The sequence below is a fragment of the Arvicanthis niloticus genome, chromosome 8 (genome assembly GCF_011762505.2).
Source record: "Arvicanthis niloticus isolate mArvNil1 chromosome 8, mArvNil1.pat.X, whole genome shotgun sequence".
In the NCBI taxonomy this organism is placed as follows: Eukaryota; Metazoa; Chordata; class Mammalia; order Rodentia; family Muridae; genus Arvicanthis; species Arvicanthis niloticus.
The window spans coordinates 53,382,591-53,454,679 of record NC_047665.1 but is presented as its reverse complement, the minus strand read 5'-3'; the positions used below and the strand labels follow the sequence as shown (position 1 = coordinate 53,454,679).

Sequence of the window (72,089 nt, the reverse complement as noted above, 5' to 3'; positions counted from 1 at the left end):
GACTGAGAAGCCAAAGCTGCACCTTGTGTTGGCTGCTGAACTTCGTAATATTTAAGAGTCTTTCCATGTCATCTTTGTTTTGAAGACATGAAAGGGTCATGTAGAGTAGCTCAGTTTCAGGAGAGACCATTAATAAAAGTGTGGCTTCAGTTGCCATGGAAGCCCAAGTTTGAAGGGGTCATAGAGAAAAGTGAAGGTTTGGCACCATGTGACAGGGTCAATGTTGCTGAAGACAGCCAAGGCAATGCTATTAGTGAAAGTGCAGTTCAGTTGCTAAGACCCTAGCATTTTGGAAATGATGATACCATGAGATAACCACCGAGAACAACATGTTTGGAGTACAGACAACTGGTGGCTAACAAGCTGAGTGGGCTGTAGATGGCAGAGCCAAAGACATGCAACTGGCCAAGATCTTGGATCCCAGAAGATCATAGTGAATTCCTGACATTGGACACTGAATTATTCTTATTTTGTTGTTGTTGTTGCTGATTTTGTGTCTTTGCCAGCATTCTTTCTTCTTGGAATAAAAAAAAAATTAACTTGATTTTTATTTTACAGGAACCCATAGTTGCAAGACTTGGGATATTTTAGAGAAACATTAGAAATTTTGATTTTGCAGATATTCTAGAATTTTAGGGACTTGAATATTTCAAGATACCTTGAAAATTTTAGAAAGAGTAGACATTTTAGAAAAACTGAATTTGAAAAGAAATTGAGTGTTTTAAAGATGATAAAATTTTAAGTGTTTGAATTTGGAAAATCTGTGGGGATGTTAAAGGTTGGAATGCGTTTTATACTGAGACATTGATACTAATATGAGATCTTGGGGAGTAAATAAGAAAAGAAAGGTTAAAGTTGAATTATGATGTGTTTGTGTGTCAAGGTGACAAACAAGTTGACTTCTGCCAGTCTTTGTATCAACTTAAACAAAGTACAGTTATTGGAGAAGAGGGAACCTCAACTGAGAAATCTTCGTCACACAAGATTGGCCTGTAGGCATTTTCTTGACTGATGACTGATGGGGCAGTCCTACTGTTCCTGCTTTGGGTTCCTGTCTTGAGTTCCTGCCCTGATTTCTGTTGGTGATATATTACAAGCTGGGGGGGGGGGGGGGGAACCTTCCTGACATCTGTCCAAAACAAACAAATAACAACAACAACAACAAAAGCAGTCAGTACCTCTTTATTAACCAAAGTTTTACAACAACATTTTACCAAGATATGTATACTTTCTTGAATTAAAACAGCAGATAATAACACACATGTATCAAACACATAAGCAGTTCCTATATGTTTCACGAGGCTTTTACTTTTGGTTAAATATAAATTATAGGAAGAAAGAAAATACAGATGAGTTGTAATTTTCCTTAGGAGTTTAGAAATGTAAACCATGGCCTTGTACACAATACTAATAGATAAACATTCTGACATTAACTACATCTACAACCTCAAATTGTAAATTTCAGGGATCTCAACTCAGAGCCCTATCTTTAGTCCTTTGAAAAAATTCTAAGCTAGGAATTGTAAAATGCCTAGACAAGGAATGGCTAGCAAATTTTATCTGTAGATATATACATAGGCCAAAATAATAGGTTAAGGAAGTAGATAATTGGTAATTGGATGAAGAAAAATTTGGATGTCATATTTAAATACATCAATATTATGCAAAACCAATGTGATTTAGAAGTTATTTTCTAAAAGATAAATGAAATCAGCAGAGCTCTGTCCATAATATAAGATGGGAGTCTATGTTGGGAATGTAGCTTAGCAGTAGAGCAATTGACTATCATGCACAAAGTTGTGTTTTCATACACTGCAGGGTAAAGGATGGAAAGGGATGGCAGAAGACACAAAATGGCCATAGTCTTTAATTTAGAAGAGAACAAGCTGTTTCTCTATTTCTCTATTGTTATCTCAGTCTCTGATTCTCTCTCTCTCTCTCTCTCTCTCTCTCTCTCTCTCTTTCTCTCTCGTGTGTGTTCACATCATTTAGCCATGAAATATTTACATAAAATACAAAATTCAGAAAGGTTGTTTTACAATCAGAAAGAATCCTATTCTTCTATAAACTTCCTTCTAACATTTTAATCTGAGATGTTAGAAGCACTGGCCTTGGAACTCATAATTACAACAATATTTGGTGTCTAATATAACTGTACATTTGTAAATAATTTGTGTGTTAAAACACATAGAGATCGACATACAAAGTGACAAAAACACCTAAGGGACAGAAGTGTGACTGATGATGGATATCATCCCATTTTTGACATGTGCATGGGCAATCAGTGTTAGTCTTGTAGCTGATGCAGCTGACCTAGTTTGTTCTGGGTTTATGTATGCAGTGGATCACAATTCCAATACTGGCAGTTGGCAGTAGCCTTCATTTTACACTGGGGCATTAAACACATTTCCTCAGTGAATGTTTGATGTGTGCAAGTTTATAAGTTAACACATAGTAGAAGTAGGCGTAGGATGAAACATATATGAATGGGTGTGTGTTCTATGTCTGTGCATGGTGTGTATTTTATGTATACATGTTTATTGTTATGTCTACACACACAATGTGTATATACAAATATCAATGAGTGTTATGTCTGCATAGAAGTGAGGTAAGTGGCAAAGTCAGGTTCTTATTACAAAGGCCGACTTCTTCCAATTATAGAAAAAAAACAGTAGCAGAATAGATATGTGTATTCATACAAACAATTCCATTAGTATAGAAGAAGTTGGATTATCCCACAAGGATTATCATATCTCTAGAAACTATTGCTTTGTATTCAGAGTGTCTTTCTTCTCTCAGTAGTACCACAATTTCTAATTGTTTTTCTGAGACATAGTGTTTCTATGTAGTCCTGGCTAACTTGAAATTTACAATGTAAACCAGGCTGGCCTTAAACTTACAAACATCCACCTATTGCCTGTACTTCTTAAATGCTCAAATTAAAGGTGTATGTCTGCTACCATCTTTCCCTAGACCTGTAGTTATTTGAGAATGACATTTTCTTCAATGATCCAGCCACGGATAAGATACCCATGCTCCAGTAAATAACTTCCCACCTGTGCTCACACAAGGAACAAATTAAACTCAGTGGCTCTCACACACTAAAGACACCTATGTAGGCCATTTGGAAGAAGAGAGAGGGAGGTAGAGGTGAATGAGAGTAACAGAAGAGCATTCATTGTCTACATTTATAAAACTATTGAACAACTTTCAAATAACAATTCTTCTTCTTCTTCTTCTTCTTCTTCTTCTTCTTCTTCTTCTTCTTCTTCTTCTTCTTCTTCTTCTTCTTCTTCTTCTTCTTCTATCTTCTCTCATATACTACATGCTTACCACAACCTCTTCTCTTTCTTGTTTGTTTGTTTGCTTCCTCTCTTTCCCCCAGATGCACTGCTCCTCCATTTCCCTTCAGAAAAGAGCAAGCCTCCCAGGCATTTCAACTGAACACAGCATAACAAGAAGCAATAAGTCTAGGCAAAGACCCTCATACCAAGGCTGAGGAAAGACAACACAGTAGGAGGAAAAGGGTCCTAAGACCAGGCAAGAGTCAGAAATACCCCATTCATTCTGTTAGGAGTCCCACAAAAACCTCAAGCTGAACAACCACAGCATGTATGCAGAGAACCTAGCACAGACAATGTAGGCTCCCTGATTGCTGCTTCTGTCTCTGTGAGCCTCTGTGAGCCTTACATAAATGATTCTATGGGCAATGTTCTCCTGGTGTCCTCGGGGGGAAAAACATTTTTTAAAAAAATAATTAAAATTAAAAAAGTATATCCTACATATGACTCAAGGTGGTCAACTCTATGATATTTTGTTGTTTTTTTTTTCCCACCTATGTGGTTTCTGAGATTACCCTCTGGGCACTTTCTTGAGCCTTTCTTTTTGGTTGAGTTCAGCAGCAACTGAACTTGGATTTCTTTTTAATCACACCACATTTATGGGACAGTCATTCATCTAGGATCAGTTCTCTCCACACCTCAAGAGCAATCACTCTCCAGTTCAGGATTTCCAGAGCACCTGACAATTTGCTTATATTCCTTCTCATTGGAACAGCTAAATCTTCTAATCCAGAAACTGTCTAGCAGAGTGTATTTGTTGTCGTGGTTTTCAACCAGACCTCCACCTCCTGGGTGAATTAGGATCCTCAGTATGTGAGTGTTCTGTGTCTCAATTAATACTTTATTCTCTGGAAGAGTAGGTAGTTCATACCAAGGTAATGTAAATTTTCATATAAAAATTGTGTTGACATAGCTGTTTAAAACAGTGAGTATATTAGCACATTTACTTATGAATTTTTCACTGTCCTATTCGATCATTTTTGAGGAAGGTTTCAAAACCTTTCATTCTAAAAAAATAAATTCTGAATTTTGCCTGTTTAGTGATGAGGGTGAGGACTATTTCTGTTCAGGTAAATTCTTCTGAAGAGAAAGTAGAAGAGGATTCAACATTTTAGACCCTAGGTCCATTCTTGCAAGAGTATCAATTACCAATATGATTGTGATATGATTGTATGTAATCTTAAATGTTGTCCACATGATGTACACACACACACACACACACACACACACACACACACACACAGAGCAAGAGAGAGAGAGACAGAGAGACAGAGACATAGACAGAGACACAGAGAGACAGAGAGGTGGAGGAGGGCGTAAAATATATATTTCTACAAAGCTTAAAGGAAAACAGCAATTATCCAGTGTTGCCTTTATACTACAAAGCAAGCAATTTTTAGATAGTATTTCTTTGTTTATAAATGATGGTTTTGTATATTTTCTACTTTTCCAAATAAAAAACAGTTATCTTGCATTTTCTAACACAATTTTCAGATATGGAAAATGAAATAAAACACCCTATTGACTAGCCACTCAGGAAATTCTGGCCATTTGCTTTCCTGTAGCCAGATATGTCCCAATCACCCTTTTTGCCTTCCAGCACCATTAGGTTTGATTATATCTGTACTCCTTGCTTTGGTGATAAGGGCACTGTTGACAGGTGAGACAGTTGTTCTAAAAGATGTCTTTTCTATTACTATCCATTTTACTAGTCCTGCTCTTTTATGCTTCCTTTTTTGAATTGCTTGACTATATAATTCTCATAAACATAAGCCCAATTCTTACTTGTTTAAGTGCCTCCTGTTCACTGGGTACCAAGCATCTTGTCAGGTGTGTCCTTTGGAAGAAACCTATAGGAGACCTGCCATCTGTCCTAGAGAGCCAGCACTGCACCTGGCTATAGTCACCTTCTGCATCACTAATTCTAGTACTCTCTGACTTTCTGTGGTACTGAATTCTTGATTCTTGATCCATGCATCTTTCTCCCTTCCATAAACTTTAAGACTTTTTAAAAAAAAAAATGGATATTTTATTTATTTACATTTCAGATGTCATCCTCTTTTCCCATTTCCCTTCCCTAGAACCCCCTATCTCATCCCCCCTCCTCCTTTTCGTTTTTATTCAATTTTAATTACATGCATGTATTAAGGCCAGCTCTAGGTTGAGGGTCTAGCAATACAATAGGTGCAAATAGTCAGGGAACAAGCAAGACAATAAACACAAATAGTCAAAAAACTAGCAAGGCATTAAACTCAATTACATGAACACTCCCGTGATCACTGTTTCTAAGGGCTCATCAGGATGACCAAAGTATCTGAGCCTACTTCCCTGTCCTAGCCCAAAATCATTTTCATGTCTGAAGCCTACTTCCTTGTTCTAGCCTAAGATTTAGATTCCTGTCTAAAATTACTTCTTTGTTCTAGCCTAAGATTTAGATTCCTAACTGAAATTACATCTTTGTTTTAGCCTAATATCAGATTCCTGCCTGAAGCCTACTTCCTTGTTCTTGGCCAATGTCATAATCCTGCCAAGAAGCCCATTTTCTTGTCCTTGGCCCATGTCAGATTCTTGCCAAGTAGCCCCAAAGCCTCTCTGCATCTGCCCCCACCTCCTTTTATTTTTTATTAACAAGACTGAGCCTGTCTTAGGTCATTCTGACAAGAATTCTTTCTTTACCCATCATGGAATATGTATTATCCAAAGCAATGCACTTCTGTCTTAGGTTGGAAAGGGTCTGTGAAGAATCTTACCCATCCTTTGCTTGCCAGCCTGTTAATTCAAAAACTCTGTCTTGGGGTAACTTTAGGACTTCTTAAGAATAGATCCTTGATAGACAAAATAGTAAGAGCTTTCATGTCTGAATATATGTCTATTTTAATCTCGTTTTGGTAGTTGAGCTGGGCATAGAATTTTATTGGAGATATTTCATTTTCCTTTATAATTTTCAATGTACTTTTCTAGCAGCTTCTAGTTTCCATTTTTTTAGATGGGAATTTTGAAAAACATTTTCTTATTTATTGCTTTATATTAATTGTATATTTTCACTAGGAAAACAAGATGATATTTCTGTCTCTAGTGAGATCATCATGTTAATAATATGTAAAGACTTCCTCATCAGGTAAACATGAGATATATGAATGATTTTCTGCTCTGTGGGAAACACTCAGGGCCTTTAGGAAAGAAAAGCTACCCAGGCAGTGCAGTCTAGTCAGTATCAAGTGAACCGGTTTCTTTTTCTGCATGTGTATTAGATAAATACCCCCAGAGGAAAAACTATTAATCAGCAGCAATCGTTAGCTCCTCTATCTGCATTCTTTGCATTTTAAAAGGCTATTCTATGTATACAGACCTTATTTATTTATTTATTTATTTATTTATTTATTTATTTTAAAAAAGCTCAATACTTGCAACAAGGAAATGCAGATCAACTAGGTCAACCATGAAGCAAGCCCCAGCAAGTACATTTTAACAAGAGCTGCTTAATATTGAACAGAGAAGCAACACCAGCAAAGGCTTTGCAGTTATTACAATAAACTGAGAAAAACTGATATTAATGAAGTCAGGACGAACATGTAGGTTTCAGTTCTAGGTTACTTGCTACTCCTCATCAATGGTTTACTAGTGTTGTAGAATAAAATTTCCAACAAAAGCCAGGAGGGCCTTCTTTGTCATTGCTCCATCCTTAAAACAAGTAGCTGCTGATGCCAATTTCAGAGTCAAATGAACCTAAGAATCCGGAGGCTATCTTAGTATTCACGGCCAAAGATTCCAGACACACGAACAAATTCAACAAGGAAAGAAATCTGGCTGAATTGTAATTCAACAGCTTATGCACATGCAATTATTTTTTGAAAAATTAACAATTGAAAGATCTTGGGAAAAAATGAAGTATGTAGTAAAGAGATTGCTATAATTGTCTAAACCACATTGTCTAAGGCTCACCTGAAACAAATCACTGGGGTATGGACAGTGACCAGAACAAAATGTCCCCTGAAAGCACTCCTGGAACTAGAAGATATCTCAGTGGGTAAAACACTTGCTGAGAAATTGTGACAACCAGGTTTCATCCCTCAGAATCATCATGGGTGCCAGGCACTGCAGTGTGCACCTGTAGTCTAGGTAGCATCTCTGCAGGGGGGCATGGAAGGCAGAGATGGCAGAATTGCCAGCTTTCAGTCCAGCTGGCCGGGCACACAGAGCATTAACAACAAAGAGATTCTCTAAGTAAAAAGGTAGAAAGTGAGGACTCACAATATCTTGAGTTATTATGTGACAACACATGTGCATACACACATACACACACACATTCACACACACGCATTCACAAATATGAACACTCACAGATATACTCTGTCTCTCTCTGTCTCTGCCTCTCTCTCTCTCTCTCTCTCTCTCTCTCTCTCTCTCTCACACACACACACACACACACACACACACACGAGGGGGAGAGCAGTTGGCATGGAGGTAGTCACCACCATAGCTCCAGTTAGTACATTCAGGTTGCCCACACCTGAGCTCTTGAAAGGGCTTCTTTGGAAAGACAAATGCCTGGGCCCTATTCCAGGCATTCTTTATTGGAAATCTGCATTTTAATTGGCTTTCCCAGATGGTTAAGGTGTATACAAAAGTCTGAAAAGTTGATCTTGACTTTGAAGTAAGATGGAACTGAGACTCAAGTACATCCTGCTCTGAGGGAAATAGCGGCAGGAGGTAGTTTCCAAATGATATTTGTGGCTCTCATTCAAGAAAAGGTGTGTAAACAGCATCTGCTTCCTTTCCCCTGTTTCTCCCTGTCTGTTCATGGACTTCAGTCTTTAGATTAGAATTGCTTCCCAACTTAAGGCGGCCTTTGAAATTCATTTTCATGGTACCGGTGTCATTATAGATGGTGGTATATATGCACATATGTGAGTACATGTATACATGTGCTAATAAGCATATATGGTAAGGCATGACAGAAGCTGCAAACAAATTCTTAGAATCTGGCAATTAAGAAAGGACTTTGAATTCTAGGAAATATAGAAAACTATAATTTTCAAGTCTGTTTTGTGAATAATAGGAGCTCATGTAAAAATGTCATTTATTATTTTTTTTGTGAGTTTCAGAATCCAACTTCAGGGCTACCTAAGCTTGGATCTATTTAAAATATATATATTTAACTATAAGAAAAAATTTTCTCTTCTCAAAACACAATTTCAGCTATATAGTATGATAAAGAACGTGAATCCATGTTACAATTGCATAAAATTAAATTAAGTATATTGAAGAGAGTAATGCCCAGCACAAAAAGTGCATAGTAAATATGGTAATGGGTAACTCTAAGCTGTGGATGGAAGGATGTTCAGGATGCTGCAAGGCACACAGAAGGTCAGCTCATGCTGCTAAGGACACAAAGAGAATGAGGAAAGCTGCTGGGAGGTAGCTGGACTCATGTGGATTCTAGAATGGAAATCCTGTCTTCTCTGTAGGTATAAAAAGAGATTTCCAATCAGAGTCACCTTAGCATTTGGAAAGTCAGTGAACATATCCAGTACACATAGTACTGAAAACAGCAGAACTATATAACAGGTAAAAATAAAGACAATCTAGTTGACATACCTCAAGGGAGCAAATGACATGTGTGAGGGTGAACAGGCAGTCATGGGCCACCAAGATGCAGCAATCCTGCATGATGCCGGGGAATCAGATTTCATTTCATGCGATTCTTACACAAAATATGAGCATGAACATACAATACGATGTAATGTTCTTTGAAAGAGAATGTCCTCATCTAACTAATACCTTAGTTTTGTGTGTGTGTGTGTGTGTTTGTATATTTTTGTCTGTTTTTCCTGAAAGTCTTGGACTTTTGTAAGAATTTTTCTCAGTCAGTTTGATCTCTTTTTCTTTTCATCGTAGAAGACTGTGGAGACAGCACCTGGTGGGGGATGGATAAGTTCTGTTCCATGGAGATAGAAAGTTTGCAGTAGGAGAATTTTTAGTTGTAATGAGCACAGACTCTGTCCCTAGGTATAACTGAGGGCCTGTGTCATTGACTGAATAGTTGTCTAAATATCTCATACTACTTGGGAATGTTGGAGCCACAGATGTTTAGATCCCTCCCAGTCACTTACATACTATGTGATCTGGGTCAGTGTTGTGGTTTAGATATGGAGTGAACCCCAAAATACCCCATGAGCTAGAGCCTTTTACTCTTGCTGAGCTATCCAGTCATTGAAAAGGGATTGGATCATACAGTCTCTGGCCTTCATCAGTATAACTCATTATGGACACATAATTTGATAGCCTTACACGCATGTGGTAGAAACTATGATGTAGTGAATTCATTGCATGAAATGAGTCACTGGGAATATGGCATTGAAGATATGTACATATGGTACACTATTCTCTGCTATTCTGGTCTGACATTCTTCTTGCTGGCTGACATCAGTGAACACCATTCCTCTGCTGCCTACCTCCACCATTTTTCTCTCTACCATGATGTTTTTGCTCTGCTACAGGTTAGAAAGCAATGGTGCCAGTTGGCGAAGTTTATTTCTCTCGGGTATTTTTTCAGTGACAAGTAGCACAGAGATGTTATTGAACACGTCTTATCTAGTTTCGTTTTATCAAAACTGTGCCACAATGCTTACCTTAAAACGATACTGTTAAATGGAATCAAATCAATCTTCATATGTTGGATACATAAGCTCAGGACAGTTGCCTACTTTTAAAGGATACGTTATTAGAGATGAGATTTATTTATTGGGCACCGTTTCCAATAGTGGTTGTCTTGATAGAAAGAAAATATTCTTCTGATAAAGCACATCAGGACAGCTGCCATCATAGAAAACCTTACTGATGGAATACCTATCATTGGCTAGAGGGCTCAGCACATAGATATGATTGTGACCAAGCCTAATGATAATGTTGAGCTCAATCACCAGGATCTACATATGGAAGAAGAGATTCAATTTCTGAAAATTTTTGTCTGACCCTCAAATCTGTGTATGCACGCTAAACACAAAAATAATTTTAAAGACTCTAACTAGCTGCTACTTTGTAGAATAGCGAGATGAGTTTTCACTTAGTACAATTAAGGCAAGTAACATCAGACGGATGGAAAGATGTCAGTGAAGAGGGCAGACTGAATGGACTTCTGTAGTGGATGGGAGAACAGACTCTGAAGGAAACATGGGTTGCTAGAGGAGGGTTTAAAAAGTACGAAGGAAAGAAAATATGGCTGTTTTGAGTCAGAGGTTCAGGCGTTATGAAAGACAAACTTTCTATATCAAACAGCTACATAAGAGAGTAGCTGTGGTCCCCTTCAACCCAGGTCTATGAGATATTCTCCGCTGATCCATGCAGGGTCTGTGCACTCTAGGGATTAAAAAAAAGAGAGACAGCAGAACATGTGTACAGACAAAACCTTTCATCCAGGTAGTCAGTCAGCATTTGTCTATACTGTCCTAATTCATGTCCATTTCCTGAAGGAAGAATCGGGCCCATTATTACTAACAGAGTCTATTTCATACCGATGATAATATGTTACAGTACTTACTTAAGTGTGGAAGGCAGTAATGTAGGATATTAACTAGTTATGTATGCAATATTGTCCATCTTTCAGAAAAGAAGAAAGTCATAAAATAGCATAGGTATTGGGCTGGGGAGATGTGATGCTTGCCTTGCAAACATCAGAATCTAAGTTTGATTCCCAGACCTATGCAAAAACAAACAAACCAACAAACAAACCCATTGAGGATAGTGCTTTTCTTGTAACCCCAGTGCTATGAAGGAAAAGACTTTCAGATCTGTGATGTTCATTTTCCAATTAACTTATCCTATTTGATTAAGTCTCCAAGCCAGTGAGAGAATGTGTCTTCTTACACGTATAAGAAAAGTGGATGCACACTGTGTGTTCCCCCCCACACACACACACACAAAAGAGAGCAGGATTTACACACAGAACAAGAGGGAGAGTTCAGGTTCATTATTTTCCACAGTGTACCTCTTGAATGCTTCGTAGGGTTTATGTACTTTTATCCAAGGAATTCTGTTTCTTTTATTGTCATCAAAGTGTCCAAAGAGGCATCAAAGGGGTGGCCAAAAATTAACCCATTAAAAACAAGTGGAGGCTTCTGAAAATCCTGCATGCAAAAGCAGAGTATGCTGTGGTTAGGCAGATCCCAGTCATGTCTTCTTCAGTCAAGCTTGCTTGATCTCAAGTGACTCCTTTGCTAACACTATTTTTACCCCGGGCACATTTTGACATGACCTAAAAAGATATCCTTAAGCCTTCAGCTATTTTTGTTTTAAATAATGTACTCAACATACATTCTTTCTTCTCCCCAGTGCGTCAGCTTTTCTTAACACTTCCTGAGTCCCATAGAAGGACAATTGCAGTAGAAAGGTCCAAGAAAGAATAAGGAATCCAGGTTGTCTCATGAATGACACATCTTATGTTATAGAGTCATTAAAATAGTTACACCATAAATACTAAGTCAAACTTACTATGCTACAACTGTGTTTGACAGTTCTGGGCACAGGTATAGATCTTGATGTGAGGTATGCAAAAGCAAGGAAGAATAAACAGAAAAGTCTACCAATGGCACATTTATACTACTTTTATTAGCCACTGAGTGAAGCAAATACCTTTAAAGGTGAGCAACTATATATATGCATTTTCAAAGTATCCTTTTCTTTTTGTGTTCCAGAACAGGCTGGGGAAAGATGTGCATGCCTAGAAGCAGGCCTGTCCACCATCTTTGCCATGCTAGCTGGCCATGTCCCAAAGTGTTCTAGTCCATCATTTTGACCTTTCAAACTTGGGCTTTATGACCTTGACCTGCGGATGCCCCCAAAGGACATGACTGTTCTATTTATCCTTTATCTTGAACCGTAGCCTTAAAACAAGCATGGACTGGAATTTGTCTTCCCCTGAATTTCTTTCCTGAATATCTATAGATGCTCCAGTAAGATTGCCCATGCTTTCTGTTTGAGGGGTCAGTGCTTTGAAAGTAATTCAAATCATTCCTGTTCTGTCTTCACCTGCTACAGGTAATATACTATTATCTACCCTAGTTTCCTCCCTGTACTTGTTTTGACTCTTTTTTTTTTTCATTACCAAATTGCAAGTGCATTCTCTTCAGATGCATTTTCAAAGCTCAAAGTCAATCAGTTCTGCGCTTCATTTAAACAGATGTATCACATGAAAAAGATTCATTTTCAATTAAGTGAATAGTGAAAAAATTATTCTATGAGAAAGTGATTGGCTTCTGAAAACATGGGTGTTTGATTCCTTCTCTACCTATTGTTATAACTTCTTTATGATTTCACAAACTAGTTCTCTGCCAGATTCTTTGTGTTTTATCTTTTTTAAATGAATCGTAACAGTTTATCTTAGGATTACTGTAAGAGTGAATGGAATCCATGCTATTAATTCCCAAAGGTAATGCCCCACCCATGATTGATGAGGACATACATGGGACACATTGTAAGGTACACCTGAGAGTTTCAGGCAGGTCCACTAAGCTAACAGCACACCCTCAGTGTGTTCACACGGAGCCCAGTAATGGGAGGTAGACGCTAGATCTGAACTGATCTGTTTCATTTGTTCCAGTTACCACATCGAATCTTGGCAAAAGAAGACACTGAGAACCTCCCACATTAAATGACTCGACACTGAAATAGCAGAGACGGAGATCAGAGCTGGGCTGAGGCTGCCAAATGCATCTAGTAAATACACAATGCACATTTAACTGAAACTGGGGGTAAGAGAGAACTAGTTAATAACTGGCACATGATAATCCCAAAACAAAAATACTATCCTGCTGAAATCAAACACGGGGCATTTGCACTTTAGTCTGGCAGCTCTCCATTGGATGGGAATCCTCTGACTCAGCCCAGTTCTGGATCATTGTGCTCTCGTGGATAAGAAAACACTCTGAGACATGAGAAAGATGTGAGCCAGGCAGAGCTGAGAGAGTGGGAGAGAGGGAAAGCAGGTGTGGATGGTTGTAGATGAATGTGGTCAAGCATTGTGTCTTAGAGCTCTCAGAACTGCTGAGTTGTTTGTGGAAAGGAGATGGAAATAAGACATCTACTCACTAGGTGGAAAAAGATGTGCCTGGGTGGGAAACAGCATTTGACACACTTCAAAGAATATACGACTGATTGCTAATTCCTTGTCTAGTTGGCAGCTTGCCTGCAGTTCTTACCGGAGTCACGAAGCACAGAGCTCTCAAAGGAGCCTGAATCGTCCATCATCTTGGCTTTTCCTGCATTCTTGAACCTATCTTATAAAAAGTACACGATTCTCCATAAGTCTGCTTTGTACATCATGTGATTATTCTGGATTATTTATGGGTGTTTTGGGTTGTGCATGGGTTTTAATTTTTTTAATGAATCATAACACTTTTGTCATAGGATTAGTCTAAGAGTGAATGGAACCCATGCTATTAATTTCCAAGGGTGATGACATACCCATGATTGATGAGGACATACATGGAACACGTTGTAAGGTACGCCTGAGAGTTTTAGTCACATTAGTGTCTAAAATTGTTTTCCTTCCCTATTTAAGTCTGTTTGCTTCATGGGAAGTAACCAGTACACACTGTAGATGGGGAAATGCCTCAGTTGAAAATGTGCCTGTCACATCACACAAACATGAGGGCATGCGTACAGATGACCCAGCACCCATAGGAAAGGTCATGCATGGTGCCACATTTCAGTAATCATAGTCTCGGAGTGCAGCAGACACAGGACAATTACTGGGGCTAGCTGTCCAGTCAATCCAGCTGAGTCAGTGAGATTCAGGTTCAGTAACAGACCTCAAGGTGAAGAACACTCAGGGACAATATCTCCTGCCAACTTTTGGCTTTACACTTATGCTCACACCCTTGCAAACACACACACAAACACACACACACACACACACACACACACACTGGTATTGGGGAGAGAAAGAGAGAAGAGAGGGAGGGGGAAGGGGAAGGGAAAGGGAGTAATCTATGTACTTAGAGTAGCTTCAGAATTTGTGCCTTGCCTTAATCCAATGAGGATCATTGATGAGCCACATCAAAAATCCCTTTGTCCCTATTCAATGGTAGACTATTTCTATTAAATCCAAACCAGAGCAATAGCGTGCCAGGCACAACCCTTCTGCATAATCTTATATGGGATTAACAGGGTTAAACCTAGAACACCAGGGATGACTTTGCCCCTGAGACACACCTGTGAGCGAAACTGCCAAGCTGCCAGGGCAATCGTTGTAAAACAGGGTTACACTTGAGCTACAGAGTTAACTGACAAGTTGGTGCAGAAGCAGTCGAAACTTAGCTCTTGCCAGGAAAGAGATCTGTAGAAACTATGAATAGAAGAAAAAAAAAGTTCAAGGTAAATGGAGCTGTTTGGCCCGAAGAAAGGCTGATTGTTTTTGAAAAAAAAAAAAAATCCCCACAGACTTGGCAGCAATTAATAGAGAAGTGATAACCAAGGTAAGAGAATGGAGATTTCAGATGAATATGCAAAAGACTAAAGTCATGTTTAATGCAAAGAAACAAGCAAACAGTAGAAATAATTAAAAGCTGTGAAGGCATATGTCTGTTGGCTGACACATATGTTATTAAACTACGAGACTATATGGCTAGTTGCTTCTAAGAATTTGTCTTTGCCACAAACCATTCCAATGAGTAATAATGTACAATAACATTTTTTATCCATGAGGCACCGTCCATCTAGTCCATCCGAGTTTCTATACTCAGTGTCGCTCTTCAGCAGACGGCTATTCTATGACATCCACCATGGAAGCAATTCACCTCTGCCTTTTCCAAAGCAGCTGCCTTCGGTTACCTGTTCCAGCCAGTTGTTAATCGTCTGCAGATGGAGGTTGTGACACAGGCGGCCCCTTTCTGCCAGCCATCAAGCTCAACATCTGGCTCACACCCTGCCAATTCTTCTTTAGTCTTGGCCATTGAGGGATAAAGGAAGAAATGGTTACTGGCTTTGTTTATTTATTTAATCTCTAACTCAGTTCCCTCTACTTCTCTCCTTCTTTTTTCTCCTTCTCTTTCCCTTCGTCTTTCTGTTTTCTACTTACTCTGTTGATCTTCATCTCTCTTCTTCCTCCTTCTTTTCTTCTTTCTACTGTTTCTCCCTTTGACCCTCCTCCTCTTCTTTTTCATTCTCCCTTCCTTCTCTCTACCCTCATCTATTTTTCCCTCCTCTCTTCCTTCTCCCTAGACATTCATGGCCCATGTTATCAGATTAATTTACAACTACCTGGAATGCCAAAGTAGAAAATAGAAAACCTCAGAATGGCAAGCAACCATAAAGTGAGGTCTAGTTGATCCCTGCAAGATTGGTATGAATGTCTACTATGGTTCTGCAGTTCTGTGGTTTCCTGACATGTGGTTTCCATAAGGCCAAGGAGATTCCATGAGCCTCTGTCATCACTTGTATTCCACCATTTGGGAGGAGGGAGGGCAAGGAGAGGGTGTCTCCTCCATTTAAGGAAGTTTTTTGGAAGCTGTAATTTTACTCCTACCCACCCAGTGGGCGGAACTTAGTCATCTGTGTAAACCTGGCTCTAGGAAACTGGTGAATGTGCTCTTTATTCAGAGGGCTACGCAACTTCTTACAAACCAGAGGCTCTGTTACTGCAAAGCAGAAAGGCAAATATCACAGCGCTTCCGGTTACACCTGCAAATGTGGCCTTTGAGGATCCAAAAATAAATAGAGTATGGATGTCTGTTAACTTAGACAATTGACTAGCTTGAGCCTACAATAATCCCTACTGTAAAGTGGTCTGAGTTCCCACTGGAAAGGACAAACCTCAATTTTAGATAACTTATTCATGATATACTGTAATCCTTTACAAATGGATTTGACTTCACAAAGCTCTGATGGTATGCCATTATTACTCAGAAGTTAGGTTAATTTAATTATTAATTTATATTTTAAAAGTACTTGTCTCATAAGATCACTTTTTAATTCAATATGTTATTTTATAATATGTTTTATAAAACAGTTATTAATATATAATAGTTATAGCACTATTGTTCACAGATATGCTGATATCAACCTGTTCTGCAATTGTCAATTGCTTCATAAAGTCACTCAACAACCACCGTAAAGGTTGCAAAAAACTAAAATGAGGCTTTACATGGTTCAAGTGATGAGCTGAGAAAGTTTACCTCCCCACCTGAACTGAGAGTTTGCAGAGACTAGAAAATGAATTTGTTCTAGAAGCCAAGTGCCATGACTACTTCGAAAAATCCAACAGGATGGGAGTGATGTCACTGTGTTCCATGATACAGTAAATATGTCTACATCAAGAAACTGTGGAGTAAAAAACACGGTGATGCATCAGATAATAGCTCTTGTGTGTAGCTGCAGCTCTCCTTCTGACTATGTATCGTGCTCTGTTAAGCAAATTTGTTTCTAACTAAGAACACTAGAGAATCTCAAGGACAGAACCTGGAATGCCATTTCTCCAAAGCATCAGGAGAACTCTGAGACTTGATGTCACTCCTTGGATGAGAACTTGGGAAAAATTGAACAAAACATTTGAAATTGCACCCTCACTATGTTTGAGGATGTATTCCAAATCAAGTCATACAAAAGCCTTCAGAAACAGTGGATAGAAGACTAATTGACTAAAGAAAATGTGAGTATAAAAGTTATGACCTGATTTTTTTTGCACTTTCTTTTGCAGATTTACTATATTTTCTTTATAATACGTATGTTGAAATGCATGTCTCTAGCTTAAAGTTTGCTAATACATCTACACCTCTCTCTTCTCTTGTGCCCACTTCAATAAGTGAGCTCTTAGATCCAGCATATTATGCTGCCTCCTTCCACTTTTACAGTTGTACAGTTGAGCCCCTGAATCATGATTTAAGACTAAAATTTGGCAGGGAACTCAGCAGACCATTTATTAAGTGCACAGGTTATCAAGGGTATCAGTTACTTTATATATCAAAATCTGAAAAGGTACTCCCACTGACACCCACCCATGCCTTACTTACTTTAATCATATATCACGGTTCAAAGATGAGAATCTTAGCCTGGATGAATAAGAAATTTATGTAAGGTGATCTTACCTTATTTCTGAAATTAGAATTAACTTACAGTACTGTCTAGCAAGCTCTGCATTGACATATTTACTGTCAATGGGTTTTAGAATTCACCACTTCATCTTATCTCGATATGAAAGATCCATTTAGATGATTTGCATTGGAAGGACTGTCATGCTAGGGAAGAGGTGAAACTGAGTGTCCAGTGAAGTAAAAAGGATGAGGGGGTAACTAGTGGACCACACATCTGCATAGCTTTACTTGGACTTGCCTCTCTTTACAGGAGAGAGCCAAGTATGATTCTGTGCGTCAAATCATATATTCCTTTCTCCCTCAGCTGCTTCCGTTAGGTACATAATAGCATGTCAGTGTTTCTATATTGTCTTCTCTTTGTCGAAGACTAGCTCTTCTTGTCCAAATTTTCTGCTGCTGGCTTAGGAAAACTATGTCTCCTGTCCTAACTACCAAGGCTTTCATGCTGTGTGACTTCTCCTTGTGAGATTTCAACAACTATCTATGGACTCTAGATCTGGTACCAGTGACAGACCAAAGAAATAATTCTACCAAAGTCCAATTTGGTAAAACAATTAATTAATTAATTAATTAATTAATGCTACTTACAAAAGTAAAGGTGAGGGGTTGCTTAGAAGAATGTGGGTAACATCAAATAGCCTTCCCTGGGAGTTGATTCATGAAACCTCAGCCATGAAGTTTTCTGCTCAACTTTCTAGAAGCTTCATATTTTGAGGATCTCTGCACCCAAGAATGCTTATTGCTTATATTATAATCTTGGGGAAGAAGGAACTGGTGAATCTTATAAGTTTTGGGAATTTTCTGAACACTATAGTTGTTTATTTAATGAAGCTTAGCAGCCTCCCTCTAGAATAGGGTATTTCAATTTGAAAGATATTGCTTTATAAGACAAATTTCCAAAGGACACTATCTACTGCCTAACCTGTTCTGTTACTTGGAAACCCTGGTTGTCTTCTCTATTGTTTTTTTGTTTTATTTATTGTCTATATGATCTTACAAATTGAGGGATCCTCCCTTGGCTTTCTTCATCTTCTCCATTTTGATTCCTCTTTTGAATATATATATATATATATACATTTATATGTATATATATATAAAATATATAATATATTATACATATATATGCATATATATCATAATGTAGTAATGTACAGTAGTTCCTGACTATGTTTGACTATGTTTCTTATTCATTACTCCTTTCCTAGGCAGAATCTATTATTTTTTGCCACTGAAGGCATACATAGAATCTCTCAGGTACCCATGAATTTCTGTCTTGCAGCTGACCATAAAAAAATCCTCATATCAGTGTATTCATTGTCAATAGTAAATGACATGACCCTCATTTCAGAGGAGTTTTTCCTTCATCTATCCATCTAAATGGATCCTTTATATCGAGATATGAAGTGGCGAATTCTAAAACCCGTGACCTGGCAAGAAAAATATTGCTCAGGGAAGCACAGAACTTGAACAGACTTTCTAGAATTTCCCACCTAGTCTATCAGTAGGTATGCAGCAAGGTACTCTGAAACACATGAAACAGTGTTTCAAGACATTAGGCATAGTGAATCTCTTGAAGGGTCCTGGAAAGAGTCAGAGACAGCTGGATGTGCAAGCACCTAGCCTCTTCTCATATACTCCATCCTCAGTGTCTGTAACTTCATTCATCCCTTTTATAATAATAACGAACATTAATAGGTAGGTATGCCCCTGAATTTCATGAGCAAGTTAATCAAACCTGACTTGAGAGGCTTGGGATACTCCAATGTATAGTGATCAGTTAGAACAAGAGGAAAACTAGTATGAAGCTTGTGGCTGCCATGCACAGGAACACTAACTTCAATTTGTGAAACATAATGCAATTCCAGGCAGTCAGTATCAATTGGGTTGGTCCAGAGGGTGCCCTCTATGGCTTGCTTACAGACAGTCTCACACCTTCTGACATCACTGGCCTGTTGTTTGAGGTGTGAGAGTGAAGGACAAATACAGCTTTTCCAGAACACCCAGTCACTTGGTTGTTTCAAACTGTGTTGTCTAATGTCACTGTCTCCAGTTTTTATTACTAGTTTGTGTCACATTTCAGCCCATTATAGTCTGCTTCTGCATTGTCCTTGAGACCTCTGCTGGAGGCTAATTGTTCACTAGCTGTGCATGCCCAGTCCAGAACAGGCAACCACACTCTCATCCTTTCTGTCTTCTGAATCCACTTCCTCTGTCTTCCGCACAGCAGGGCCTGACCATGCCTTTCCAGCCAGGTCTCCCCACATCTAATAAAGAGCTGTACCCACTTCTCAGTACTACTACACTTTCCTTTGATAGTTTTATCTGTTTCTGTGGCTTTGTATTCTTTTTATGCTGATGCTCCCTACATCCTCTCTCTATCTCAAATGGCCACTAATTCTCTTTTGTGGTTGGTGGTGCTGTTGTTGTTGGTGGTGCTGTTGTTGTTGTTGTTGGTGGTGGTGCTGTTGTTGTTGGTGCTGTTGTTGTTGGTTGTTGGTGGCGCTGTTCTTGTTGGTTGTGGTGGTGCTGTTGTTGTTGGTGGTGCTGTTGTTGTTGGTGCTGTTGCTGTTGTTGTTGTTGGTGCTGTTATTGGTGGTGGTGCTATTGTTGGTGGTGGTGATGGTGCTGTTGTTGGTTGTGGTGGTGCTGTTGTTGTTGTTGGTGGTGTTGCTGTTGTTGGTGCTGTTGTTGTTGGTGATGCTGTTGTTGTTGGCGGTGGTGCTGTTGTTGTTGGTGGTAATGATGGTGTTGTTGTTGGTGGTGATGCTGTTGCTGTTGTTATTGCTGGTGCTGTTGTTGTTATTGGTAGTGATGCTGTTGTTGGTGCTGTTGTTGTTGTTGTTGTTGGTGGTGGTTTTGTGTGTGTGTGTTGTATGTAGTCCCCTTGTCACATATGACTCTAGATTTTAGCAAGTTGAAAAAAGTTAGTCAGTACCCATGGGTTAAATGTGTACATGTCAAGCATGTTACTGACTGAGCCGTTTCTTCAGCCCCATGTTTCCCGGTTTCCTATGTGAAATCTCAAAATGATGTTCAGAACAAGCTTCATATCATATTCCCCAAAAGAGAATCCCATGCATTCTCCTATTTCTGCTATCTAAGATTTAAAAAAAAAAATACAAAGTATCCATTCTGGACGTATAGCTCAGTGGTTAAGAGAGCTTAATGCTATTGCAGAAAACCCAAGTTTGGGTCCTAGCACCCATACCAGGTGATTCACAAATTCATACAACTTCAGCTCCAGTCAATCTGACACTTCTGACCATTGTAGACACTTGTATTATAAATGTACAATGACACACAGAGACATACACATAAATAAAAAGGAAATAAGTCTTAAATTAAAAAAAGAACTTTTTTCTCACTTTTTTTATCAAGTTTCAGCCCAGCCCTCCTACATTGTTCCAGGGGAAAAATAAATTATAAAACAAAGGAGGATTGATAAAAATATATCAAATTAAAGTAGAATTATATAAAGATTAACAAAGCTATAACACAGGAAGAATGAATTAAAAAGGGATATGGTTGGTGATTTGCATAAAAACAAATGCAAGGTAGTCCATAGGTCAAAGCTGTAAAAATGGTCATTTTTTTGGAAGTGGGCATTTATGGGAAACAACTGACCCATAAGATTCATTTGAGTTTTTGAATTTAATTTTCTGTAAAGTAAAAAGAACCTTGAGCTGAAATTTGAATTGTGTTAACATGTTCAAATCACAAGAGAGCCCTGAACTTTTGAATAGAGTATAATTAAGTTCCTTCTTGAAGGTTTGATGATGCCTCTGGGTTAATACTTTCCCTAAGACTGGCTTCAAATGCCTTTTCCTTTCTCACTGCAAATGCAGGATGAAATAACAATAGCAGCTGTCTGTTAGATCACAAAAAATGGGGCTGGAGAGATAACTCCTCAATTAAGAGTGCTGACCACTTTTTCAGAGGACCTGGATTTGATTCCTAATAAACACACCAGAACAGTCATAAACATATGTCCCTTCAGTTCCAGGATATCTTAATGTCTCCTGAGGTGCCCCCACATGTGAACTTATTCAGGCACATGGAAGAATAATTAAATAAAGAGTATCTTTACATCACTTCAGATCCTATTCAAAGATGATGAGGTATTTGAAGAAAAAAATTTGGGGGGGGGAGTTGATACTATATTTAATTTCACACAGAAGAGGTAAAACACTCTTGTGTAAAATCCAAATATCAGGGAGCCTTGAGAAATGCTTAGATGTGGCTGGTGAGATGCCTCAAAGGATAAGGAAAGAAAAAAATAACCATCCTGTAGGATGTTTTCAGACTTCCACATGGATGGCATTCACATGTGCATGGCATGCAGACATCCACAATTACACTCTCCCCAAAACAAGTAAGTAAATACAATTTTTTAAAGTATGTTTCTGTGAATGAAGAGAGTGTTGAGTTAAAAAGGAGACCACAGTCTTCAAATGGGGTAAAACAACCGACATACAAGACCATCAAGCTCCAAATGCAACCAAGAATATAATTGTATTTGAAAATCATATAGTATTTGGCAAGAGAGAAAGAAAAAGGCTCTCATGTTATGAGGTTTTTAAATGTCCATCATAGACAAACATGAACTCATACCTCATACCTTATTTCAGAAGAAATGAACATTGAAGTGCAAGATATACAGAAAAGTCTAGAAAGAGACAGAGCAGAGTTACGTTAAAGGTATGGGTCAGAGGCCAGAGGGTATCAGTGGAGACTTTCGCTCAGGAAAAAGAAATGATTAGATCAGGGACATGTGTATAAGGATAAAAGAAGAGATGGTTTATCCGGAGACTTCAAAGCCCTGGGGCAGAAGAATCCTGAACTTTCATAAGTCATTTCTGAGGCTCTTGCTTTTCCAGAGTTATGGTTGTTCAGTTCTTCTCCATCTTCTCCTCTCATCTTAAAAAAGACTTGTTTTTATTTTTACTTAAGTGTTTGTCTGTGAACATTTATGCATGTGACTGTATGTGGAAATGTTTGCGAGTGTACCTATAGACTCAACTCTGTTGAGTTCAATGCAAAGTAGTTAGCCCTAAAACCATATATACAAAAATATCTAATCTTAAAAAGTCAAGCATGAGATCTTAGTTCTCTCAGCTCTTGGTGTTCTCCTCTCTCTGTCTCTCTCTCTCTCTCTCTCTCTCTCTCTCTCTCTCTCTCTCTCCCCGTGTGTGTGTGTGTGTGTGTGTGTGTGTGTGTGTGTGTGTGTGTATTAGAGGCACAAGGGATTTTTGTATCCATTGGAGCTGAAATTACAGGTGGTTATAGGCTACTTGACATGGATGCTGGGAATCAAACTCTGGCCCTCTGCATGAGCAGTATGTGCTCTTAACCACGGATCTGCCTCCCCAGTCCTTCCTGGGCTTTCATTACACATCCTGTTTTATAACATGTAGCTCAAGACCAGAATGGTTCCTGCTTTTCTCTACCAACTAGCTTCTTTCTTAAAAAAAAAAAAAATTGTGTGTGTGTGTGTGTGCGTGTGTGTGTGACATATGTGTGGTGGTCAGAGAACAACCTAAAGGAGTTTGTTCTGTCCTTCTAAGATGGTGGTCTGGGAGACTGAGCTCAGGTCCTCATTCTTAGCAACAAGAGCCTTTATCTACTGGGCCCTCTTGCTGGCCCTAACTTCTTTCATTCACTAATCTTGATTCTCTTGCTCTATGTTTTACTGTCCTGTTACAATACTTTAAAAATAATTTGCAATGAGGAAAAATTGTCTAATACAGTCTAACACCTAAAGCTACACCAAGTAACAATTATTGATTTGTGCTAAATAAAATGAAAACAATCATATCTATAATAATCAAAACAAAAATGAAAACGTAGGAGAAATAAAGACTTTTTTCCACGGAGTTCTTCTCATTAATATATAAAGAGTTCCTACAAATCAATTATAAAATGCCAACAGGTCAATAATCAAAAGGCAAAATTTAAGATTCAATAATTTAATGACGGAATACAAATAGATCTTAAACAAGTGAAAACATACTCACGATCTCTTATAAAAATAGAATTGCACATAAAATCTTAGGATGATATTGTGTGGGAGCAACATTGCTAAAAACAGAGTTTAATAAGCATTCTTTTGGCAGAGATAGTAACTCTCCTCCATGAGGGATTAAGTATGCATAGAAACAGCACAGCACATGTAATTTAGTAATGACATAAATATTATAAATGCTTTATCCTGCAAGCCTTCTGTTAGTATTTCTCTATTAGATGTATACACATACATATGAAAAGTTCCATAATCATTTATTATATAGTGACTATTGGTGTTGGCTAAAGGCTAAAAATAACTTAAATATGTATATCTAGGTCAGTGGTTACATAATTTATGAACATACTGTGGAGCTCATAACAATGAGCGGGCCCTCGTGGCTCAGCCCTGTAATCCCAGCCAATGGGAGGCTGAGTCTGGCAGATTCCAAGTTCAAGGTTACTTGGGTTGCAGAGTGAGTTCCAAGGGCAGTCTGAGCAACTTAGCGAGTGTGTCTCTAAATGAGTTATTAAGAGAGAAAGCTGGGGTGGCAGCTAAGTGGTGGAGTGCTTGGCTAACATATGCAGGGACTTGGCTTCTATTTTAAATACCACAAAGAAAAAGATTGAACTCATTCTTTTAGACATAGAATATTATTGCTCACCATTGAATTAAAAATATGTAGAGAGAAAGCAAATATTTCATCATTGGGCAAAAAACAAACAAACTAAAATCCCATGTGTTCTTTTATCTGAATAACTGGCTCTGATCAGACAAAATCTGATCATATCTGTTGCTTGTGGACCACAGAATGGGTGGAAAATCAATTAGTGCTGAGAATATAGTTGTGTGTGTGTGTGTGTGTGTGTGTGTGTGTGTGTGCGCGCGCGCGCCTGCGCATGAGTGCATGCATGTGCTTAAAAATAAAAACAAAATTCTAGTATAGATTTTCAGATGATTTCTTTGACAATGTTATCTTCATGCCCATATTCTAGGTCTGATCCAAATCTGAAGAATTCAATCTGAGGAGGTATGGTTTTCTGCGGATTGGGATACTTAAGGCTTTGATGGAGCCTTTTGTCCTCTTACCTGGAGCTTCAGACTGAGGGATGATCTGTTTAGGTAGGAGGGCAATGAGAGGAGGAAGATGGCTGAACTCTACAGAATGAGTGAGAGAAATCTCTGGAGAACGAAGCAAAGGCTAGCAAAGCAAGCCCACGAGCCTGGCTGGTAGGCAGAAGCAGAAAGCGCAGCTCAGAACGAGTTAAGGTGTGGTGGAGACGAATTGAAAGGAGCTGAAGGGGGCCTGGAATGTTGTAAAGAGTTTGAGCTCATATCTAGATCGAGTGGAGAGATCACAGAGTACCTTTAGCTCCTGACTAGTGTGAACAAACGTGGGCTTGAATTTTCAAACACTAGTCTGATCAAAATGTGTAAAATTGATTGATGCCAAGAAGACAGTGATGTATGAAGACCAAAGCAAACACACGCAGCATTTCCTATCTTCTGAGAATGTCACACAGCTTGTCACCGCCCTCATCCGTACACCTTCACTAGAGGGGCTGTGATTGCAGCCTTTCTTCCAGGGTGGACCCTAGCATTTGATATTTGCCCCCCGAATTCCACGAATGTTTTTCAGTCTCAGTGTCCCAGTTGGTGAGCTATACTGTTTTGCACCTAGCAAGGGCCCTGAAGGAAATAGAGCTCCTATCTGTCAGAATTTCCCCAGGCTCTTGTGGCTTTGTCATAAGGTGACAGCAAAATGGTGACTCTTAGACACACAGAAGTGCAAGATAAACAGAGAGGTACTTTTAAAATAGCTACCTGTGCATGTGGGGGTGGGATTATAAGTGTATTGGTGCCATGGCTTCTGTCCAAACACATGGAGTCACCAACCACAGACCACCTTCCCCCAGCAAAACCACCATCACCAATCTTCTCTTAAGCTTCTTTTCTCAGTGATGCAGAGGTCACAAATGCAGTGTTTTGTATTTTTATTTGTGAAATCTGGATGACTCAGTGTGCTGCCTAACTTACCACCATGTTTTCAAATAGGATACATAGATTCCTACATGCATGGACATGTATGGGCATCATGTACTTAATATTACTCAGACATCTTGCCATTTCACATCGTGCACACCAGTCCCACTTATCTCCTGGTCCCTGTAAATCTGCCCCCTACCCTTGCAGCCTTCCCTGAAAAGAAAACAAAAAATAATAAATAAATAAATAAATAAATAAATACCAGCAACAGGTCTCTGGAAGATGCGGCTTGTACTCTTTTCTCTGCAGGGCCTGACTTCAGGGCTCATACCAACTAAATACTCTGGTGGAAATTAATGGAGGGTTCCTCTTTATAGCAACATGAGCACCCATCCCCCACTGCCATGCAGCTGTGCGGCCAGCTCTGTTCTGACACAATCCAGTCTTCTCCTGGAATGAGGAACATACATTACCATCTTGTGCTTCAGGAAAATTCTCTGGGGATGTCTTTAAGAGTGTCAGCATGTTTCCTCCTGAATGTCATAGATGTTGCAGTTGTTCAGTTCTCAGATAGGTTTTATTTGAAATAAGTCCTCTCATTGACAGTCTGTGAAACTCCCTCCTTTGTTCTAACAAATAGCAAGCTGGGCCCCCCCAGGCCTGCTTTCAAAGGTCAAGTGGAGGCAGAACTGTGCATCCATGTTAATCTACACATGGGTTTTACATGCCGAGGGGTGATGGCTCAGACCGCCTGGGCTGTTTCACTGTTCTAAAGAAATAATGGGCTGAAGAAACTTTACTGCTAAGAAAATAGAATGATCAGTAGCTTAATTGAGCTGAACATAAACGGCCCTATTTAAATCTCTTAAAATCTGCAGAGGAAACAAATCTCTCCCTTGTTGGATGTTAAATAAAAATAAATTGTTAGCAAATTTCTCCATGTTCATTGAGCCTCTTCCCCCCCATGCCACTAAAATCAGGGGAACACTCGAGCCTTCGAGTCATTATTATTTTAAAAGCCTCTGTGAGCAAGGTGCATGGTATAAAAAAATCAGAGTAGCTTTTCTGGGAAATAAAGTATAAATTTCAGCTCTAAGAAAACTGGAAAAGTACTGAAATACTGACAAATTCCGATTGTTCAGCAGAAATTACCTAATGTAACTGGATGTGTTTTTTACAGTTACACTTTATTAATCTAGCATTTTATAAGCACAGATTTCTGTGTTACCTTCCTTAACCACACATTTCAAGATGCCAAAGTCTAATTAGATAAGCCAGTATTTTCGATTAATCCATCTCTTTATTCTACCCAGAGTGAGGATCTCCATTTGTTCCCATGGTACTCTTTTTTAAAACCTTTTTTATAATCTAGCCTTTTAATTTATTGTTTAATTATATGTATATGTGGGAGGTGGGTGGGTGGGGGTGGGTATGTACATGTGAATGCTGTGACCAAGGGACAGAAATGAAGACTCTAGAGCTCTAGAGCTGGGGCTACAGAAAGGCAGAAGATCAGAAGCTACCTGTCATGGATGCTGGGAAACAAACAGATCTTCTTCAAGGGCAGTATTCATTCTTAACTGAAACCTCTGAATAGTCTTTCCAGCCCCAGTGTCTTCTCTCCCTCCCTTCCTCTCTTTCTTTCTCCCTCCCTCCCTCCCTCTCTTTCTTTCTCCCTCCCTCCCTCCCTCCCTCCCTCCCTCCCTCCCTCCCTCCCTCCCTCTCTTTCTTTCTCCCTCCCTCCCTCCCTCTCTGTCTTTCTCCCTCCCTCCCTCCCTCTTTCTCTTTCTCCCTCCCTCCCTCCTTCCTTCTCTCCCTCCCTCCCTTCCTCCTTCTCTCCCTCCCTCTTTCTTTCTTTCTTTCTTTCTTTCTTTCTTTCTTTCTTTCTTTCTTTCCTTTTGAGATAGAGTTTCACTGTGTAACCCACAGGACTGTCAGTATTATTAAACCAAAAGTTTTCGATGTGACTTTCTTTTTGCAGTAAGCTTTAAACAATTAATAGAAACTTATAGATGAGCCAAGTACCAAGTAATACTCTACCACACAAAGAACTATCATTTTTGACTTCAAGAAAATATGACTTCTCTGATCATCGCATGCAATGTTTACATGTTTGGATTCTTCTGTAACTCATTTAAATGGCTTCTCCATGGATGTCCAGAGACCTGGTTCGAGAATTGGTCTCTCAGTGCTTTTCCAAAAAGGATCTCCTCTCAAGCTGATCTTTTTGCAGGATTTGGAAAAGCTGAGCAGCCCTTGCACTGTCTCCTTCAGGCAAATGAACTTATACAATGTTACTTCTGTAGGGTCTTGGCAGAGGTACTTGTTTGTTTCTTCAGTGGTCAGACATTTACATCCTATAGACCTGAAGGCTGGGAAAACCACCTCCTGTCTGCTGAAAGTCTTTTCACTGTGTCGCATGGCATGAGGAAGATGAACAGAGCCACCCATGTGGGATGTGAGGGAGAGAGGATGGCAGTTCTTCCATCCCATCCTGCCTCCCTGTGTCAGCCAGCAATTGACAGTGACAATTTTGTGATCTTTCACACCATGCCATGTTCTACACTCGGAAGCCTTCCTTGTGCCAAATCCATCTCGCTATTCCCCAGAAACATGCCATTTTTACCTTTGGCCTCTACAGGGAGTTTCTATTAGGAATTTCCCTAGAACTTGTGAACTGAAAAGGAGCAACAGAATGATTATCTGAAGATAGATCATTTATTGAGGTTTCCCTCATCTTCACTTTATCAAACAAAGTAACAAGTCACAACGAATTCTCCTCAGAGTAAATGTTATTGCCTTAATTAGGTAATGTCACTTTATTACTGTAGATTCAATGTTTTATCTATGCATATAGAACACATACAAAATACAACACTGCTGCAAGATATCAGCTTCCTATGAAACACAAGATGCGAAGCATGCTTTCAATGTGTTCCTTATGGATCCTCCCCGAAGCAAATTTCCTGCTTAAAGAGTTACATGGTTTCTTGTAACCTTTTCCCTGGTTGTTCTATTTATAGTCTACAAATTTTGCCCAGCTTGGGTCAAGAACTATGTCAAACATTCAAACAATGTCACAGTGCTGAATTCCTGAACGCGGCCCATCTCTTGGGCTTTGCTTTCATAACCATCCTGTCCTCATGAACTGGAGGTTTGTGCTTCTATTTTGAACCAATCTGTTAGACTCATTAGCAGTCCTGTTTGCTTGTCCTACATAGCAGGAACCCTTTCCTTCTTTAGGTGTGAGAGCAAGTGGCAGAAAATATTCAAATTATATTGGTGACCTTGTTAACAAGGAACTTGTGAGCCCATTTACCTCTGTTGGGTCTATAATTTATAAGAAAAATAGAGTTTGGCCACAGTGCTATTATTTTTATTATGCAGATCATTTTGTCTCATTCCAATTACGATAATAAGGAAAAGATATTTTATCATCTCATTATGAACCATAGTATCCAAGCAATAACTTAAACAGTTCACGTGGCAGTGGCAGTAATGGTTTTTTTTTTTATTTTCTGGAGAAAACAAGGGGAGAAAAGGGGTTTCTTTCTCCCTGCCGTGGTCCAGGGCGCCCTCTCCTTGGTGATCCTAACACTGCTGTGCTCCCCTTTCTCTGAACCCCAGTAATGAGCTCTCTGATTTATCTGGATGACTGGGACTATATTAACATGTTTTGTTTAGAGGTAATTGAACTTGTCCCATTTTGGTTCAAAATCTTCCTATCCGTTTCTTTCTTTTTTAAAATATATATATTCTCACTTACTGAGCATCTACCGTATGAAAGGGATGACATCTGGCTTTGCAGCTCACACATCTACTTACATACATTCTATCAAGAACATGGAGTGTGCTCCTTGACGTACCTGTCCAGGCAGAAAGTGAAAGGTAAGGACGTCCTGTTGGGATTTCTGCTACTCACCTAACTCCAGGTTCTGCCCTTGCAAAGCATTATAAACATTACACACTACTGACAAAGACTCAATGCAAATCAACTGTATCCTAGGAAAGATTGGTTAATATAAACATCACCAATCTCTCCCTTACCTCTACCAGTTCTATTTTGCCTTCTGAAAATGAGAATGGATCTCTTGTGGTTTTTAGAAGTTATCTGTGATTTGTAATTCTATTGGCTGAGATCACCCACTCTCTTTTACATGAGTTCCCCAGCTCTGACAAACTGAGAGATGCCAAACCCCGAGTCAGGTCTTACTTTCAGGCCTCTGTGAATGGCCACATCTGAACTGGTCTTCTCTCCCAGAACATTTCCCTCAAGTTAAGACCCATATCCTCCCACAAGGATGACCATCCTCACAGGTAACCTAGTCTGTCTTAACCTCACACTTATGTTTATGAGTTTCTTTTCATCTGAGCTGTCTAGGAGGCCATACATATATTATGTTTTAGGCTTAACAGCCCTTGAGGTTATATGTTCCACTGCTTCATATGATAGGCAATCTTCATTGTGAACTTGACTAGGATTGGAATCACCAAAGAGAGATACCTCTGAGCATGCTTATGAGGGTGTTTTCAGTAAGGCTTACATGAGGAGTATTTCAGAGAGGCTTACACATGCACACATGCAAACCTGAGTATAGATGATGTCACCATTCTGTGGACTATGATCCTAGACAGAAAAAGAAAAATGAATGGGCAAGTACCTGAGCACCATCATTCATCAGATGCAATGTGACCAGTGTGGCTTCCTGCTCCTGTTGTCTTTCCTTTCCCACCTCGATAGACTATATGCTCAAATCCTGGGCTCAAACAATCCCTTCTTTTAGACGCTGCTTCTTGCTAATTAGTTGGTAACAGGAAGAGAAGTAACCAGTGCATGATGTGAACTAGGTACATAGTACATCGTCATCTGGTTAAAATCTGAAATGAATATAATATCTTCTCTGCTCACCAAGGATACATAAGTGCAATTGCAGTGAGGACTGGAGGTAAAGATCCCCTACAGCTTTTCCCCAAAGCTTCATTATCACAGGAGTGTAAAACAGATAGTGCCTCCCTGTCATAGTCTTAGATATCTTAGAAAAGTCCAAAGACTTTTCGAGATATCTAGTGCTACCCCCATGTATTACAAAGTTTAATTATTTTTTTTCAATTGACATATACCCCTCTGTAGACTGGAAATTTCATCCTGAGACCCTTCTCTTCAGACAAGTGCTTTATCCATCACAATTGCTTAGTAAATACTGTCGTGTTCTAATTCTCCATGTTGTCTAGACTGAGTACAGTACTTTGTAGCTGCCTATATTTGCTTCTCCGTAGAGATTCAAATTTCATCTTCCTCCATAGCTCACTTACTTACCTTGTTTCCACTGTATTTCCCAGCCGTGAGCCCCATCTCAGGCACCTCTCCTGCTTCATTGCTTTCAAAGCTGTTTTCAGCATCCTGAGCAACAGACTTCCTCATTGGAACCCTTTGAACTGGCTCTCTCGCTCCTGTCATCTGCTGGTCGAAGTAGCATTACACTCTGTAGTACCAGTACCTCTCTACTTAGCCATCTTGTGCAAACAAAAGCTACATGCATTTTTTTCTAAATGTTTAAGGAGGCATGTAGCTATTTCCTCCAAAATGAAGCATTCCCTCATCATAATGAGGAAGAATGCTCATCATGTTCAAGAAGGTAAGAAAGTAAGATGATTTACAATCTTCCTCTGAATAGTGAACTGTTCTTGAGAAGGTGGAGCTACCTGCAGTCACCACACAGGCTGTACTCTTTAGCACCGTGACCTCCCTTGAGTCACCTCTGTTCCTATAAGGTATCCCAATGTATGAATTACTTTTCTAGTTACTGGAACAAAGCAGCTCAAGAATGTATGAGTTCATAATAGCTCAGAGTTTAAGGATACAGCTCAGTTTGCTAGAGAAGGCAGGGGGCTGCAACAGGGTACAATTGGACACATAGTCATCAAGTTAGTCATCAAGCAGAGAAAGATGATCTTGGTGTTCGCCTTATTTTCTTCTTTTTACTCAGTCCAGGATTAGTCCATGATCCCAGGGAGTAGAATGATGTCATCTCTAGATAGGATGGGTCTTTCAACTTCAAATAATCTAATCTATAAACTCTCTCACACAGGCATGCACGGGGGATGTGTAGGTAATTGTAGATCCCATCAAGTTGACAATCAGTATTAATTATTGTATCCAATAAAATTATTGGCCCGCCAGGCTAAATGTCAATGAAATCCTTTTTTTTTTTTTTTTTTTTTTTTTTTTTTTTTTTTTTTTTTTTGTTGCTACTAGTGTCTTGTTTAGAGTGAATGAATATCTGTTCACATCTTACCATCCTACACATGCACATACACAAACCTATACATGCAGCAGCAGCAACAACAACATCAACAAAATGCACAAAAGAAACTAGCATGAAAGCCCCAGTGATATTAGTCTCCAACTGTGAGAAACGTAAGTCTAAAGAATGCAGAAGTCATTGAAAGGATATGTAAAGCCCAAATCCAGAACTTTCCCTCTCCCTTTTATTTAGAAGCTCCTTGTTGTATCATTTGTTCTCTCCATAACTATGTTCTAAGGCGAGTTTACATCCAAGAGTTTGTTAAGCCTTTCCTCCCCAATCATGAAAGGTCAAAGTTTAGGTCAAAGTTCCCTTAGAGTACACTCTCACTCACAATGAACAGTCTTTAAACTATAACTCCCCCTGTGTGTATGTATGTGGTTATCACAAGCTAATGGCTCCATGCGCCTTATGACTCCTTCAATCTATAATTTTATGGAGGATTAAAAGCGAGATACACAAATTTGCAATAAAACCGACACAATTTATGGGAGCGTTTCCTATAAGAATCGTTAAGGGGTGGTCATAAATCAAGGGTGTTCTTTCTCTTTTTGCAGCTCCTGCAACTCAATAGCAGCTACCAGCTCCGCTCCAGCTGAGCAGAGAAGAGCTGCCATTGTCATTCAAGGCCACCCTTACCTGGTCTTAATAACACCTTGTAGCAAAATTAATTTACTTTAAAAATTCCTGTTGCCATAACAACTCAGTGCAGCTGTTCATGGGACTTAATGAAATTCCAGAAGGAAAAAAATGTTTTAGAGAGAAGACAGGCTGAATGGAGATGAACTGCCTTTAAATAATTTTATTTAAACGTGACTGGGTGTCTGAAGGCAGTGCAAGGCATTGGCCTTTGGTGTATATCTTTAACTCCAGGACAGCTGAATTTTTACCGTTTCAGTTCATTTTTTCCTTTTTCTTCTTTTTAAGCTGTAGGTAGCTGTGGATTCTAAGTGTGGGTGAAAACAAACAAATGAAATAGAGACTCCTTTGATTACCAAAGAGAGATTGTTTTATATTTAAATATTTCTTTTCTTCTACTTTATGTAGTCTGATAATAAAATCAAATCCTGTTGTATTTGGTCTAGAATATGCATCTTTAGTAACTGTCAATGTATCCTTATATTAATGAGTTTTGAAGATATTACACTCTTTTAAAAATATTACTTGCTTGCAGTTTCAGGGGCTTAGTCCGTTATCATCATGGCATGGAACATGGCAGGAGGCATGGTGCTGGAGAAATAATTGAAAGCTGTCCTAATCCACAGGCAGAGAAAAAGAAGTCTTTGAAAGGATGAAAAGAGAAAGAGAAGAGACGGAAAGTGAGAGAGAAAGACACAGAGACAGAGACAGAGGCAGACAGACAGACAGACACACAGACAGACACAAACAGAGAGAGAGAGAGACAGAGAGACAGAGACAGAGACAGAGACAGAGAGACAGAGAGAGACTGGCCCAGGCAGGAAGAAACTTGAAACCTCAGAGCCCACACCCAGTGACATACTTTCTGCAGCATAGTCACACCTATTCCAAGAAAGCCACACTTCCTCACCCTTGCAAACCGTCCTATTCCCTTGTAACTAATCATTTATATATATGAGCCTATTGGGGCTATTCCTATTCAAACCACCCCAGACAGATCCTTATTATGTAGTTACAGATGACCTTGGACCAACCCTTGATCCACCTTACTCGCCTTGCCAAACACTGTGATTATAAACATGCACCACCATGTCCAGTTTGCTTTGTAACTTTCTGCTAGTTGGAGTAAAGCATGTTAATTGTGAACATTTTAGATACTGCAAGAAAAAAAAAGATATTAAAAAGGCAAATCTATATGTCATTGTCTGAAGAGAATCACATTCTGCACACTACAGATTACTCTGGAGCATGACAGTGTTACTTCACATAGCAGTGAGTATTGTTTTTTTTCCCCCACTTGTCTAGTGACCCAGAGTTCTTTGACTTCTGAATATGTTTAGTGTATTCCACATACTCTTCATGAGTATGAATTCATGCACCCACATCTTTGCTTGCATATGGCAAGGATGGAGGAAGAGCAGAGGTATATAAAAGAGAAGAAGAAGAAAAAAAGACAACAGGTGAAGTGCAGAAAACAAGCCATTGTTCAGTAATTATTTTAATTGTGTCTTCTTATTAAACATTTTCATTCCATCCTTGATTTGCTTTTGTAAATTATTTTGTGTAAAATACCCATGTCCATAGTCTTTTTAAAATTTACTTTTATTTTTAATTTACTTCTTTGTGAATCACTAATTAGTTTCTTAGGGGTAGAGGTCATTAATAAAGATACATGGTCCAATTCATTACACAAAAAACTTGCCGGCTACATTGTCAGCAGCCAAGAGGGACAGGATCTTTCTTTCTTGTTCCTTAGTCACACCTATATTCAGTAGGGTTACCCTTATTCTTCCCAATTTACAAGAAAAAACTAAGACTCCCATGGCATTGTTTTCCTGGTTACATTTCTGAGCAACTATTGCCAATATCACCTGAGGGTCTTGCACTTGGCCAGCCAATAGCAGCATTGAGTAAAGAAGTTTCCACCAGATTCACAGAGCTCTCCCTGGTCTTCTATATATGCAATGCAATGCATATTTTTTATTACGTCTAGCTCACACTCTAGCTATTTTTAATTAATTCTTCCATATCTATGCAAACATGGCTCCCTCACCTCTCGCTCTCTTTCTCTCTTCATCCTCACCTCCCACATACCAACATACGCACACACATGTATACCTATGGCAGCACTGAGCAGTGCACACAGACAGACAAGTTGCAGTTGTTTTCAAAAGGCTGTGTGAGAGTCAGGGCAAAAATTGGCATGCAGTAGTGTAAACCATTTAAAGAATATTTTACTTAAAACATTTCAGACACTATTTTGTTTGTCATGGCCACCATTTTCTTTCAAATGTCTCCATTTCTCTTGTTTAATTTGTTTGGATATAATTATAAAAGATGAGCAATATCTATCTACTCTATTTCCCCAGCTCAGGTCCTGGTGGCTTTGTTACATAAATTCAATAATCCCTTTACTCACTTGGCTTTGTGGAGTACAGCACCCACTCTGACTCTGGACAGGGAGGAACAGACAGAGTGGACATTCCTCTCTCTTTCAAGGGATGTTTTCTTAGTAAGTAGAAGGAACTACAGTCTTAAATAATCATCTTATTTTTCAGGTCAGTGATCCATGGCATACTGTCAAAAACATTAAGTACCAATAAGGACAGGTCAGTTTCTTAGAGCTATCCCTGGATAATGCTGACATACAAAATCAAAGGCATTGGTTGACATAGTCATCTAACCCAATAGGCACACTGCAGTGATATGGCTTGGATAGTCAAGTTGCTATGAAAATACGGTTGATATAAAATCCAAGTTTGTAATATTAGCTTGGAAAGGGTACAATGTTCAACCCTGAAGCTAGAGGCCACCATTCATTCGGATTAAGTACATGCATGTGAAATTATGTATGGAGCTGTTTGTTCATCTGAGTTTTCTAGAACATACTGGCCTTGTCTAACCTCTTTCCTTAGTATTTCCAAGGTTGGCTCTATCAGAAAAATGTACATTTAGAAGACACTCAGAGTACTATTATGGTAGAATGAATACCTCCTTATAGCACAACATAATTATATTTGGTTCCTTTTATTCACGGCTGTTATCCTTCAGGCTGTGTGATCTGACCTGAATTATGATTTGGTCAATTCAGTAATGATCCATGTTGCAGTAGTAATCTATCCTAATTATTTTGGTCATGATTTACTATTTTCTATTAACAGCCACTCACTCTGGAGGTTAAAATGACTCACACATCTTGTATGCACAATATATATTCTGTAGTCTCATCTTACACCCTCTTAAAATTGTTTAACGCTTGTTATGGCTGAATGGGACATGCTCTTCCCTAGTACATGTATTCAAGCACATGTTACCATACGTGGTTCTGTTTTGTAAAGTTGTGTAAACTTCAGCAGGTGAGGCCAAGCTGGAATAAGAAGGTTACTGCTTACCCCTTCCTGTGAACATGTGTGTGTTCGCATGTGTGTGTGTGTGTGTGTGTGTGTGTGGTGTGTGTGTGGTGTATGGTGTGATGTGTGTGTGTGTGTGTGTGTGTGTGTTTTGTCCTGTTCCACTAAGATACGAAGAGTATTAGCTACCAGGAGCTCTGTTGTGCCTTGTGTCATGATGGACTATAGGCTCTCAAAGGTCAAGCCAACAATGAACCTTTTAACCTTTAAATTGCACCTCTCTGCAATTTTGTCAGAGGGACAAGCAAAGGAGTAATACATATAGTGCAGAAGGAAATTAGATAATTCATACAATAATCATCTCATTCCCTCCAGGTCTCATTTTAGTTCAAACATTTCATATCATTCAGTATATGTCAATAGAATGAAACTAGATTATGGTCTAATATTTTCCCAGAGTACTTTATCTGTTTTATGTGCATTTTCCACCTAATATATTACAGTTCAAATTAGTTGTTTGTCTTTGTGTAGGATGTACATACAGAAACTTGAAACAATATTATATTTGGGGTCAGAGCTGGTTTCTTCCATTTTGAAATCAGAAACATAAATATTAATTGAATTTAATTACAGAGAAAAGTAGACATTTCTCTTGTCTTTGGGTTTTACATTCAGATCTTTCCCTTGCTGTGCTTGGGGGCCACTTGACATTTCTCAGATGTTCTGTGGGGTGAATCCTTCTCCTTGGCCAACAAAAACTAGACTAGACTGGAATGGCCGTGACTGTAGCAAAGAGGAATGGTGTCTGTGGTAACTTGAGATGGCTGCAGCGAATTGCACTTAAACAAGGCCGCAGAAAATTTCTGAGAGATTTGAAGGATGAAGTAAAGGCGACAGAATGAAGACATTATATCTTTTATAGTTTGTATTCAAAATTAACCTTCCTTGTTGTGTTTTCTTGAAATAGAATTTGCTAGAGATGCTAGAAAGGCATGGCCAAAGTTCACCCAAAAGGATGAGTCCTAGGGCTATTAGCCTTAATACTCCAGAAAGTTCCTCACTGTGGAGAGTGTAGAGAATGGAGAGCTAAGTCCTTGCGCACAACTTGAAAGAACTGGCAATTCCTTTTGTTTGTGATAGTCAGACAATCTAAACTGTTTGGAAGAGAAAAATCACCCACAGAAAGAACTTAGACATGGTAGTGGAGAAATAGGCTAAGTGCACTCAGAAGAATAAAGACAGATTCACAGACATCCTGAGAACTTGTATCAGAGATGCTTGCCACTTCCCCTGATAGCTTGTTCCAGGCCTAGCCCTTAGGGAAGGCACTGCAACAAGCAAGGGGTTAGCAGGAATTGGAAAATCAGGCTATAACTACTATAAATCTCCTTCTAATGCTAAGTCTGGGAGAAGATAATCAAGAATGACCACCTCGTAGTCTAGAATTCAGAAGGAAGGCTAAAGGAAGTCCTAGTTCCAATGAACAAAGCCTCTTGGATGAACAATCCTGGTCCCAACATAGGGATGTGGTCACTCTTGAAGTTTCCGTCATTTGTCAGGCCTTGGCCTTCCTGAAGGACTTACCATCTTGTACCTTTATGCTACTTCTCACATCAGTCTTACTGTTTTAGAGAGCAGAGCATATGGTCAGAAATCTCTTCAACTCTCAAAGTTTGAAAACTTCAGTGAAGCACAAGTTTAAGTGAGGCAGAGGAGCAAAGTAGCTCTTCTTACACTGTAGCTGGGCATTCAGGAATTTCTAGCCTTGGGGAAGCAAGGCCTTAGCTTTTGACTTTAAGAAATTAAGATCAGGTTGGAGAGATGGCTCAATGGGGAAAGCACCTACCGTGCGAGCTTGAGAGTTCTGATTTCTGTAGCTCATACTTGTAATCCTGAAACTCTTACAGCATGACAGGAGGCAGATGTAACAATCTCCAGAAGATTGCTAGTAGCCTAGCTTCATTCGGGAAGCACCAAACAACATTGACCATCTCAAAAATCTGAGACAAGGACGGACACCCATTGTCAATCTGTGACCTGCACAAAGGCACTATGACATCTATGTTCCTGCACTAGCATACATGAACACACACATACATACACACACAGAGCACATGGTATGAGAGGAGAGCAGAGGAGAGGTAGAGAAAAGAGAAAAAATAGCCATGAACGTGTATGTTTTTGAAATAGAATATTTGATCTGTCCCCTAGGACCTCATCTTTGCCTGTTTTGGGATGAGACATGTACAGAGAAAAGCACTACAGAGCCAAGACTATAAATTTCAACCCAGGGAAATCTATGGGGCATTCAGCATCTTGTGTGCTCCAACAGGGACAAGCAAATATTTGCTCAAGTAAGACCTTTCCATTGTGACAATGAGGACTACAGTCTGTGTTCCCAAATGGCTGGAGAGGCAATAGAAGAGTAGCATTTTATGAACTGTGGCCAGGGACTTTCCCAAGGACCAGATCACATTCTTCTCACCATTGACTTGGCATTAGAAAGCCTCCTGATGATGGGCATAAATCCAGTGGGTATGAGATGAAATTATCCCCAAAGTGGCCAAGATGAAACTTCTAATACTTGAAAAAGGACTTGAACAGAAGACACTAAGATAAGCCCAGCACGTTGGAAAGTTCAAACACAAGAGTGGATGGCTAAAGAATTTCACAAGTGTTAATTTACAGTGCGGGTGGTTCAGTGTTTGTTGGGGTCTTCCATGGTGGAAGCTCATGTAAATACTGTTTTTAAAGCTTAATAGTAGACCTTTGTATTTTTAGTTATGTGGTAAATTGGGTGTTTTTATAGCAGGATTATGAACTAGAATATATCTGGGTCAAAAAGAGGAAGAGAAAGCAAGGTATCTGAAAAGTTTTTGTGTGCTTCACAACCAAAAAATGAAAAAAGTCAGAGCTATTAAAAGCAGAAGCAGAAAGTGACATTGACTTTGTAGGTGCCCCTGAACTCATGCACATTCTAGGTGAGGAGCCCACAAGGTGCTATTGCTTTCTTCTGCCTGCAAATCTGTTGTCTCATGCCCTCTTGCCACATGAAGACAGAAACTCCAAGGGAATTTGCTCGCTTGTTGACTACCACCTCCTGATACAGTGATGGCTGGTCCTAAGGTATCTTTTCTCTCTTCTAGATCCTTTCTTACCAAAAAGAAATAGACAGAAAAACAAACCGATTAGTATGAAAAAATATGTTGTATCAAGGCAGAAGAAAGTATAATTATTATACTAAAGCAATAAATTTAAAAAAGAAAACTTTGCATACCAGCTATGCCACAATGTTTATTATTTCTGTCCAGAGAACTTGAGACACTTATATAACCAGTTAGCAATCTTTCAACACTGGGTGATATTTCGATTTATTGCCATAGAGTGAAAGTTTGGAAAAATTAATGTATTATATTTTATAAATTGCAATTTAAAAATATTCAAATTTGAAAGCTATTCTATCTTCTTTCTTTTATTCTTTCCTCTTTTATTTATTTATTTTTTGGTTTTTCAAGGCAGGATTTCTCTGTCTAGTGCTGGCTCTCTTGGAACTTGCTCTGCAAACCAATCTGGCCTCTAAGTCACTGAAATCCACCAGTTTCTACCTCCCAAGTGCTAAGATTAAAGCTATGCTTCAAGACTAACTGGTGTTTATCCTATTTTCTAAACAGGTTAAATATTTGATTCCTTTTTCTGTTACTGTGAGTAATAATTTTCAGCATCTCATTTAAAAAAATATCTTTTTAATGTATTCATTTTTAAAATTTTTGGTATTTTAATAATAAAATAAAACAAAAATTAGCATACTGGAGTTGGATAAGAAAAACAAACAGATGGAGAAGACCCCAAAAGAAGGCCCAAGAATTACTGTGTATGATACAAATACTACAGAACATATGAAAAGTACAAAAATGATGTTTTCACTTTGTGTGTATATATGTATATTCACATATGTGTGCATGTATGGACAAGTAGCCACATGTGTGCATATAAAGACCATAGTCAATCTTCATTGTCCTTCCTAAGGATAGCATCTAGTTTGTATTCTGAGATAAAGTTTGTCACTGGCCTAGAACTCATTGATTGGAGGCTGATTGTATCTCCAAATCCCTGCCTCTCCAGTGCTGAAATCTTACTGTGGCACCACACCCAGATTTTTTTTTTTTTTTTTTTTTTTTATGTATTCTAGGAATGGAGCTTAAGTTCTTGTGCATAGAAGGAACACTATTGGCTGAGCAACTTTCTGAGTCTTTCTTGCTTTACTTTCTGTTGGAATTTTCATGGGACGCTGTGGGTATCAATCCTGGTATCTTTCAATGTTTCCACCCTAGTTTCCCATAGGTTTGTGTATGCTAAAAGACATGTGAGATGCTTGATATTAGCCATCATGTTTTTGTCACCACTTGCCAGCTCTGAAGGAAGTATAGCAGCAGTTAGCTAACTAATCTGTGCAAAAAAAAAAAAAAAAAAAAAAAAAAAAAAAAAAAAAAAAAAAAAAAAAAAAAAAAAAAAAAAAAAAACTATAGCACAGAGCCCAGAATTATTTTGTCTATCAGGATGAACTGTTAAGACTCCTACTTGCGAACTCACCCACCACTTCTCTGTTAAGTCATGTCTCAGATTCAAGATCAAATTACTGAGATGTAAAAATTTGACAAAGCTTTCATTTTAATCAACTAGTAAAATTATTCTGCATACAGATCACGTACTTAAAAAAATGTCTTGTAACAAATAGTGATCTGCTAGCTCTGTGAAGCATGTTGTTTCCTTCCTTTTAGGGTCAATTCCCCCACAAAGGAGATTACTGTCCTCCTGTTTGACTCTCAGCAAAGCTTGCAACCAACATAATCATTACAACATGGCTCCTGTCTCTGCAAATGTTGTTAACCCATGATGTGCCAGGTGCTGATTAGTACATTTTTTTGTAACCAGTGCTCAATACAATACCTTTAGAAAAAGAAGAGCCAGGGAAACAGACAAGAGGAAGTTTTTGTTGCATAGCATGTTGTCATGGTAACAAAAATACTAAGCTGAACAGAAAAGTAAATGCTTGGAAGAATGAAAGTTCTAAGGGCAACATCCGCATGAGTTGGAGGTGATGGCTAGAAGTGTGTGATGTTTGTGTATGCATATATATACATATTTCTCCTTCAGGATTTTTTTTTCACATTTTGTTTTATTGTGGGGCATAATGTGAAATGAAAATTAAATTTTTAAATTTAATTAAAAAACAAATACCCTTCATTCTAAACCTGTGATTTCTGTAGCTTTTTTAATTTTGAACGGCTCTCTCAGTAATCTTGTTTCCTGGGAATTTATTGTGCTTTTATCTTTTGCCGCTAGCTCATCCAAATTATTACTGTCATTCCATCTGAGTTGGCAAGCAGCTGCCCTGACTTTGCATTTTCTGTTGTATTCTCTTTTTTATTAATCTTCCCTTGGTCTCTGGTGCCTTTCTTCACCTCAATCATGCAAAATTAAACAAACCTTTACATTTAAGAAATGATGCTCCCAGCAGGCCTGCAGTCACATCCTCTGGAAGCTGTTACCTGGGCTGCTAATTTTAATTAACAATTAATTAATAAGTAATTAATTAATCTAGTTATAACAACCCTGACTTTGCCTTAGAGCACTATCCCATTTCTCTACATACAATACCAATGTAAAACTGAATTGATGTTCCAATGCCAGATGAGGTTAGCTCCAGAATATCAAACAGATGAAAGGATGCCCAAGGAAACTGAGTTTACCCATTTGCTCTTGTGCATTTTTCTGATTTTAAGAAGACTGTTGATGTATGAAGCCACATGAATTTCTACAAGTCATATTTCTACAATCACTGAAGTCAAAAAAGCACACATGCCCCTATTGAACCAAAACCGAGTGTGAGGAGGTAGAACACTATAGCTCATAATAGTGCCACTCCCTGGTCCAAGGTTATTCATGAGTGTTGGAAACCAGACTCCAGTCCTCTGTGAGGACAGAGAATGCTCCTAACCAATGAGACATACTCCCTCCAGAGTTCCTTTCTTTTTAGTCCTGATGAGTATTCTATTGCACAATTACAGTTAATATAAAAAAAGAATTGTACCTGAAAATCATAGTGCTCTGTTTGGGACCAAATACATATTGTTGAATGTAAAAGATCGGTAAGCATTTTGGTAAGAAGTAATACATGAATATATATGTGTGTATATATATATATATATATATATATATATATATATATATATATGTGTGTGTGTGTGTGTGTGTGTGTGTGTGTGTGTGCGCGTGTATATACACACATATATACATGTATATACATATATACATACATTTACATATATATATACATATATGTAAAGATTGCATATATATGTGTGTATATATATATACATATATACACACATATATACATGTATATACATATATATATATATATATATATATATATATATATATATACAATCTTTACATATTGAAATAAGAAAAAGTAAAGAATTAAAATCAACTACATTTGATCATGATGCATGTTACAGAGTTTTATTTTTTGTGGGTTTTTTTTTGCTTGGTTGAAAAAATATTTGATTTTTTTTAATATTAATTCATGGATAACATTAATTCTTAAAAAATACTGTTGGTGTGATTATAAATCTTTTCCTTTAATATGATGCTCTACTTAAAAATACTTTACACATGCACATTCTAATGTACAAACATGATGTGTCTGCTTCTCACTAGAGTCAAAGTGAAGACCATGCTCAAATGTGGCCATGAAACATGTTCATATTGGCTCTTCTTCTATTGATCTATTTCTCTTTACTTTTCTGATTTTTCTCTGCTGTTTTCACAGGACTATCCTTTAGCATTATGGCTGTTATGGATTTCTCTGCAGTGGTTTGCATATTTTTATCAGCACAGAATGTCATGCTGACATGCCTTCCCATTCAGTGGTATTGGTATGGCACTCTTTGAGAAATAACTTTATCACAGGGCTCCACCCTAACCAATGTGATTGGTAAACTTGTAGAAGTACTTCTATTTCAGTACCACAAAAGGACCCTAAGAGATTCTTGTTTTCTGGTTGTGTGGTTTGAATTAAATCAAAGGAGATAAGTGGGGCTTGGCAATGTCTCTGGCTAGGTACCCTTGAAAATAGGTTTTCCTCCATAGCGTGTAGCTGCTTTTTATAAAGATTGACCAGGCAATCATCAAAGCTCCGGTTGTCCTAGAAGTATGGAATCATAACCATGTTGAAAGTTTTACTGAGACTTAGCCAGCATATTATTATTTTATTTCCTGGCCTTGTAGGCTCTGTTGACCCACTGTTATGCCTAGGATCTTGTGGACAATTAACCCACAAATAAATGTACTAACGTTCTTACAGTATGTTAGACTTCTATCCCCAATTATCCAATAAAATGCTTGAGTGTAGAAAATGTATGTGGGCCTCAAAATGCCTTCTTTTCTCACTATACTTAGCCGAGTATTTCAAGGAAGAGATTTTTAATGCAGCCTTTGGGAGGGAAGAAAACATCTTTCCAGGTGAGTATTGCTGGAAAATGTTTCCCTGCTGCACAAGTGTTATTTGTATGTTACATTATCATGTGTCCCCTGGGGAGCTCTAGCCTCCTGGGATTCTAGTACTTAAACATTTTATGCTCTATGTGTCTTTGTGAGAGAGGATTTTTTTGGACCACTTATTGTAAATGAAATTGCTTAGTAGATCCCATCTCTCTTTCTCTCTCTTATCAAATTCGATGCCAGGTTATATTGTTAGTTGTAATAGCTACTGCCTATTCATTTTTTATTCCATTTTTCAGTGAATTATAACAAAGAAAACAATGTAACCACCTACTCATACCAACGAAAAATAACATAAAAAACTTCCTTTCTAATGAAAGATGGTTTGGATTTATTTTGAATTCACCAGGCTCCGGAAATTTTAAGGAAATTTAAAATTAATTCCCCCTCTATTTGTTTACGTCTACGACATGCATGTTAGTGCAGCTGTGGAATTCATAATTTTATATTTCTATCACTATAATAATATTATTTCCCATGGAAAATACAGTGTTTTGACTTCTAAATATGCTCATTTAATTATGCATGGCCCAAAAGCAATTTTTTATTAGGTTAAGCTCTGATGTCTGATTAAAGTCGATAGCTGCCATCCTTTAGGGCTTTCTTAAGTATTGGCTGGAGTGAGAGCAGAATGCTTAAATTGCCTAATAGGAAAGAATTACAGGCTATCGCCATACAGTCAGCCAACGTGCACTTGCATATTTAACCTTCAGATAGCCGAGACTCTGCAAGGAAAACACCACCACACTGGCTAATAAAGCCCATCTCCATAATGGTGTCAATCTGCCCTTTCATTAATAACCCAGTAAGGAGCACATTTCTTTTGCAAACATTCCAGATGGATTTCACAGAAGAATACCAAGACAGCAGTGTTGTAAGAGGAGCACATTGCACACACCGATTCTGCTTTCCAGCCTACTCCTAAGACTGGCAGAGAGCCTGTTCTTTGCTAGAGGAGCCCAACTAATGTCAGAATCCTCCTGGCCAAGCTCATGCAAGGAACTAAACAAACAAACTGATCTCCAGCCCTGAGTTAATTCTCAGCTCATCTTTCCCCAACTTGGTCAGGTTTTAATCACTGAATACATTGTAATAGATCACAGTTTGTAAACAAAAGTGTTTCAGATGCCAAGGGTCAGCTGTTGCAATGTAAGACAGGGAATGTCCCAGCATATCTGAGCCTTTTGGCAGAAGCTTACATGATTTACTGGAATTTGAAGTCAGCAAATTACTCAGCAAGCATACATGAGACTATACATAGGCTAGAGTCCTGCAGCTGGAGTCGTTTAGTCCAATTGTTCTAAGATTTTGCCTCTAAGCAAGGGTGGGGAACTTTGGCAAGGTAAGATCTTATTTGGAAGCCTGATTTTCAAAATGGGTATAAGTAAGGTGAGGTTAACAGAAGGCATGGAATGAGGAGGAATTGGGTGCTCCCCGTCTGGCTCAGGCATCCCCTGGACCACTGGCACTCCTTTCTATCTCTCTGAGAACTGTGCAATGCACATTTTGTAAAAGGCTGTGTGCATTGGTTGTGTTTTACACATATAAAAATGGCTTTTCAGACAGAAAAATACTTTTTAGAGTGCGAGCTTTTCATGTTAAGCCAGGTTGTGTTTTGGTACGAAGCTCATCCCGTGACCTTACACCTGACATTTATTTCTTGCTCAGAGAATATCTGTTGTCCGTATGGGTTTCTGGCTAAGACTGGATTCTCTAAGATGTGAATCAACACCCTGGAAGCTTCTTGTGGTCTCTGATCTCAATACCAGACTCCATGGACGCTCCTGAGGGGAAAGTGGGGTTGAAGGATGAGCATATGTTTTTTTTATGTCTGCAATCAGCAAGCAACATGTGTGTGCACTTCTGCTCACATTTTGCTGACCTGCCCTTCTAGAAAGTTCTCTATTCACAGGGCTCCAAAACTCAATTTTATGAGCCCAAGGAGGACAAAAAGAGAAAGAGAAATGTAACTCAAAGTGTTATTTCTACCATCAAGACATGGCAAAGCAGGAGCTGGAAAGGTTCTGTGGTCTTCCATTCTCCATTAGTATAGTGATGCATGTCCTTGTGTCCAAGTATTTATTTAACATTGTGCTCACTAAATTTATGTCAGTGTGACCCAAGCTATGCTCATCTGAGAAGAAGGAACCTCAGTTGAAAAATGTCTCCACATGATCAGGATGTATCCTATAGCGAATTTTCTTAATTAGTGATTCATGGGAGTAGGTCCATCACATTGTGGGTGGGGCCGCTCCTAGGCTGGTGGTCCTGGGTTCTATAAGAAAGCAGGCATAGGAGCAACCCAGTAAGTAGCATCTCTCCATGGCCTGTGCCATGGCTCCTGTCTCCAGATTTCTGCCCTGTTCGAGTTCCTGCTCTGACTTCCTTTAATAACGAACGATGATATAGACATTTAATCTGAATAAATCCTTTCCTCCACAACTTGTTTCTGGTCATGATGTTTCATGACAGAAATAATAACCATAACTAAGACAGAATATTTTCTTAACAAGGGCTGAGGCTAGGGCCTCATGCATGGTAGGTACATGCTCTGCCTCTGAATTCCAGCCCCAGGCCTTCATTTGACATTTTCTGGAGATGAATGTTTGAGCTTTGTTGGATGCTACACTTTGGTGGATTCCCACAATTCCCCATAGTTCTGGCTGCCTAGAACTGACTTTGCAGTCTTTGGGAACCTCTGACTTCACCAAGCATATGCAATGTGTCTACTCAAGTATTCTTTGGAATAGACTATGTTAGGTTTTAATCACATAATAAAATTCCAAAAAGCTAAAACCATTCAGATTAGTTGGAATGATGATTTAATTTGGAAGAAACAGGAAAAACCTGGCAAATAATCAATCCTCTTAGAGTGCCAACATCAAGGATGAACTATTTATTACAACCACTTAATAAGTCCTGGTCATTTTAACAAAATTGGTTAAAGAAAATTATTAGTTTAGTTTACTAGGTTATAAATATTTACCTATGAACGTGTACTATCTGAAGTCATGAAAACATCCCAGATCTGCAGTGTACTCACCGGTGACATGAACGAATTTTGATGTCAAGAGGCTTGAAGGTGAGACTAATATTACTAATAAAGAAAAGGACAGCCCAGCTCATTTGGAAGTATGACTTCTCCCAGATTATCTACCTAGAGCTGTGACTTTCTGATGGCTTTTCAATCATTCTTCCTCTTCTTTTCCTCTCATGGGATTTGTTTCCTTATTCTTAAATCAAACACATAAATGCATTTTAGTCAACTTGAGCTTATTGATAATTATAAGAAACAAAAGAAAAGTAACTGTTAATACATTGGTGACTCTTGTGTATATGTGGACATATGTGTGTTCCAGTTTCATTTTCTGTGGCTGTGATAAAAATACACTGACAAACAGCAAATCAGAGGAGAAAGGGTCTGTTTCAGCTTTTAGTTCCCGATTACGGTCCATCACATCAGGAAGTCATAGTGGTGGGCTCTGCAGCATCACAATCATAGTCAGAGGCAGAGGACTGGAAGGAATGACTAGTGCAGAGGATAACTTTTTGCCAGGATAAGATAATTGGCCTATGGACCTGCAACACTCCAACGTCTCCATACCACTGCTGTTCTAAACGGTCAATCAATCTGCAGATGCACCTTCTATTTCATTGACAGAAAGTATAAAGGGATGAATGCCAGAACTCACCTCACTTTCTCCTTTGCATCCAATCCAGGATTCCAGGCCAATGAATGATGCCACAGGAATGTCCAAAGGTTTCTGTCCTAGGTGATTCTAGAATCTTGCCAAGCTGGCAATGATGATTAGCCATCACATTATTTATATTTTTATTATCTTTAGTTAAAAAGTTAAAGATACTTTGTATCTAAAGTAGTGGTTTTCAACCTGTGGGTCATAACCCCTTTGTTTATGATTACATCTCTAGGTAGTGTTATATGAGATATCCTGCATATCAGATGTTTATAATATGATCATAGTAATAGAAAAATTATAGTCATAAAGTAGTAACAAGATAATGTTATAGTTGGAGGTCACCACAACATAGGAACTATACTAAAGGGTCACAGCATTAGGAGTGTTGAGAACCATTGATCTAAAGCGTTTTTTCTCTGAGAAGTGGGTGTTAAAAATCTGTTCTCCAGGCTTAAGAAGGTAGATTACCTCAGCATTTTCTGGGGGTGGGGAATCTTCTGAGGCTCCCAAGAATCTGGGCCACAGCCCTAGGCTTCATTGAAGTCTTTGTGCTCCTTGATTGTGTAAAGAGGTGAACAGTAGGGCAGGCATTGCTTCTCATGGTGAGTGCAGGCAAGTCTGAGCCTTGTAGTTAACTCACATGCAAATCCACTTAAAATTCATCAGTAGCTTCTGTTCCTGGCATGGATTGGTTCATCAGACAGTTAAGAGTTCACACAGTCTTTATGATTCTAAATGAAAATAGAAAGTTAAAAGAAAATCATGATCATGGGCTTGATATTGCTTGTCCATCCCTTCCAGAAAATTCAACCAAAGAATTGTCGGAGATACACCTAGAGATGAAGAATAACCGGAGCCAAAGCATTGTTTATTTTATTGTAGAAATATTATGTAACCACTTGTACTAAGCTACCAAGTCCTTGATTGCTACCATGTCAAAGCAAATATTTAACCAGCTAGCTGAATAGTTCATTTTAACTGTCAGGACTTTGCTAATACTGAAAAAAAACTGTATCTTCTGAATCCCCCCCCCCCCACACCTCTCTTTAGCCACTAGAGAGTAAGGCTAATACTGGAAGGAAAAAAAACAGTATTTGCTGTACTCAGAACTATTTTAGGTTAGGGTTAGAGCTAGGGTTAGGGTTAGGGTTAGGGTTATTTCTTTAATTCTTGTAAAGAAAAAAAAATTTTTCTCAATGATTTCTTTATTGATCTTGAGGACCTCAGTTTTTAAGTAATTAAAAAACTTTGATACTGGCCAGGCATGGTGAGGCATGCTTTTAATCCCATAACCCAGAAGGCAGAGGCAGGCAGATCTCTTTGAGTTTGAGGTCAGTTTGGTCTAGGGAGTCCAGGACAGCCAGGGCTCTCTTAAACAGAGAAATCCTGCTTTGAAAAACAAAACAAAGAAAAGCAAACAAACAACAAAACCAAACAAACAACAACTAAACAAAACAAACAAAAAAATCAGTGCATATTCAGTGAAATACCACACCAACATCAGTAAAATAGATATTTGCATCTGAATGTTGATATAGTTCCAATCTCATTTTGCCAACTCAGTGTAGACAATAAACAGTTCAGTGGAGTTGCGAGATGTTTCCGAGGTTGAAGATGCTTACTGCCAAGCCTGAGGGCCTGAGTTTGATCCCCAGAACATACATCTTAGAGGGAGAGAACCAGTTGTCCTTTGAATCCCTCCAAATAAATACATACACAATAAAATAGTTTAATTGGTAGAGATAGATTATATAGATCTCTATCACATTTAAAATTTTTCAGTGACAACTTCTTTTTTTTCTATTAGAATTACATATATTCACAATTACAAATACAAGAAATACTTTCTGGGGACTTAAAAATACCTACAATCGATTTTCAAAACATTAAACATTATAATTTATGTGGTAGGAACATCATATATAATCTTTAAGGTGGTGGGAATATTTGAGTCACTCTATAAAGAACATAAAACTTGAATATTCTATATAGATTCTCAACATCTCAAATATTATAGTTTTAGTTTTCATACAACTAACCAAGAGTAAAATATTAAAGTGCTTGCCTAAAACTTAAATGTTTTGGTCAAATGTTGTTTCTTTCCTAAGGAGATCCAAGTGTTACCAGAATCCTTATCAACCAAAGTAAAACTTCTACCAATGATATTTCTGATCTACATCAACAATACAACACATCAACAAACAACAGTGTTTTATCCTCCTTGCCATTTGTTTTACTTTGTATGTCTGAAGGTCTTTCAAAATAAATTTCCAAGCCCTGAGGTGAATACTAGAGGTAAGCAGGCCTATGGCAGAGCCATCACCCAGGCCATCAAATATAAGGAGGGTACCAGACACTGTGAAATAGACTGGCAGGAATCATCTTTATACCCCAGTCTTTTGAACAAATTGACTTGAGTAGAGCGACCTTACTACAGTTTCCCACACCACTGTAGCTACTGTGTAACACAAGCTGTTCTACAATTTTTAACTAATTGCTTCAGTCATTATTTTCCTAATGCCACTGACTGAGCATTGTCTTTTAAAGCTAACCTTCCCACCCCCATCATACATGCTCTGCCAATAGTTCTTGAAGTGTTTCAGTTACAATCATCCCTTAGCACTGTGTATGTTTTTAACTTGTGGACAAAGACAGACAAGTGGAAAAAGTAAGTTCCCTTTACAATCCAGAACTCATTCTTCAGTATGAGTCTTGATTATATATAAAGGAATACGATCCCCTAGTCCCAAAAAAGTTTGTCCATTAGAAACCCAGGAACCAGTAGTTTTCTCACCGTTTTAATTCTACATAAGTCATCAATTTTATGCTACTGTGTGTGTGTGTGTGTGTGTGTGTGTTACGGTATATATGTATTTTCTTTTTTAACTTAAAAAGAAAGAAAGAAAAATTTCATTCACCTATGTCCAATATAGGCATCTAGGTATATAGTTACAAATTAAAGGCCACAAATACTTCCCAAAAAAAATCATTAGAAAAGAAAAGAAGAGAAAAGAAAAGAAAAGAAAAGAAAAGAAAAGAAAAGAAAACCAGCTCCTCCTTTCACATACCACAGCTAACCTTCAAAGCACTCCAGCTAAGAAAAAGGTGTCATCCATGGAGACAGAAAGACTGAGCTTTTCCTCTTTGGATGATAGTTGAATTTTTATTGGCAGTTCTTGTAAAATATATAACTTCTCGTTTATTCTAAGCAAGTCTCCCCCCCCCCACCCCCAGCTTTTCTTCAAATAATTCCTTTACTCTTTCATTAGAATTGAAGTCTTAGAGATTTTGAATAGCAGGGTTTTGGGTGATAAGCAGTCACTTTAAATCATGTGTTGGCTACGTGGAGAAGAAAGAATATAGAAAGGTGTCAGAGACCGTGAATGAGAGATAGTTCATTGGACACACTGGAAGACAGCAAGCATTTCAAAGCTGCTTTCGGTATCTCACGAAGACCCAAACTGCTACCATGGTGAGGGCAAACACTGGTAGCAGCACCATAGTTACAGGAACTCCACTTGGTTCTCCTTCGCCTCGATGTACTATAGGTCCATTCTGCACCGGTAACCTGTGCTGTACTCTCAGGGACACAGCACATCCTGCATTACAAAAGAGGACTACAGCGTCTTGGTGCAGCAGGTTCTTCAGGTCTTGACCATTTACCCGAGGGTCCTCTCGTGAGGTTGATCTCTTCCTCCGAGACTAAATAATCCACCCGTCCGTTCATTATCTCACTGCTCTCCGGACGGAGACCTGGGGTCAGCGGGTGCCCAGCACAGGTGAAGGTGAATCAAGCTCCGCGCCGCCTCCCCGGCATAGCTTTTACCCAGTGTCAACTTCTGAGGCTTGAAGTAAAATTAAATAAAGAAGGGAAATGGAATATAAATTTACCTATTTTTATTTCTTTCATATTACAAGGGGAATGGAATACAGTTTTGTTAAAAAATATGTCTTTGGAAGTCACATTAATAAATGTGCAACTATAGTCATTATGTCTTGGTTGGGATTATAATTAATATAGATGGTTTCTCTCTCTCTCTCTCTCTCTCTCTCTCTCTCTCTCTCTCTCTCTCTTACAATTTTTCTTAAACAAGCCAATTTCATGTTTCTTAAAAATTTCTTCAGTGAGAAATAAATTAATAAAATGATCTATTTTCAGGTGCTAAAATCTGGACATCTTGTTAGTTTTATGCAGTGCAAATAAGCCAAATTCTTGTTGCAATGTGTAGTCCTCCATTTATCCCACCTTGACCTCTGGCTACCTCTAGTTACAAGCAGGCATCTTCACTTTTACCTAAACATCTGCTCTCTACACTCATGCAGTGTGTTTTTAAAAAAGATTTCCCCTCTCCTCCCTCTCCTCCCTCTCCCCCTCTCCCTCTCCCTCTCCCTCTCCCTCTCCCTCTCCCTCTCCCTCTCCCTCTCCCTCTCCCTCTCCCTCTCCCTCTCCCTCTCCCTCTCCCTCTCCCTCTCCCTCTCCCTCTCCCTCTCCCTCTTGCTCTCCCTCCCCCTCCTCCTTCCTTTACTTATGGGATTATGTGAATATGTATGTGCACACAGTGCCAGTAGTCAAAGAGATATGGAGTGTATGCAAGAGTACAGTGAAACTACTGAACCAGTCTTCTACGGGTAGAAGTGTCTATTAGAGATCAAACTGCCAAAGCTATCTCTCAGTGGCAACGCAAAGAGAAGAGCAAAATGTCAGAAAAGCAAGAAAGGTATATTATATGTTGACAGAGTAATACTATGCAGAGATTCCTCCATGTTACATTCTTGCTGAGGCAACTTTAGGTCTCACCAGAATTAGATCTCCTTAATGAGAAGGCCTACAGAAAATTACTCTACTCTATACAGGAAACCATGGTCAAGATACCCCAGCTAGCTTACCTTAGCTTCTTATAAACTGCCTACTTCTGCAGACAGACATCCCGTCCAGATAATTGCTCATCCTGGCTTGTTAAACTGCTTGCTTGTACAATGCCTTCTTGCAGCTTCTAATGGTGATGCCAGGGCATGGTTTTGCCTTCCAAGACACCATGCTCTGGACACTTGGTTCTGTACTTCGGTCTCTGAATACCTAAGGGTAATCCCAGCCAACTGCAATAATGACTTTCAGTTGGCTACAGCCTGTGTCTGAGTGGTGATATTTGATTGCCTCCTCTTAACAATATGAGAGCAGGATATGTTCACAGGCTATGCAGATTGACCTGGGAATGGGTAGTTGATATTTAGGGCAAGATTATGGTGATTCTCATAAACAGAAACATGCCCTAGGAGATGTGCTTTTCTGGTAAACAGAAATCTGACTTTAAGCAAGTTTATCTAGCACTTTGAGGGGTGGGGGGACACTTTGGGCGTAACAAAGAGCTTGTCTTATTCCCTACATCTAGAGCTATAAGCAGTTGAGAGCTATAGAACAGGGGTCATGGGAACTTGGGTCTTAAGTAAGAACAGTAAGCATTCTTAATCATTGTCTCTCTAGACCCAGAACAGAGTCTAGAGAAACAGAGTCATTTACCAAAAGACTTTTCTATAAGAGACATATTTACCTACCTGTGATGCTTAGATGATTTTTATTTATATGCAAATGGAAAATTATTGTTTGAGTAAAAAGGACATTGATTTCATAATGCAGCTGCTTATTTGCTTCTTTCTATTTATTGTTTCCATGGAGATCTGGATTCCTTCTTTAGCAGTCCAGATTGAGGCAATCAGCGATTTTAGCATATGAGATCTTTCTGGCAGCAGGTAGAATGGCAGGTTGGTTGGGGGTGGGTCTCCTTGAACTTGGGGATGGCCTCATTCAGGCACAATCACAATCAGCCTTCCAAACACAAAGGATAGAAGTCTGGGGAGAGATGGAAACAAAAACAACCCTACAAAACATAAATATCTTTCTTCTTCTGTGCCTTGCTGCTAGACAAAGCTATTGCTAAAATGAGAGAAAGCAGAATAATTCACTAATGCAATAAAGCATTATGTTTTAAGTAATAAATGCTAATATTACTTAAACGAGAATTTCCACAAAAATCTTTCTTAAAATGTATGGAATGAAGAAACCAAATAAATCCATTCAAGATCATATATTATGACAGTACTTATAAGAACATAAAATGTGAGCAGAGCGTGCACACCCATAATTTTTGAAATAATGTTAAATGATTGTATTGTGTTTTTGTATTAGCACATTTCATAACCACTGCAATGAGATAATGTCCATTGATGTGGGAAAACAGCGATGCATACCCAGAAGAAAGACAGAAAATCATATGATCAAGATGATTTTGATTCCATAAACTAAACACTTATACCAAGACTTATAGATTTGTGATTATGAGGTATGAGATTCTATCTCTATGCATGTCCATATTTCTCCCTGCTATATAGGTTACTGGAATTTAGCATGATCAGGAAGGGCTATAACCTGGCAGATTGTATTCATTTTATGTTATAATACATCATCACCAATTTAGTGGTTTAAAACAAGCCAAATGTATTATCTCAAAATTGTGGGGGACAGGAGCTCAGTGAGCCTCAGTGGGCTGAAATCACGGTTTTACCAACATATATACTGCTTTGAAAATTTTAATGGAGGATTACTTTCTAACATATTCAAGGTTCCAGACAGCTCTTGTTCTCCAGGGTCATGACCCTTCCCCCTATCTTTAAACCCCATAATTCTGCATCATCTGACACTTGTATCCTAGTCTTTTTCTTTGGAAACAGTTTTGTCAAAAGTTCTCAGAGGTTTAGCTTAACCTTGGTTTGCCCTCACAATTCAGAAAAACTTTCTATCTTGGGGTTCTTACCTTACTCGTATTTGTAGATTTCAGGAACTAGAAAACAGGAACTTTAGAGAAATTGCTCTTTTAGTCATACAGATACTATATTTTATTGGGATGAACTTTTCTTGTGTTTAGAATTAATCTCATTTCATTCACGTGTATAATTTTTTACATTCCATTCTCATCTTTTTTTACAGTAAAAAAATTCAGCCCAATTCATGTTGAATTATCTTAGTTTTCTTTGCTAAAGTTTAATAAAGTTAAAATTTCAATGCTTTTATTTTACTTTTTCTGGAAATATTTAAAAATTTTTTTGAGATAGGGTTTCTCTATATAGCCCTGGCTGTCCTGGAACTCACTTTGTAGACCAAGCTGGCCTCAAACTCAGAAATCTGCCTGCCTCTGCCTCCCAAGTGCTGGGATTAAAGGCGTGGGCCACCACTGCCTGGCCAAAATATTTAAAGTTAACTCTCCTCTCTTCTTCATAAATTCCACCATCTACTTTACTATTCTTCAAAACGCACTTTATCTTGTGGTTGTTTGAAAAAGAATGGCCCCCGTAGGCTCATATAGTTAAATTTTTACTCATCAGGGAGTGGAACTGTTTTAAAAGATTAGAAGGATTAGAAGGTGTGGCCTTGTTGAAGAAAGTATGTCACTGAGGGGTGGGCTTTAAGGTTTCTAAAGTCCATACTGGGTCCAAAGTCTCTCTCTTTCTACAGATCAGGATGTAGAACTGTCAGCTAACTCTCTAGCATCATGTCTGCCTACATACAGTCATGTTCCCCACTGTGATGATAATGGTCCTGAAAGACCACCCAAGGGAGACCCTCACTCAAGTCTGGATTAGCGTGCACCCAAAGACACATGAGAGACCTTCTTGGCTATCACATTAGCCATCCCTTTTCTGGTAGGAAATGCCTCTATCTATCTTGAAAAGGTGTCTATGAAAACTAGAAGATATTTATTATCATATCGGGCAGGCTTTATTTCAGTAAAATCTATTTTTCAAAAAGTTTCAGGCCGGGTACCACGGAGGCATTTTCCCATTTGGATTTTACTAGACCCTGTATTTGTCAGGGCACAGGCTCTGCAGTTTTTCACTATCTTTTCTGCTAACTGTCTTGACCTCAGGATAGAGTATGGAGATTTAGCTGTCAACTCAGTCATCTTTTTCGGCCCTAAATGAGTAAGGGCATGTATATGGGTCAAGTAGGCGAGCCCTCCTTCTTCATCGAGGGGTGTTATTGTCTGTTCTCCCAAATTCAGAACCAACATGGTCAGAATCATAGGTCCTTGAGCTGCCATTTTGGCAGCTTGGTCAGCCATCCGTTTTCCTCTTTCTATGGGTCCCTCCCCTTTTTGGTGTCCTGGGCAATGTATGATTGCTACTTTGTGGGGCAAATGGATAGCTTCTAATAAGTTAAGAATTATTTCTTTGTTTTTAATTTCTTTATCAGCAGATGTCAGCAGTCCTCGTTGTTTATAGATTGTTCCATGGACATGAGCCGTTGTAAAAGCATACCGGCTATCTCTGTATATGTTAACAGTCTTCCCCTCAGCCACTCTCAGAGCCTGAATTAAGGCTGTAAGCTCTGTTTTTTGGGCCGATGTCCCCTCAGGCAGGCTACTGGCCCATAAGACAGACTTCTTATCCACTACTGCTGCTCCTGCTCTATGCTTACCTTCTACCACAAAGCTGCTTTCATCTGTATACCAGGCTGTTGTCCCAGACCATGGCTAATCAGTCAGGTCCGTCCTAGTTTCTGTTTTATTAGCCAATATTTTTTTCAAATTGATGTACTAGGGCTTCACCAGTCTCAGGCAGCAGGGTGGCAGGATTAAGGATAGCGGGAGGGGCAAAAGTCACCCCTTCAGTCAACAACAAGTTTTGATAGTTGGTCATTCAGGTGTTGGACATTTAACAATCTGGTGGCTGTCTGATAATGTTTTCTAGGGCACGGGGGGCCACCACAGTCACATTCTGGCCCAAAGTTAGTTTATCAGCATCTTTCACTAGCACAGCTGTTGCCGCTATCACTCGTAGGCAAGAGGACCATCTACTGGCCACAGGATCCAGTTTCTTAGACAGATAAGCTATCGGTCATTTCTAGGGTCCTAGTGTTTGAGTAAGAACCCCTCTGGCAATTCTTTTTCACTCATCAACATATAAGGTAAAAGGCTTATTTAAGTCGGGCAACACCAAGGCAGGGGCTTTTTGAGGGTCTTAAAGGCTGATTGATGTTCTTTAGTCTAAATAAATTCCCCTTTCTCCTTGGTCAGGGGGTAAAGGAGGGCTGCTAGAGTGGCAAACCCCAGGATCCAGAGTCTACAGAACCCCACAGTTTCCAGGAACTTTCTTACCTGGCGAGGGGTGGGTGGGGTTGGGATCTGCATCACTGTTTGTTTCTTAGCTTTAGTGAGCCATCTTTGTCCATCTTTCAGAGTGTATCCTAAGTAGGTTAACTCCGTCTGGCACAGCTGTGTCTTCTTAGCAGAAGCCCGGTACCCCAACTCACCTAGCTCGGCCAGAATCTTTTGAGTTTCCAGTTTACATTCTTTATAGGTCTCTGCAGCTATCAAGATGTCATCAACATATTGTAAGAGAGTTACTTGTGGGTTTCTGGCTCGGAAGGAAGCAAGGTCACGGTGCAAGGCCTCATCAAACAAAGTGGGAGAATTTTTGAATCTTTGTGGCAGTCTTGTCCACGTGAGTTGTCTAGTCTTTCATCTTCAGGATCAAGCCATTCAAATATAAATAAGGGCTGGCTATTAGGATGTAACATTAAACAAAAGAAAGCATCTTTCAAATCTAAAACAGTGTACCACACCCGCTCGGGTGGCAACATATTAAGCAGGTTATAGGGATTAGGCACAGTGGGGTGGATATCTTGTGTTCTTTTATTTACTTCTCTTAAATCTTGTACTGGGCGATAGATAGTCATTCATGCCTGTTTTTTTCACTGGGAGTAGGGGAGTATTTCATAGGGACTTACAGGGGACTAAGATCCCTTGTTGGAGTAGTTTATTAATGTGAGGGCATATGCCCTTTCTTGTTTCTTTATTCATGGGGTATTGTCGAACCCCTATGAGAGTGGCTCCTGATTTAAGTTCAATCACCACTGGAGGGACTCAGCCATTCCCATTCCTCCAGTCTCTGCCCAGGCTTGGGAAAACCAATCTAGCCAAGTTTGAATGTCTGCTGATGGTTTCTTTTTATTTTGGTATAGTCTATATTCTTCTCTCAACTGTAGAGATAGTAATAGGGTGGGATGGTTCTCGACTCCCCAGGACAATTGTGGCCCAGCAGGGGCAAAACTAATCTGGTCTTTAAGTTTTGTTAATAAGTCTCTTTTCAACAGGGGCATGGGGCACTCTGGTAACACCAAAAAGGAGTGGGTCACTTGTTTTCTCTCAAGGTCTACAGTCCAGGAGGTAGTCTACAGATATTGTTTTTGCCCTGTGGCTCCAATAACTAATGTCTTTTTATCTTTTAATTTTTTCAAAGGTTGTTGTAATACTGAATGTTCAGCCCCTGTATCTATCAGGAAATTCATGGGGGTCCCCTCCACTCTCAAAGTTACCCTAGGCTCGGGGAGGGGGGCCGAGCCCCGTCTCCCCTAATCTTCATCTTCATCTTCCAAAGACAGTATTATTGACCCTTTCTTTTTAGGGCATTCTCGGGCCCAATGACCCTTCTTTTTGTAATATATGCACTGGTCTTTCTCAAGTTGAGGCCAGTCTATTTTTCTGAGTCTCCTTGGCCCCTGTCTCTGTTTGTCACCCAGGTCCCCTAACTGTCTAACCTTGGCTCTTTTCTCTTTACCTATTACTTCGGCCAGTATACGTGTCAATTTTTTTCCTGTCTCTTATCTCTCCTGTCTTCATCTTCTCTCTTTTCTTTCTTTTCTCTTTCCTGTTTCTCATCCTCCATCTCTCTCTTATGATAGACTTTCTCTGTCTCTTTCACCATATCCCTGATAGTATAGTCCTGCAGTCCTTCGATGTGCTGGAGTTTCTTTTTAATATCAGGGGCAGACTGCCCTATGAAGGCCATAATTATGGAAGCTCATTGTCCTTCTGACATGGGGTCAAAAGGGGTATACCTCCTATAGGCCTCTATAAGTCTCTCTAAAATCACTGAAGGGGGTTCATTTGCTCCCTGCATAACCTCTCTTATCTTAGCCAAATTGTTGGGCCTTTTTGTGGCCCCCTCTGAGACCTGCCACCAGAGCCTGGCAATAAGTGGACAGCCGTTCCCTGTCTTCAGCCATATGGTTATTCCATTGGGGATGAGCCAGTGGAAATCTCTGGTTTATTGTAGCCTCATCCTGGACCGGGTGTCCAGCATTGTCTCAGATGTTTTTCTGAGCCTCAGAGAGTACCCTCTCTCTCTCTTCTGTGGTAAATAGGGTCTGTAGGAGCTGTTGGCAATCATCTCAAGTGGGTTGATGGGAAAACATCAGGGACTCTATCAGGCCTATGAGTCCTGCAGGATTCTCTGAAAAAGGAGGATGGTGAGTTTTTCAATTTAAAAGATCAGAAGAAGTAAAGGGCCAATATTGTAGTAGCTGTAATTGATCTGGGCTGGTTGGGGCGGGTCCAACGGCCCTGAGAGGCTGGGCCACTGTAGAATCGGGCCCCTAGGGGACAGAAGCAGCTCTCCTCTTACTCCTTGTCCTCGCTGAGGTTCCACCACCTGCTGTCTCTGTGGCGGGCCAGGGGGTGCAGAAGGCTGGGGCACGGGCTGGGGTTGAGGGAGCATAGGCTGGGATGGATAGGGTGGGGGTACAGGGGGTATGGGGGCCAGCCATTCTGCAGGAGGAAGATGCCACTTGGGGGGGGGGGTTCTCAATTTCAGGGTATATCTTAGGAAGAGGCTTTGGCGGAGCACTGGTCTCTTCATCTTTCTGCAGTTTCAATTTTTCTCCGCTGCATCTTCCCGAAGAGTCAGGACTCGACAGTTAGGTTAATGAGGACCCAAGGTTTTACCCATGGGGGCAGGTAGTGGGCCAAGTCTTCCCACACAGTAATATAGGGCTGTTGGTCTGGATGTGATCCTGGTCCTTCCTGAAACACAACTGCCTTGAAGGCTCTGATAATTAACAAGTCAAGTGTCCCCTCAGGGGGCCATCTTATATTAAAGGTGGGCCACTCTGAGGCGCAGAATGTCTGCCAAGGTCCCTTTTTCACAGTCAGCCCAATGGTCTAAATCAAAGATAGTGGAGTCGCCAATGCCTGTCCCATTTCAAAACCTAGCAATCTCACAACCAAAACACAAGCACACAGAACTGACACAGTCAAGCACACTTGCCCGCATTTGGTCTTATAGAACCAGCCAAACGCCATCTCTGATGGGAAAGGATTCCACGTCTTCCCCTCAAGCAGGAACACTCCATCTCCTTCCTTCTGAAATAGGGCAGTCCCTGACTCCCCTCCGCCTTTGGAGCATCCTCCAGGGCTGCAGCCTGCGGCCATAGCTCGTCTGCTTCCGCAGCTGTTGAGCCCTTATGGTCTACAACGGCAGCTGCTCAGGAACCAAAACCAAGACACAAAGACAGCAGTGCGGCACTCAGACACACGCCATTTATATAGACCTACCTCTAAGGGGTCGGGAATCCTGGGTAGTTGCACAAATCCCAGACGAGCCCCCACATCCCACATGAAAGATCCCTGAAGGGAGACCCTCACTCAAGACCAGATTAGTGCGCACCCAAAGATTAGTGCGCACCCAAAGACACATGAGAGACCTTCTTGATGTGACAGTCCAAACTCCAAAACTGTAAGCAAACCCCCAATTAAATGCTTTTTAAAATAAGAATTCTTATCTCAAGCTTTATTAGAAAGTGTGGTTTTATAAGCATTTATTTTTACTTTTACATATGTATATATAGTTTTTGGAGGGTATGCCTGTGTGTGGAGGTGCCTGAAGAGGGCAGAGATTTTAAATCTTTTTGGATCTGATATTAATTATAAGCAGGTATAGGATACCTGACACGAGTCCTGGGAACAAGAGCACTATGTGCTTTTAGCATCTAGCCTTCTCTCCAGCTCCAGTATGTATGCTTGTGTGTTTAACACAAATGGTCATCATCATTGTTGTCATTGTCATCATCGTAATGATCATCGCTGCTCTTCAGATGATGGTTTCATGGGTTTACAATTCTTTATGACTTACTTGCATATTATGTTTTACATTTTAGTTTTCTATTGTATTTTTAATATTGACATGTATGATTTATTATTTTTTCTGTGAGTGTGAGTAACAAACTCTCTTACCAGTTGGAGATTGAAAAGTATTTTATTTCTTCACAGAATCCATGCTTTCTTCTATATTTTTCTTAGCTCTTGGAAGGTACTTTTTTTTTTCATAGTATGAGTCCTTTATATCTCCTTAAAAATTCTAGGGCTGAAATTATTATGGTAGATTTTTTTGAAATATTATTACCTATTCCTCTTTAAACATTTTTAAACTATAATTTATCACTGAAACACTGTTGTATCACAATGGTGATTGCATATGCATGATGAACTCATGAAACATGACTGTTCTGTTTTGTTTTAATTTATTTATCTGTGTGGAAGGGGCAGTGCTTGCAAGACACAAAGGGCAACTTGCAGAAGTTGGTTCTCTCACCTTGTGGGCTCTGGGTATTGAATTCAGGTTATCAGGCTTGGTCACAATCTCCTTTATCTGTTGAGACTTGTTTTTGTTTTTATCATTGTTCATCTCTATTCAAAAGTAATGAGCTTCTTCAATTTTGGTAATTTATGATCATTTATGATCAGTTGCCAGTTTATTGATAAAATGTATTAATATTGATTTCTCCTTCATTTGCTCAATTTGCATCAGTTTAATACTTCTCAATTGATCTTTAATAGACTTTATAATCAATTTTAAAGTAATAAACCCATTGATTTCATCATGTCATCTCCATGCACGTGTCATTGTCCTTCTTTCTGAGTTTTCCTTCCTCACTGATTTTCCTTGTGTCACCATCCTCCCCCAGAGTGGTTGAGTGGTCCCTTCCTACACTTTCATATTTCATGTAACTCTCTTGCCTCCCTTACGATTTCTTTTGCTTCTCCATGCTCCATTTCTAGTTTCATGATCTACATATTTGTGTTCTCTTTGTCTTCCCACCCCTCGGGCTCAGTTGTTCTCTTTGAATCTGGCTTATCTCACTGAGTACAATAATTTACAGTCCCATTTATTTTCTTTAGATATTATGACTTCATTGTTCTTGACAACTGAGTAAAATTCTGTTGTATCATGTACCACATTTTCTTTATCGATCTATCTGTTGCCAGACACCTTGGCTGGTTCTATTTCCTGGCTGTTTTGAACACCGCAGCAATAGGGAGATACTTAAACAATGATCTTTAACGTTTTTATTCCTATTTCTATACAGTCCTGTATTGTAGGTAACACCCTCAATTGTGTCTAGTCAACTGTTTTGTACATATGTTGTGTTTTTAAAGTAAATTATTGCATCTTGTTTCTCTCGTGTTGTGTCCTCTTCTTTCTGACATGTATTGGCTCTCCCTGAATAATCTCATGCCTTTTTTCACCTGACTAATTTTTCACTTTACCTAGAGGTCTCTCTCTTTTTTTTTTTTTTTTTTTTTTTTTTTTTTTTTTTTTACTTTAATCTCCATTAATTTGCTAACCCTGGTCTACAGCTGAAACATTCTTTGTCATTCCCATCCTAGAACTTCATTTTGTCCTGAACCAGCAATGCCTCCTCTTCAGGTAGGTGTAATGTCTTTGAGCCATCTGGAAGTATATCACTGATGTAGTTCTGGCATAGCACAAGAGTTTTATAACACTCTATTCTTAACTTCTCATTATTTTTAGTTTTAATTAGTTCTTTGAGAGTTTCCTACAACATGTTTTGATCATATTCATCTCGAAGCTTCCTGACTTTTCCCAGATCAATTCTACCTCCCAACCCACCCTTTCTTTCTTATTTTTATTTCTTTAGACCCAGTAAGACCAATTTGCATAGCTCAAATGTTCTTATCCGTATGGTCTTCCACTGGAGTATAGCCAAGTTATCAGGTGCTATACTCTTAGAGAAAATTCTCTCTTTTCCCCCAGCTGCTATCAATTGTCAAATATCTTCACAATAAGAAATAGGATTTCATGTTCAAATTCCATCTCAATGTTGGCATTTGGTCTTACTTTGACTTGCACTATTAGGCCTAGAACCTGTGGATAAGTGGGTCATAGGCCTAGGGGAGAATTTCCTGCTATTCTGCTGGTGGACACAGTGTTAAATTAAGCCATATATATATATATATATATATATATATATATATATATATATATCAATGAGTATATCATCTTTCAACTTTCATTTGATATTCCTCTATATGACATAGATGGTACAGAGACCCACAATTAACCAAGTCTAGAAAATAAGAGAACATCTATCCTGCATGTCTTCCTTGTAAGGCTCAAGAATCACTAAGGAAAGGGTAATGGAAAGAAAATAAGAGACAGATGCAGTTGATGACTACGAGGAAACTGTTTTCTGGACACATTAGGACAGCTTCATACATGAGCTCACAGCTATTGTGACATCATCAATACTCCCACTCTTACCCATAAACTCAGAAAACTAAGCAGTGTAAGTTACCTTATGCATTAGCAGCTTGGAAGGTCCAAGACACTGCTTACCCTGCAGAGTAAAGTTCAATTCCAGTCCCTTGGCAGATCTTAGAATTACCTTCAAGAATTATCTGTTCCTCTCTCTCTCTCTCTCTCTCTCTCTCTCTCTCTCTCTCTCTCTCTCTTGTATTCTTATGCTTGCTCCATGTTTTCAATAATTAGAGAAAGATATGGAAAATGTCCTAAAGCCTTGTATACGTATATTAAATATTGATCACGGGCAATAATGCAATCCATAACAACAGTGCAGGAGAAGAATCATTATGAAAAATTTCCAAAGAAACCTTACACACCCTTTAAATCAACTAACACATTTAATTCACTTGAAGTATGAGCTAATGTTACCTCCATGCTACAGGTAGAGGTCCACAGAGTAAGGAGGCAAAACAGCCTGTTTTCCTTGTTTTTGTGAAATAGTATTCCACTGCTCATAAACAAATTGAAGCAAAGACCCATCTGCTAAAAGAGCTGGGAACAAGGTACCTAAAGCATTTACAGTGACTCTTTAAAATTGTGATAACAAAAGACAATTAATTTAATGTGTCTTTAAAGTGAAAGCATGCCTTATTCTTTTGGTTAACAGTGATCCTAGTAATGTATGGGATCACTCCTCAAAGATAAAAAGCACATTTTATTAGTCAAAGGCCAGTTTTCTTTGTCACCAATTATCAAGAAACACATCTTCCTATGTATTTTAGTTTTACTGTATTTTCAGTTTCTATGGCAATAGATCCTATTGAAAACATAGTAAATGGCTGACTTTTCAGCTTGTGAATATCTCTAATTCTTGGGGTAATTTTTCTCATGAAATTCACATATAATACCATAATCTTGTATCTGTGGTATGTCGTGAAAAGTAAAGAGGAAGAAATTCCTTATATATAGAATTTGTTTTTTAAAAAATCACAAAAGAAACTAGAATTTTCCAAAGGTAAAAGCTTGCACATGGCAGCTTCTGTGTCAATAACTTTTTTAAAGGACTTACCAGCACTGAATGGAGGCATCTTTAGATTGCTTACTTCAATCCTGGTGGCAACCAAATAACAATGGGCTTAAAGAAGTTTGGACACTGGCCCATTAACTGGTTGTAAATGATTAAGTGAAATCTTACCTTGAATCCACAGTATCTTCCATATTTATAATATGGAGATTCCATTATTTCTGAAATAATTTAAATGCACAACACTGTACAACCTATACACCAATGATGATAAATCATGAATTCCTTTCAAGTGCTTCATTCCACATGCTGTAGTGTCCTTCACCTATCTCCCCCTTCATGTATTAAGTCTTCTTTTGTCAGCCACATGTAAGACTTTACAGCAAACACTTACAATGTAATCCTGCTGCTTCTCCAAGATAGATGCATTATCATCAGGAATAAAAGAGGCTCCACAGCAGCTGTGCATAGGCTTTTCTTCTTTTAAACAATATCCATCTGAGAAAGAAAGCATATGTTTCCCACAACTTAAAAAAGAGGATCAGAATTACTTTTATTCTGATCCCTTTTTTTTTAAAAAAAAAATAATACCTTCTTTCATTTAAAATATGAGATTTCAGTGTCACAACCTTGATGACAGTCAAACCTGTGCAAAGGCATACATTTTATCATAGTAGGGCTCCATGGAAGAAGTATTTTCAGCTAAGGGTGAGTGGGTGAAAGGAAGGACAAATAATATAACTTTAGAAGAGTCAGAAATTAATAAATCGTTATGTTAGTAGCTCAATATCTGATGAACCCTAATTACCTCTGCAACACAAACTGTCAGGCATGAAACTGTTTCAAGTCTCTGTCTCTTAGAAGTTCCTATTACAATTTTCAAAGCAGCTTTCCAATCTGTCAGGTTTATCCAAGACAACTTAGAGCTGATTTTCATGTTGCTCTAAATGATTTTTCCAGTTGTCATAAACTGAGAGACATAATAAGCTAGGTAATGTAGCAGCAAGGGTCCTAATTAAGGTGTTCCATGGAGTGACTTTTAAGCAAAGACAGTTTCTATATCATTACAGTTTTCTTTCCTTTGATTTTTTTCTGTAAGAAAAGAAAAGGGGGGTGAGCCAGTACATTAATATATGCTTTCAAATACTGAGAGGAAAAAAAGGAGACTTAGCTGGATCTGACATACATAGAACAGATGAATCCAGACCCAATTAAAAAGGATGTCAACATTACTTACAAAAAGAATGAGGTGAGAAAAGGCAAAGTGAGCTGCTTAAAGGCATTTCAGGAATCATTTGAGCATCTAGAATGTTTTGGCATGCTTCCTAAGACTTTGATAGACTGTCATTTACGTGGTAAATATAATTCTACATTGGGTGCCACAGACTGCATCCTATGTTCTAAAATATAAAATGGACAGTATTTGTCTCTAATAAAGCAGTTCATAGTAAGCTCTGTAGAGATACAAAGTCCGAGCATCTCAGCATTATTGGTGTCTACATAGTCTTAAGCTCCTACCATAGTAACCCAGTGTGTGTCCTATCAGCCATGGCATAAATATTGCAATGATTTTGATTTTGATATTGATAAGCACAGTTTTAAAAAACTCAATTTGTATTAATTTAAATAATTTAAGCTTTACTCAGAGCTGCCAAATGGATGGATGCTGCACTTTTTGGAGTAGCACCAGTCGAATGGTGCTTAACCCTTGACACTTGTCAGGAGAATGATTCTCTTGATAATAATTGAGATCTTTGGATCTCAGCAAACATTTGTATGCAGAATATAAAAGGACCATGAACACAGAGTGAACAGGTTCAACTTAGATTCTGGTTGTAAAGCCTCTTGTTACATTGAGGGAGGATTTTAGATAATGAGTTCACACCAGTACAGGTTTCACACCACAGCTTGCTCTCACCAGTGTTCTAGATAGCTCTTCATGTCGTCTACCCTTCCCTCAGCTCCTTCCCTGAGCCCAGCTCATTCTTCAGCACGGAAGTGTGTCTGTTGAAGGTTTTTTTTTTCCCTGTAGACCCTGCTCTATGTGGATCTTTCTGCCTCTGTGACATTCTGTAGAGTGACACAACTCAATGTGATCTACAACCCTTTAAGGGCTACAGACCTTTGAGGGAAAGAAAACGCATTCACACATCGTGCCGCATTAGAACAAAAGGTAACACGCTAGTGCTTATTTTATGCCTTCTCTAAGAAGACAAAGATCTCACCATGTATTTTATGATGTGGCCGTATTTTGTTAGCATTTCATATCACAATGTTGTGATATATTATATTAGTTTGGAATGATCACAAAGCAAATGTCGTCAGCAGCTACTGGTATTTTTTCCAGAAATGTAGTATGTGCAAACATTGTTGATGGAATGTGCATAATAAAAGCAGCCTGTGTTCTGGAATGAGGAAAGCTGAGTTCCTGACATAACCCCTTTGCTGTGATCTTTCTGAGTTACCTCAGGCTTAGCAAAGAATTTTCAAATTTGAATTCCTGTGTTGATAAAATTACAAAGATTAGAATCAATGATGGGTGTTATTTCTTGATTCTACTCTGTTCTTGGGCTTATCAGATATGGACAATTCCACTGGATGCTGTGAAGTAAACAGAAATGAAGGCTCAAACTTTGTGGACCTTACCATTTCGTAGGAGAAAATAAGAATTTATACATTGATAAACATGAAAATGATACAGGGTAGCACAAACATGATCCAACTAACATATGGATGGAGGTGTTCTGGTTAGCTCTACCTCTCAATTTGACACAACCAAAATCATTTGAATAGGAAATTTCAATTTAGGCATTGCCAAGAGCAGATTGGCCTATAAACATGTTTATGGGGATTGCCTTGATTATTCATGGATGTGGGGGGTTCCAGTGCATTGTGAGTGGCATCAGTTTTTAGGCAGGTGATCCTAGCCTATATAAATAACTTAGCTAAGCAAGACTTAGCGAAGAAGCCAGCAAGTACTATGTCTATGATTTCTGCTTCAAGATCCCACTTGTGCCCTGCCTTGAATTTCCTCAATCATGAGCAGTCATCTATAGGTTAAAATAAACCCTGTGCCCCCCTACATTGCATTTGGTCATTATGTTTTTCATATTAACAGAAAAATAAAACTAGAACAGGAGTTCAAATGGTAGAATTCTTTCCCATTATGCATGAAGCCCCATGTCCATTCTATAGCACTGCCTAAACAAGACATTGGTGGCACACAGCATTTATTCTCCAAAGGTAAGGCAAGATCAAAGGTAAGGACACTCAAGGTCATCTTTGGTATAGGAAGTTATAGGCTAACCTCGTATGTATGACTCTGTTCCCACTCCATACCTTCTCAAATGGAGGAATTTATTTTTTCAAAACTAAGAAAAGTTATTTATTAAACTTTGAATACAGTTGCCCATTTGGTAAAGGCATGAAAGGAAGAATCAGTGCCCCAACATAGGACCCTGGGGGCAATGTCAATTTATTTGAGACTCTGGTGAGAACTTCTGTGAGTTCAGGGTTACAACAACCCTCCCCCATGATGCAAGAGCTTTTGCAGATTTACATTTCATTAAAACTTTAACGGTTATGAGGAAACTTCATCTTCTCATTGGAACTCTGTGACAACAGATACACACTTATACACACAAAGTGCCTTATTCACAGTCACAATGAACTTGAGGATCTATTGGCAGACAACGACAGTCTTAACCTTGCACAGTTCAAAAACGAAGAGTGTGGCTGATTTAATATTAGTGTTACCAGCACTACCTGTGTAAGGACAAAATTTAAAAATACCACAGGAAACATGTGGAGCCCCAATATGTCTGGATCTGCTTTTTTTTCTTTTTCTTTTGCAATGAAGATAAAGGAACAAAGTTAGATTTTTGAGCCAAAATTATGTTTTGTGCTAGTTGAAATAATATAAAATCTATGATATAATAATAAGACAAGCTGGTGAGCATATACTGGTGTTTTTCATGTTTCATATATGTTTGTTCTTTGTTACAATCAAATGACTGACAGAAACAACTTAAAGAAACCAGGATTATTGTGGTTTGTGGTTCTAGAAATCCAATCCATATGGGCAGATATGGATTGCTGGATCAGCTTTATATTGGCATATCCAGTGGATCCTCTCACATTTTAGAAGGAATCTTTTTACATGCTTAGAATATCAGGAAGCAAAGAGCTATAGACAGAACTGGAAATGGGAACCACCTTCAAGGCCTATCCCTAGCAATCTATTTCTATCAGTTAGGACATAGTTTCCAAGGTTCCACACCTTCCAATAACACCATTAGCTCAGGACAAAGGTCCAAACGCACGAGCCTTTCCTTCACCAGGGAGAGGAGGACTTTTCACTCTCAAACCACAGCAGAGGTCTATGTTCTATTTCTACTGGGCTTTGCTGGACTAGATTGTAAAGGATATGGACAAGTTTTGCCAGAATACTCCTTATGATTTTCTTCTACTGAAAGTAAGTTTTTCTATACTGCTCTTATTACTGTCCAATGAGAAGAGTCTAGCTGGGCTCTATGTAACCCAGAACTATGATGACTGCCAGATGAAAGAAAAGAGACTGGGCATGGTTTTTTGAGGATTAGCCAGGATTTGAGTAAACTGAAGGGAAAGGAACAAGAAAAGCAGGTTAAACAGCCCTGGGGATGACTGAGCAAGGCCCAGGGTTCATGGGGTGTTAGCTGGAGATAAGGATGCTTAACAGAGCCCCAATTGTGATGGCTTTGATGACTAAACTAAGGAATTTGGAATTTTTCCATGAGCAGTGAAAGGCTCTAAGAAGTCATTCTTCACAATAGGGAGAGGAGGACATTTGCCATTTATTTAGTTAACTATTCAGTGATCTCACTGTCATTCAGTTTCTGCTAGGAATCAGTAATCTGGAGAAATGTTGGCCTTCTTTCTGCCTGATTCCTAATGAAGTGTGTGTGTGTGTGTGTGTGTGTGTGTGTGTGTGTGTGTGTGTGTGTGATCTGATGTGTCAGGACCAATTCACAAAACAGAATCCTGTCCCTACTCTGAGCTCCTGTGATTGTTATCAGCATCAACTGAGAGGGGGACATGGAAGATGATGGGGTCAAGGTCAGGAGTAAAATGCTATACAGGTCATGAAAGATGGATACTGAGGTTCAAAGGCAGGGATATAGCTTCAAATGGAGAGAAGATCACAGAGAACCTTCAAGGGAGAAAAAAAAATGTTCATTTCTCTTATAATCTCCTTCAACTAGAGATATAACATGAAAACCACTAACATTTATTATATGTTTAAAAAACTACCAAAAATAAAAACATGATAAATATAAGTCTAATACAATGACTATAACACGAGCTATATATGGAATTTTGATCATTCTGGTGACTGCATACTGTGATTTGTGCCAGCTGAAACTCACATTAGGACTTCATCCCCAGAGCAAAGGTGATAAGAGAGGACGGGTCTTTTGAAAGGTATGGTGAGACATGAGGATGGCCATTGCCTGGCCTAACAGGGATGTAGAAACTCATTGCAAGGATAGGTTCTTAAAGGTTGGTGGTTGCTTCCTTGACCAGCTCTCTTCACTCACATAATTTCCTCTGCTTGCACCTGCTTGCGTTTCTGCATTCTCACCATGCATAAATTAGCATGCACTGAGACCTTCAACCTGAGTAGAACAGATGCCAGGGCTGTGTTCTCAGTCAGAGTTCTAGTGCTAAATAAACCTAGTGTGTTGGTTGCTATGCTGTTGGAAAGTGAACCTCTAGATCCTGCATGGAATGTAACAGAAAGTGTTAGAGGTACCAAATCAGCAGGCTCCTAAGCTCAGCCATCTCAAGGATCAATGGTATAAGTGGGGTTTTGTTTGTGTGACTGAGCACCAGTTATGTAGGTAGATACATGTATGTTTAAGTGTGAGTTCTAAAGAGGTGGTGGCAGTTTCCTCTGCTGGCTCTCTTGTTTCTTCTGTTACCACACAATGGACATGTGGGCACACATGTATATATGCACGGATCCTACCATTGTTTACTTGATTCTTAATAGTCTTTGAAACAAGTGTTTCCCATCAGTCTTAGTTACCATCATCTGCCAGAGTCTGATGCTCATGTTTCATCAGGTTCTGCTTCTCTCACCCCTGAAAAGCATACACATAAAGTTTTCTAGAACATCTTACCCCTTTACCCAATGGAAGATTATCCAACAAAGCACTGTGATGTATATACAGTCTATGCAACGCATATTACAGCTAACTTTAACTGATTTTAAACAAATTTAAAACATTAAAAATTAAACAGATTTTAACAGATTTAAAACAAAAACACAAAGAGGACTTTACCTGTTTAAGTGAAGAATGCCCTTCCTATATTCTCTGCTAACACGGAGAAAATCTGCCCATTTATATTACCTGCTCCTGTCTGAGGTATGTCTGTTCTTAATACTCAAAACTTATGCCCTTGTGAAAGTCTGACAAACAGGCAGTTGAAAATAGGGACAACTGCTGGGTGGAGTGTCACAGAGGACACTCATGCTAGGATCCTGTCTGAAAGCATAACGAAGTATCATTAACAGTGTCAGAGACTAGTCCTTTCCTGTGGGATGGGTATCAAGTTGGGTTGGTTATTGGTTCCCTCAGTCTCTCCTCTATCCCCCATGCTGGCATCTCTTGTAGAGAGGATAAATTTTGGGTTGAAAGTTTTGTAGGTTGGTTGTTGTCTTGATCGTTCAGCTAGGTGGCTGCTGCAGCTAGCCACTGCCTGGGTACAGGATATGGCCTCTTTAGGTTCCATATACAGTTTTTTGTGTGTCACAACTAAAGTCATCCCCACTGATTCTGGGGCACCTCCCTTACCCAAGGTTTCTCTGTTGCACTGGAGATCCACACACCCCCCCAACCTGTCTACCTGTCAGATGCAGATTTGCATTCATTCTTATTGCCATCTGGCCATCTCTCCTGTATTCCATCACAGCTGATTCTGAAACCCCAAATCCCCCTCCCCATCCCCACTCCTCTCCAGCTCCCTCCCCCCATCTGCCTATTATGACTGTTTTATTCCCCCTTCTAAGTAAGATTCAAGTATCATTGCTTGTGCCTTATTTCTTCTTTAGCTTCTTTGGTCTGTGAAGTGTAGCATCTATTCTATGACTACTGTCCACTTATAAGTGAATAGTACATACCATGCATATCCATTTGGGGCTGAGTTATCTCATCAGAACATGATGGCTGTGAAGGCACTGGCTTTTGGGAGGAAACAAATCAAGGCAGAGTTGGGAGCTGAACCAGCTTGTACAGTAAGAAAGGGGTTCAATGACACTACAGGCAAATCTCTGTGTCTTCCTCAAAACCCTCTTTGTCCCATAGTCATTGCTACCTCCAGGGCTGAGACTAAACAGCTGAGTACCAGCTAGCTCTGCAAGAGGCTCCAAGAGCTCTGTCATAGGTGTATATTTCAAGGTACCATGCTGGCACTTCAGGTCAGGAGAGGGCCTGACACTGTGGCTGACTCAGAGAAAGAAGCAGACATGTAGGTTGTGATGCTGAGAATTAGGCTACGGGGATTCCCCTACCTCTGTTCTGTGACTGACACCTTCCCTACCTCTGCCTGATACCTTCTTGCTTATCTCCTAGGTCAGTTTAGCTGCCAGTTGGCCAGATGCAATGAGTGGGCCCTGAATTCACAACCCAGAGTGAGGAAGAGATCTTAAGATAGGATGTTACAGCTCTCACATCTACAGAAAGGCATGGAGGCTTTTGTATCCTTCTGTTTTCAGACAGATGCAGACACCAACATCAAATAGTGGTAGAGCTTGGTCACTCTTTTTTTTTTTTGTTTGTTTGTTTTTTTTGTTTTTCGAGACAGGGTTTCTCTGTGTAGTCCTGGCTGTCCTGGAACTCACTCTGTAGACCAGGCTGGCCTCAAACTCAGAAATCCGCCTGCCTCTGCCTCCCAAGTGCTGGGATTAAAGGCGTGTGCCACCACCGCCCGGCGAGCTTGGTCACTCTTATGGAAGAATAGGGAGAAGAATTCTGGGCCCCAAAGAGGCTAAGAACTCCATAGGAAGACCAACAGAGTCAATTAACCTGGACCCTTGGGGCTCTCAGAGTCTGAACCACCAACCAAAGAGCATACATGGACTGGACCTAGGCTTCCCCAGACATAGGCAGCAGATGTGCAGCTTGGCCTTCATGAACAACTGGAGCAGGAACTGTCCCAAATGCTGTTGCCTGTGCATAGGACATGATCTCCTAGCTGAGCTTCCTTGTCTGGCCTCAGTGGGAGATGAAGTGCTTAGCCTCTCAGAGACTTGAGGTGCCAAGGTGGGGGAATACCCAGGCCCCACTACCTGCTCAGAGAAGGGGAGAGGAGGATGGGGAAAGAAGTATTGTGAGAGGGGTGATTGGGAGGGGAGCAGTGAGTGGGAAATAAAGTGAATAAGTAAAAAACTAATTAAATTTTAAAAATCATAATAAAATAAAAAATAAGGAAGAAAGTACGATTACAATGAAAAATAAAAGAAAATATGGACAAAAGAACTCGGGAGTGCCTGTAATTGACTTCAACTGACATGCTCCTTGCCTTTGAACTGTCAGCCTGGATCATCACATCCTCTCTTCAGGTGTTAGTGGCGTTTTATGATATTATCCTGGAGCCAAAGCAGACAAAGTTTTCCTTTATCTTGATATTTGGATAACTGAACTTCTCTAAGAGAACCATCGGGGAACTGACAA

At 39.2% G+C, this 72,089-nt stretch overlaps 2 pseudogenes; one reads left to right on the top strand and one right to left on the bottom strand.

The window, feature by feature from the left end:
• The first annotated feature begins 49,591 nt into the window (after positions 1–49,591).
• Positions 49,592–49,708, top strand: LOC117714460 (small nucleolar RNA SNORA40; annotated as a pseudogene).
• A 523-nt stretch (positions 49,709–50,231) lies between these two features.
• On the bottom strand, positions 50,232–50,802 carry LOC117714152 (synaptojanin-2-binding protein pseudogene; annotated as a pseudogene).
• Between the last annotated feature and the right edge of the window lie 21,287 nt (positions 50,803–72,089).